The sequence below is a fragment of the Ambystoma mexicanum genome, chromosome 6q (assembly GCF_040938575.1).
Source record: "Ambystoma mexicanum isolate Mex_15411 chromosome 6q, UKY_AmexF1_1, whole genome shotgun sequence".
Lineage (NCBI taxonomy): Eukaryota > Metazoa > Chordata > Amphibia > Caudata > Ambystomatidae > Ambystoma > Ambystoma mexicanum.
In genome coordinates, this window is record NC_090937.1 from 320267953 (window position 1) to 320340041 (window position 72089).

The window sequence follows — 72089 nt, forward strand, 5'->3', positions numbered from 1 at the left end:
TGTAATAAAACTGTTCCTCCACTCGGAGAAGTGGAACACTTCTTTTGAAGAAAGGGATATCAAGCCAGAGGAGCACCACATATCCACATGCTTTTATGGATTAAAGATGCTCCTAAATTTGGTCAGGACAGTGATGCCACTGTTTTGCAGTTCATCCAAAAATATGCCACTTGTGAAATCCCTTAACAAACGGCAAATAGTGACCTTCATGCACAAATTGTACAATTTCAAAGACACAAATGTGGCCAATATTGTCGTCGCAAATACAAAAAGAAAGGGAAATACTACACCAAATGCCGGTTTGGTTTCCCTAGACCAGTTACAGAAACAGGTGAAGTAAACAACGTCATGTCTTCAGTTAGACATAATGTTACAGGTAAATCACCTAAGAACACATATTACATAAAAAGAACAGAAGAATCAAAATATATCAATGATTACAATGCAATCATTGCCCATGGAATGCAAACATAGATGTGCATTACATTGCAGACAATTCCATTGCAGTTGCATGATATGTTACAGCATACTTAAGAAAAGCAGAAAAAACAGAGCGTCAAGACCTCTGGAATGACCTATCATCAGACAAAACACTATCTCAGAAATTGTACAGCTTAGGCATAAAAATGCTCTCTAATTGAGAATCTGGCGCCTATGAAGCTGCAGATCGTTTAACCGGTACTGCTTTGTATGGAAAATCTGAAAATATAGTATGGCTAAGTCTTGGTCCTGCTAAATCTAGAAAAATAGTTCTCAAATCATATGATGACATAGAAACAATAGCCAAAAATGATCCAAACAGCCAAGACATTTTGAAAAACAATTTACTAGACGCATACTACCCGAACAGGAGTACCACTTGGAAAACATGTGTCTATACCACATAGCCCAAAACGTTGCATACAAAAATAATATAAAACCCGATGAAAGCAAAGGTAGATATACAGTGACAGATTGTGAAGGCAGCTTAGTAAAACTTGCCAAACCAAGTTTAATTAATCATATCAAATTGTCATTAAAAACTCCTCAACAGAAATAACTATATTACATGTCCCTACAGCTACGATGAATGCCCCATTTGTCGCAGCAATTATCGTGGGACACCGCAGGAGGAGGAGAATAGCCAGGGCATGCATTTTCGCACCACGGACAAGCCTTTTTGGGATGCCTGACGACCAGGTCTATGGCAGGTATAGGTTTCCACCCCACATGATCCTAGACCTGGTCAGGGAGTGGGAAGATGACCTTACATCCCCCACCCTTTGCTCCCAAGCATTGAGCCCCTTGGAGAAGCTGCTCAATGTCCTGCATTTTTTGGCCACTGTGTCATTTCAGCGGACTACTGCCATAGTGGGGGGGGTCTCACAGGCCACGCAGTCACGCTGCCTACATCAGGTCTTGGCAATCATGACAGCACGCCCCTCAGTCCGCAGGCACATATACATGACCAGAACATCCGCAGAAAGGCAAGCCGTTGTCCTGGATTTTTTCAGGGTGGCACCCTTCCCCAAAGTGCTCGGTGCCATAGATTGCACCCATGTGGCCCTACGCCCACCTAGGGCCACTGAGCACATCTACCGAAACCGCAAGCACTGGCATTCCATCAATGTACAGGTGGTATGCGATGCAAAGGGAATCATCACCTCTGTCTATGCAAACTACCGTGGCTCCACCCATGACAGTTTCATACACAGAATGTCCGCCCTGTGCCGGGCCCTGGAAGCTGGGCAGCATGGCGACACATGGCTCTTAGGTGAGTACAAATGCCCTTGCACATGCATGCATGTCACACACACACACACAAATAAACAAACCTCAATAATCACAACCATTTACACCTCCCCAGGGGACAGTGCCTACCCTCTGAGCAACCACATGATGACGCCAATCCGGAACCCCACCACACCACCCCAGGTAAGATACAACGCCGCCCATATTGCAACCAGGGCCATAGTGGAGCGCACATTCGGAGTGCTCAAGTCACGTTTCCGCTCCCTTGACCGCTCTGGCGGGCAGCTACTCTATCCACCACCAGTAGTGTGCAGGATCATTGTGGCAGCATGTGTCCTGCACAATGTTGCAACATGGCAGGGCGTCCCGGTGGACATGGTGGTGCCCCCACATCCCCAACCACAGGCACAGGCGCTGCCCATGGGAGGGGACAGGACACGTGGCGAGGAAGCCCGGACCCAGCTTGTGGCCACATTTTTCACCTAAACTCCCACCCCTGTGGAGTGCACACAGGCCTGGCACATACCAGGTGACAATCGATGATGACAAAGAGACAGTCAACTGTCACAACCCTACCACCCTGAGATAGTTACCATGGAAGTGCCACATTGTCTGCATCCCTAGCTACTTCAACACAAGCTATCCTGTGTGACCAAAAGGCACACATATGACATGACATGATATGGCCTATACACAAGTATTTCAAGGTGCGATGAGGCAGGGGGGGGGAACAAGGGAAGACAGACAACGGTACTACTAGGCCAGGGGTCATTTAGATTGTACAAGTGCAGGGGTAGGGGGAAGGGAAAAGTGCAAGGGGAAGGGGAGGGGGGGAGTGCAGTACAGGGTAAGTAGACCAAAAAACAAATACATAGGCCAGCTGGTGGCAACTGCAAAGGTAAGTGCAGACAAGTGCTGGGAAGGGGGGGCTGTAGGGATAGAGAGACAGTACAGCAGTGCAGGGGTTGCCAGGGAGGCAGTGCAAGTGGAGAGTGGCTGGGCCAGGGACCGAGGTCGGTGAGAGTGGCCCAGTTGCAGATTCTGTGCAGTTCCAGTGAAGGTTTTTGCAAGGGAGAGGCAGAGAGAAAGCAGAAGCAAAGAGGAAGGTCTTGAGGTGCTTCCCGAACCGGAGACGGTTCTCCTCAAGTTCCAGTGAGGCAGGAAGGCTGTTCCAGAGGGAGGGCCCTGCCACGGAGAGAGATCTACCCCCACCTAGTTGCTTTGAGAAGCGGATGACCCTGACATGCAAGGTGTGAATCACACACACCTGCAAAACAGGCCATGGCCATCACTGTTATGTCACTCAAACCCTCCCAAACCACAACATGACATGGCAAGCAATACCCATACACCAACACAGTAACAATAAGGTACACATTGCTATGTTCAAAATGTACAGTGGCATCAGACAATGATGCCTGACCTGGAATCAGATGAAATGACTGACCAACAACCTCCCACCCAAAATAAGTCATTTTCAAATGCATTACAAGAGTTGTAGACGCAACATAACAATGAATGCCTGTCTACATGCAGATTGTGCATTGCAAAATCAACACTGCAGCTTCTGTGTGCTGTGTCCTACTCCTGCAACACAATGCTCAGCGCACAGCACAGTGAACAGCCATTGTGTGTGATGCACACCCTGAGCATCACATCTAAGCGACAGACCGCATCAAAAAGCAAATTAGGCATGTACAGGATCCATAATTGGTCACAGAACATGTGCTGCAGGGACACAGTGGGCACCAGAAGGCAAACAGTGTACACGTGGATATGCAAGGGTGGTTGTACATGTAGTGCATCAGAGTGCAAGTGTGTGGGTCAGCAAGGGCATGCACTCAACCTATGCATGTGCAATCAAGTGACCATCAGTGTTCTCTACACATCACATGTGAACATTCACCATGTGTACACCCCAGCATGTCAAACCACAACTATCCCCTCGCACCTGAAAGGTAAACACAACACATGAACAGGCATTGATCAGCAGAACACAACATGTACATAGTATACCACCATTACAATGTCAGAGTTGCCATCACACTGCAGGGCAAGGCAACTATCAACAACAACCCCCCCCCTCCCTCACAAATAACCATGACCCACTGAACAACTGCACCTGGGTCATGGAGCCTTCAACCCTCAATTCCACCTGGCCACAGGATCACCCTTACCCTTCGTCACCATCTCCCACCTTGTGTGTAAAAAGGTGCCTGCACCCTCAGAATCCACACTCATTTCCAAAATCACAAAATCCAAGGCATAAAAACGAACCAGAACACCCTCCAGTAGATGACTTGATGTAGCAGTACCTCACAAAGGCCAAGTACTACCACAATGATGCAACAACCAAGGCAGCACAGTAAAACAATGTCACAACAGGATGTGACCCATGTGTGGTACATAACATAGAATGATGCACCATGAACGGATGTGTACTGTTACTGGTCCCGTGTACAGGCGCAGGAGTGTCACGAAACAACAACCCCCACCGTATCCCGGGTGCCTGCAAGGTCAAACTCACACAGGCCCCTGAGACCCTGGTGGGGAAGGAGGTTCAGGGATATGCAGTCGGGACAGGTGTTGGCACACTGGATAACTGGTATGAGTGGCAGGAGAGGGGAGGAGGAATGACACATGAAAGTAGGGAATGTACGAAAATGTACTACCTACAAGAACACATACACAATCCAAACAAACTTGGACATCATTGTCATGGCCTTCTGTAGTCCAGGCTTAGGAGTGGCATGAACCAACCACCCCCTCTAGGGTTTTGGCACCTGCAAGTTCGGGGCTTACACAGGCATCCGCAACCCCAGCGGGGAAAGAGGGTTAGGGAACGTTGCTTGGATAGGTACGGGAAGCAGGAACACCGGGTAGCGGGTACAGGGTTCAAAATTACATAGGATTCAGGTGATTAGGGGGAAAAAAACATACCAAATTGAATTACACATACATCCATGCATTAGTGCACACCCCAGCAAGCCTATGCAGAGCAGTTTGAAAGAAAAACAACGAGACACTTAGCTCTGGTTTTGAGTGCTGGCCTCCTGCCTGCGCACTCTCAGGTCCGGTTACAGGAGCACTGCAATGCTGCAAAGAGAGCCACAGTCAACAACCTGTACGTGCCAATTACACAAAAACACACCACCAAACATGCCCCATAGCAACAAACTACTCTACAAACAGACAATCTGGTGTAGATGCTTCGTACCCATATGTAACATTACACCTGTGATGGGTCATACACAGTCAATGCAGTAAGTCAGCCGCCGGTGGGTGCGTGGCAAATGGAACACCAATGTGTCACAATTCACACAACATGCAATGTTCCCTGGGTAAGCAGACATACCCTTATAGAAAGCCATGACTTCAGAGCAAGTTGTGTACCACCATGACCGAAACAAAGTTGGCAGTGCATTTATCATAATGTACATGGAAATGAAATGCACTGCACCCGAGTATGTCCCTTGCTGTATGTCCCTGTGAGCTGCCCCTTTCCATGTCTCGGAAGGCTACATGGTTGATACAAGTGCCTCGATGGACCTTGGTGTACCGGAGGGTATGTGCCACTGCCCCTGCAGATGTCCCAGACAACCTTACAATCAACAGCCATCAGTCCACCAACACATCTGAGCTGCATTGTGTGCTTCAACACCAATATTCGTTTAAGCTCACCCTCAGTGCTGTGACTAAGCCTGCATGTGCAACTCGCCTGGTGCAAGCTTTGCTGTGTTGTGGCCCCCCTGTGCTGCTCACCTTGCCTGGAGTTCCTTGGAACACGTCAGCAGTTCTAGGATGTAGGTCTGCAATCCCTGTGCCTCTGCTTGTGCACACATGTGCATGTGGGCACCAACAAACGTGTCCAGAATTCCGTCGTCCAATGGGCCATGTCTGCTGGCAAAGGTGCTCTGGAGGCTCATCCCCCTGCAGAAAGGGCATGAAACACATGATTAATGCTTCAAAGTCATCTGTGTGTGTCTCTTCAGGCATCTCATTACTTGACCATGTCAGAGAGTCACATTATAAATCACACCATCAGTCCGTCTTTCACATCCAAAGTGTGGAACACTATCTACAGCATGAATTGCAACAAGCACGTGTACAGTAAAGATAAGAAACATACTACACAATGCATAGCAATGAATGTACACATTAATCATGAAACACCCCATCTAGCAAAAGCTGAACAGTGGACAATAACACCAAAATCATCCCCACTAGGGGTGTAAACACAAGTCACACAGCACCAGACATGCCACAGATATGACAGTCCAAAGCCCTTGTGTAAAAGGTTGTGACACCGAACCATCCTTGCGAGCCCATGGATAAGGGAGGCAGGAGTGGCATATGTGAGTCAAGGACCCCAAGCAGCAAACACATACACAAGACAAGCCTGAAGGGCCCAGCTGGAACAGACAATGGATGCCTTCAAAAGCCACAAAGCACCGCACCGTCACATGAAAGCACAATAGACAAGCAATTTTAAACTATATTAACTAATTACACTAACTATGGAAAACCTACATTACCTAATTAAACTAACTATCAAACAGAAACTTAACTAACTAAACTAAAAGAAAAATCAAAAATGGCCACATACGACCCGGGGGGAGGGGAGGCACCCAGGAGGGGGGAGGTACAGGGTGCTGCTCAACATCCACATGCGATGATGCTGGGCCAAAAAAAAAACCTCCATGGGCTCAACGCCTGCACAGCCCGACCTATGTGGGAGATAGATGGTCGTCCGAGTCTGGCTCATCCTGTAAAGGAGGACGTGGCACAGTAGCCTGGCCACGCCTAGCCGAAGCTTGCCCCTCGTCGGCAGCAAGTCTGCCGGACGGGTGAGCCTGGTTCTGTGTGGCGATGTGACGTAGGTCTGCATGCAGAACCTCACGTGATACACGTGCTTCCTCTTGCAAGGTAGCACGTGTAACATGGAGTTCCTCCTGCAAGGTCTGGCTGGACAACCGCTGCACCTCCCGGCAAGCCTGTAGCTCAGCTGAGATGGTACGCTCAAGCTTTGCAAACCTCTCCTCTGCCTGCTGACACTGGGACATCATAAGGACACCCAGAGTGGATCTGAGGGAAGCATACTCCTCCCTCAGGGCATCCATGTGCGCCTCTGCGTGAGCAGCAATTGCTTGATGCAGAGACGACATTTCAGCCTGGCGTGCCCTGTCTGAGGCCGCCATGCCCAGCCTGAGCGAGCGGGCCGTGGACCGTGCCGCCTGCTGCTGGAGAAGCACCTGCCTAGCAGGGGGGAGCACAGATCGGGCCACACGCTCCATGCTCTCAGCAATGTTCTCCATTGCTGCCCCCTGCTGTTCTGAATTGGCAGTCATGTCTTGCTCCCACTCAGTATACTGCGGTTGCGCGCGGCAATCGCGTTGCCGGGCTTGACCCCTGCGGGAACCAAGGACCAGGGGTCCTCGCTGTGTTGGCACCGCCCGCGGCTGCACGACTACATGCCCCCGTCGACGTGATGTCCCAGGCACATCAGTGACTGGTGTGGAGGGTGACCCTGTGTCCCGATCCACCACGGGCAGAGGAACCAAGACTATCTGATCCCTCAGTGCAGGTGTCGCAGACAGAGGAGTGTCCACATCAGAATCACTCACCCCTGACACATGGACTTGATGCTCATCCAACTCAACATGGACGTCAGAGTCGTCATCAAGGCTGGACTCATAGGCAGCCAGAGACAAGATGGACTGTAGCACTTAGGGGTTTTCGTGGCCTACCACCCCATGACCCCCACTAGTGCCGGGTTGATGTAGTGGTAACAACCCTGTGTCTGGCATGACAACACCATCCTCCGCCTCCATTTCGTCATCACCTGAAAAATAGAGAGAAAAAAGGTCACTACACATTTCAGAAGCACACAACACACACACACACCGACAGCAAACGCATCAGGCAGACATGTGACACACAACATATAACCTGGCATGTATGCTGGGTCAACTTTGAATTGCTTCTGTGATCGGACCTGTTGAAAGGTGGCAGTTTCCATGGAAGTGGGTCTATGCAGTGCAGAAAATGTGTACGCCACTCACTACCTACATGTACAAGGACTCCATGGTTTGTGCCAGGAAATGTGAAGGCAGTGCAATGTCAAATTCAGACATCACGTGCATTGTGCATTCAATGTGTACCTTATCTAGAAGCCAAGCACCCCTCCACCCCAGTACCAAAGCAGGGATGCCTAGCATGGTATCAAAAGGCTGACCATACACCTGTGTATTGACAGGCAGTGTTGACTGGCATCAACAGCTTAATGTGATTCAAGTGACAACACTGCAAATGATGCTGGGACAGTAAGCAGGACACATGATGAAAAGTCTGGATTCCGCCCATGTGAAGAAGACACAACAACAGTTGGACAGAGTCATTGGCCATTGAACAGGCTGAGGCCTATGAGCCACACAGATTGTCAGACCATAAACATGTGTGCAACGCAGGACTGAGCCACAGTTGACATGGGAAGGCTGATGAGATGGCAGGAAATGTATGTAACCAAGGACTTGTATTACAGTGATCATCCAGTCAACATAGGGGCATGCGTGCAATGCACATGGAGCATGAATGGGCACTCATGTCCCTGCGGGACATCTGACCTATGCACAGTACAAGTGAGATACCTTGCATCAAGTACTAAGGCTGTACCACACGGCATATGTTTGGCAGATTCTACGCTGGAAGTTAGCATCTACACAGGACGCATGAACAAGAAAGTACACATTGGCAAGATTGAAGAACACCAGTGCAAAGGTGGAACTGGGGTGCAGAGTGGGGGAGGAGGGGCAAGGGAGCATGCCTACATGGAGTCCCCGCATGCAGGCAGAGGAGACATGCATGACGGAAGCAAAGCATTACTTACACATCAGAACCATGTACACGTCACATGTAGTGGCAATCATGCACAACACATCCCACAAGTGAAACACACACGTCCTCAACAAACACGCATCAACACTCACTGGACTGGGCATCAAAGTCCAGCATCTCTCCCACTCCTTCGTCCAATTCAGATGGTATGAACTCTGCAACGAATGCCTCATGCGGAGTGAGCTCTTCCTCCTCTGGTGCAGGCCCACCGCCAGTCACCAGAGTCAAGTTGTAATTAGAGGCACGCTTAGCCTTAGTGCTGCGTTTGATGTCATTCCAACACTTTTTGCACTCTTGCGCCGTGCGCACCTCATGGCCGAATGAACTGACATGTTCCACAACATGCTTCCAGTGGGTGTCACGTTGGGCAGCCGTAGTCTGACTATTGGCACCCACTAGCATGTCACGGCTGTGGCCCCGCACGTAGTCCACGAGGAAGTCCAGTTCCTGCTTGCAGAAAGGCTTCTTCCTCGACGTGCAGGAGGTCGTGGCTGTGTGTGGGGTCCCAGTCTGTGCTGCAGGTGCAACCTTCCTCCTCTTGGACTGTGGCGCAGACCCTGGCTGGCTAATGCCGCCCTGACCAGTATGGCCAGTGGGTTCGGTGGATTGAGCCAAGGGAGTGTCAGGTGGAGGGACGACCAAATGCCTGACTTGTGTCAGTGGCAGCTGGGTGCCCACTAATGGACCCTGCGCAGCAACATCAGCTGTGGCAGGGTCATTGACCGCAACGGTCCTGGTTGGCAGACTCACAACCGGGGTGCTGTTAGGTGCATCTGCCCCTGCACTTGCCAACACCCGGCTGTTCGGGGCAGCAGATGACATGACTGCCCCAGGGACACGTGTCTTGGTCTGAGCAGCCCAGCCTGCTCCTATGGTTTCCCTCCTGGCCTGTTGGAGATCTACCAAGGGCTCCTCAAGTGCCAACGCAGCCTGCGCTTTCAGACCCTGAGCCTGGGTGGCGGTGTCCACAGCTGCACCTGCAGCTACCGCTACCCTTGGGCCCCTGGCAGTCGATGGAACGGACTGCCGGGTCACACGGGCGCCAGTTCCAGATGCAGAAGCTGCATCCCCCGGAACCACAGGGGGTGGTGGCATGACTGCACCGACACATGGCACAACATTGTGCTCAAGTGGCGCACCCCTGCCTCTTCCCCCTCTGTGGCCGCCCTGGACACCCTGGAGTCCCCCTACTCCCTGGTCACCACGGCCACGTCCCCGACCACGCCCGCCACGAGGAGGACGCCCAGTTGAGGCGTCCCTCACCTTTGGTGGCCTCCCAACCATGGCACAGATGTAGTAGTGCCGGCCCAGATGGAGTGGTGCCATTGGGAGGTGTACACCACAATTGACCTGGGCAATTGGGGTGAAGGGGGTGGGAAGCAAGATGTTAACAGCCCCCCTGCACCTGCAAGGCTGTATGTGACCCCGGTGATGTAGTGACGGGTCACGCAATGCTCAGGCACCCCAAAACTGCAGTAAAACCGTGCACGCAACCCTGCAGCCTACGTGCGTGGATTCAACCTCCCGCAGTACGCGGTGGCACCCAGTAACATCAATAACACAACTACTATGACATCGAAAATGGGTGCAACATACAGGGGCATCCGCAGTGGGAAAAAGAGCGTGTGCGACTCGGCGTCTGACTAGCGCGATGCAGAAAAACACGCGTAGCCAATACCCCCGCCAAAAGAAGAGATACGTCCTTGATAGCTGTGAAGTTGTGATGGTGTGCGAAATAACAGGAAGCAGCAACACACGTCGGTCTCCATGAAAGGCACGTACAGCGAACTGCTGGGCCCGCTCACCTTTAACCCGTGCTGAGGGAAACGCCCGCGCACGTCACGTCACTTACGCGCATGGGCCCTTTCCTCAGATTACACACGGACGTGCAGTTTTTCACGCGCGCTGAAATGTCCATGCACACCTGTGCGCGTCACGTCACAGGGGTGCTTGCGCTTGAGGGGCCTTCTGTCCAATGAAATTGCGTATGCGTGCAGACGCGCTTACGCGCTAAGGGCCTTTCCTCGAATTACACGCTGATGTGCAGAATTTTCACATGCCAAATCACTCCGTATCAAGCTGGCCACGCGTAAGCACATGGAAGACCACGCTCCTGCCCAGAAGGCCGAATTACTGCCCCCCAGAACCCCGAGCATGCTCCCACCTGCCATCTGCTGCTGCCTGACTGCCTGCTGCCCACGTGCCCTGCCATTTGCTGCCTGCACATCAGCCAGGGGTGCTGTTGCTGTGACCACCCCTGCTGGGACGGAAGACTCCCGACTGGGATTCCATCGCTCCATAACCCAGCCCCAGGACCCAGTTGCCCACCCACTCCTGCCTCTGGGGTTGTCATGTCGGGCACTGCAACATCTGGCACCACTGACAACCCCTGGCCAGAGAGGCAGAGGGGCACCAGCTTCAGTGCCAGGGAAGTTGGTGTCCTGGTGGAGCAAGTCCTGGGGCAGTATGATGCCCTCTTCGGAAGTTCCCGCGCAGACAAGGAAGGACGGACTAGGATCTGGACTGACATCGTGACTGCCATCAACGTGGAGGGAGTGGCAGTCCGCGACTTACAACATGTCAAGAAGCGCTGGGAGGACTTCAGGTCCAGGACCCTGAACAAGGCCCGGCGCCTCTTGAAGGCAGCGGATGCTAAGGGGCGCCGGGGCCACTTGTCGGAAGATCAGATGAGGGTCCTGGAACACATATCCCCAGCGCTCCACGTCCAGGTCCTTGAGAGGCAGACCCGTCTGGAGTCGAGCGGTAAGTGTACATGCATCATGATTGTGAGCTGTGCGTGTGGTGATGTTTCAGTAGTGTGCAGGTTGCACATCTGTTTGTATGGGGTCGAGTATGGGTGGGGGTGTACTGGGCCGTGAGGCTAACACATGCGAGGGCTGTAATGTGTGAGTCATGGATGGTGCTTGTGTGTGTAGGCTTGCATGCCAAATGCAGTTGTGTGGGCACATATGTTTGGATGAATGTGTATGTAAGTAGACATGTTCGTGATGTCACACATGTATATTGTTTTCAGCTGCATGTATCAGCACTGTGCACATGTGCATTTGTTTGTATTTGAAAAGGGTGCAACAGTGATGCAACATGGATGCATGTGACAGCGGGATGTGGAAGCCTGATTGGCCGATGTGACATGGATGCCCATCTGAACACTGCGACACTTGGCAGAGGTGTACACATGCATGCAAGGGTGGTGTGTGTACATGTGTAGTGCACTTCCTGTGTTGCATCTGATGTCTGGCTCAGCTTTGCCTGCTCATGCTGTTGTATGTGTATGGATGGTGCTGGCAGTTGCGATATGGCTGTGGTATGGCTCATGTGTGCGAGTTGAAATGACATGTGTGTTGGGGATTGTGATGGCATGTCTGAGGTTTGCCAATGCCACTCATGTACAACTGTCATGTGTGTATGTGTCCATTGTACAGTGCCCTGATGCCTGTGTTTTATTTCTCCCTGTCTGCAGCGTCAACTGATGAAGAGGGCGGAGAAGGTGCTGTGGAGCACAGCGGCGGGGATCCCACCGCCAGCCGGATACGCAAGGCCCGGCTCCCCTCCCATGTTGTGATCTCGTCGGGGAGTGAGGAGTCCGGTGCCGCGTCCCAGGCTGCAGCTGCCGAGGGGAGGTCCAAGAGGCGGAGGTTGGAGTTAGACTCCTCGACAGCAGAAGGGGCAGCTGGGACCCCACAGGGCCCAACGGGGGAAGATGGCACGGAGTCATCCAGGTTGGTGGGGGTTTGGTGGAGGATGAGGCCGTGCAAGCAACAGAGACGGGGTCTGGAGGTGGCGATCCCACTGGTGCTAGTGGTGCAGTGCAGGACCAGGGACAGGAGGCAGCACAGGCTGCCGCGGAGGTGCCTGTGTGCAATCCTGTCCCTGATCCTGTCCCTGCATCATCCTGCACCAGCAGGGATGCCTACGTCCAGACCCGTTTTCAGGCAGGGGATGAGCTCACAACAACTGGCCTTCCTCTGCCTGCAGACGTGGCTATCCGGGTCCGGGTTGAGCCTGTCCTGACTGGTGTGGCGTTGCGTCAACGGGCCATGCGAGGTGACCTGCAGTCATTTCATGGGGAGACTGCACGTCATCTCGAATGGCTCGTTGACCGCGTCGGCCTACTGGGACAGGTCACCCAGGCCGGATTCCTCCGTTTGATGGGGCTTGCTGCGACCCCCTCCTCAACTGAACCCCCTATGCGCCAGTCGTCCTCCGTGCCATCTTCCCACCCATCAGTCACCTGGGTGCCCTGTGGAGCTGCCTCTGACGGTGCGGCAAGGCTGGTGGAGGAGGCATCCCTGCCACAGTCGGGAGTCGGACGTCCAGCAGGGGTAGCCACATCAACGACTGCACCCCAGCCAGCGGAGGATGTGCAGGCAGCAGGAGGCAGTGCACGGGCAGAGGCAAAGCAGCAGCAGCAACGTGGTGGGAGCCATGAAGGCTCGGGGCCGTCGACATCGGAGGGGCAGGCATCGGCCGGAGGGCAGGAGGACCCAGGACAGAAAGTGTCTTCCGTGTGGCAGCGGTTGGGCCATGTCATAGATGCGGAGCGGTAGCAGGCGGAAGAGGCACGGCTCAAGATGGTCAGGGCGGAGAACTCCATGCGGAGGTCCCTGAGGCGGGCCGAGTGCCTCGAGGCAATCCGCAGGGGGTTGGAGGTGGACACGTCGACGGCCCTGCGGACCCTCGGGGCCATGGAGGTGGACCGCCTCCGGGACATTGAGCAGGAGTTTGATGATGCCCTGGCCCGGGACATCCAAAAGTGAGCCGTCTGACTTGCCCGCTGCCCTTGTACATAGTTATGTAGTTAGTGTTAGGTTTCCTTTGTTTTTGAATTTTTTTTTGGACCTTTTGGACAATGGGCCACATTTTTGTATATAGTTTTTTTTATTAGTTAGTGTTGTTAGATAGGTTTCATTTCTTTTGTTGGGATAATGGACCCTGGCTTGTTCATCTGTACATAGTTCACTGTTGGATTTTATTTTTATTTTACAATTTACCCATGGAGCAATGGCTTTCAATTATAATTTTCCATTGGATTTTCTTTTGTGGACTGTGACTTTGGACACCATTCCTTTGGATTATGATTTTTGGTTTTACTTTTTTTCACGGACATGCTTCTTTTCATTTTTTTACATTCCCATTTCTGTTTGTTTATTTTTGATTCAATTTATGTTTCCTTTAATACATATTTTTTGATCAAACTTCAATGTGTAGTATCATCTCATTGGTTTCATGCATATCATGATATGGGTTTTGAGATTCACTGACACCCATTGGGTGTATGTGAGGGACATGTGTTCGTTTCCAAACTTGCAATTGGTGTTCTATCATGTTATTGCCATTTCTAAGTGGGTGGATGCAATACTCGGGTGGGTGTGTTGCATTTGGAGGCTGACCATAGGGACCAGGGATCTAGATTGTGATGACATGTTGGCTGGGGAACATGAGTTGGGGCCTGCTGGCAGGTGCCCCACAGTGCTGGGGGGTGGGGGTGCAGGGGAACATGAGTTGGACATGAGTGGGGGACTGCTGGCAGGTGCCCCACAGTTCTGGGGGGTGGGGGTTGTGGTAGACATGGGTGGGAGCCTGGTGCAGGGTGCACCATAGTGCTGGGGGGTGGGGGTGCAGGGGAACATGAGTTGGACATGAGTTGGGGCCTGCTGGCAGGTGCCCCACAGTGCTGGGGGGTGCGGGTGCAGGGGAACATGAGTTGGACATGAGTTGGGGCCTGCTGGCAGGTGCCCCACAGTGCTGGGGGGTGGGGGTGCAGGGGAACATGAGTTGGACATGAGTGGGGGCCTGCTGGCAGGTGCCCCACAGTGCTGGGGGGTGGGGGTGCAGGGGAACATGAGTTGGACATGAGTGGGGGCCTGGTGGAGGCTGCCCCTGCACTGCTGGGGGGTGGGGGTGATGGGAGACATGGGTGGGGGCCTGGTGGAGGGTGCCCCTGCACTGCTGGGGGGTGGGGGGTGGTGGTAGACATGGGTGGGGGCCTGGTGGCGGCTGCCCCTGCACTGCTGGGGGGTGGGGTGGTGGTAGACATGGGTGGGGGCCTGGTGGAGGCTGCCGCTGCACTGCTGGGGGGTGGGGGTGATAGGGGACATGAGTTGGGGCCTGGTGGAGGCTGCCCCTGGTGGCTGGGAGGTGGGGGTGATGGGAGACATGAGTCGGGGCCTGGTGGAGGTTGCCCCTGCACTGCTGGGGGGTGGGGGTGGTGGGAGACATGGGTGGGGGCCTGGTGGAGGCTGCCCCTGCACTGCTGGGGGGTGGGGGTGATGGGAGACATGAGTGGGGGCCTGGTGGAGGCTGCCCCTTCACTGCTGGGGGGTGGGGGTGGTGGGAGACATGGGTGGGGGCCTGGTGGAGGCTGCCCCTGCACTGCTGGGGGGTGGGGTGGTGGTAGACATGGGTGGGGGCCTGGTGGAGGCTGCCGCTGCACTGCTGGGGGGTGGGGGTGATAGGGGACATGAGTTGGGGCCTGGTGGAGGCTGCCCCTGGTGGCTGGGAGGTGGGGGTGATGGCAAACATGGGTGGGGGCCTGGTGGAGGCTGCCCCTGCACTGCTGGGGGGTGGGGGTGATAGGGGACATGAGTAGGGGACTGGTGGAGGCTGCCCTGGTGGCTGGGGGGTTGGGGTGATGGGAGACATGAGTGGAGGCCTGGTGGAGGCTGCCCCTGCACTTCTGGGGGGTGGGGGTGATGGGAGACATGAGTGGGGGCCTGGTGGAGGATGCCCCTGGGGGGTGGGGGTGATGGGAGACATGGGTGGGGGCCTGGTGAAGGCTGCCCCTGCACTGCTGGGGGGTTGGGGTGGTGGGAGACATGGGTGGGGGCCTGGTGGAGGCTGCCCCTGCACTGCTGGGGGGTGGGGGTGATAGGGGACATGAGTGGGGGCCTGGTGGAGGCTGCCCCTGGGGGGTGGGGGTGATGGGAGACATGGGTGGGGGCCTGGTGGAGGCTGCCCCTGCACTGCTGGGGGGTGGGGGTGGTGGGAGACATGGGTGGGGGCCTGGTGGAGGCTGCCCCTGGTGGCTGGGGGGTGGGGGTGATGGGAGACATGGGTGGGGGCCTGGTGGAGGCTGCCCCTGCACTGCTGGGGGGTGGGGGTGATGGGAGACATGGGTGGGGGCCTGGTGGAGGCTGCCCCTGCACTGCTGGGGGGTGGGGGTGATGGGAGACATGAGTGGGGGCCTGGTGGAGGCTGCCCCTGCACTGCTGGGGGGTGGGGGTGGTGGGAGACATGGGTGGGGGCCTGGTGGAGGCTGCCCCTGGTGGCTGCGGGTGCAGGGGGACATGCGTTGGTGGGCAGTATTGCAGGGTGGCATGTGGGTTGGCTGGGGGGCATTGCCATGGTGGATGGGGTGCCTGCAGGACATGTGCAGGGTAAGCCCCTGTGGTGTGGGCCACCTGCAGGGGCCGTGGAGGGTGTAGAGGGAACACCTGGGAGGACCCACACGTGCAATTCACGTGTGGTGCTCCTCGCGCACCCCTGTAATACACGTACCCTGATGGAATCGCATGTAATACTTTCCGCGCACCCCTGAAATACACGTACCCTGCTGATTTTGCGTGTGATACTTCCCGTGCACCCCTGGAATACACGTACCCTGCTGTTTTTGCGTGTAACACTTCCCGCGCACCCCTGGAATACACGTACCCTGATGGAATCGCGTGTGATACTTCCCGCGCACCCCTGATATACATGTACCCTGCTGATATCGCGTGTGAAACTTCCCGCGCATCCCAAGATACACGTAGCCAGGACATTCGCGTGTGGAACTTCCATCGCACCCCTGGAATACACGTACCCTGCTGATATCGCGTGTGAAACTTCCCGCGTACCCCGAAATACACGTAGCCAGGACATTCGCATGTGGAACTTCCCGCGCACCCCTGATATACACGTACCCTGCTGAATTCACATGTGAAACTTCCCGCGCACCCCTGATGTACACCTACCCTGATGGAATCGTGTGTGGAACTTCCAGCGCACCCCAGAAATACACGTACCCAGCTGAAATGACGTGAGGTACTTCCTGCACACCCCAGTGATACACATAGCCCGCTTGCCGTGCTGGTGCAGGGTTAGCGCAGCCCTTTGCGCTGGATTGGGGATTTTGATGGCTTTTCCCTCCGCGAGAGGCGTTCTTGGGGGCGTAACTGGCGCTGCTGCAGGGCTGGTTTTGGTAGCTGGAATCCATGAATACGCTGTGCGTGGAAATGGATTTTAGCGCACGCGGCTGGCGCAGGGATTCGCAGGCGCACACTGTGCGCCAGCCGCGTGCGCCACTTTTGCGCTAAATTCTATGAATTACCCCCCATGTGTCACTTTGAAGAAGATACAGAAGACTTAACTGCACTACAATCAAAACTAAACAAAGAGCAGCACACCATTTTTGAAGAAGTAACAAAACAAATTGCACATGGTGTACAACATGAAAACAAAGAATGTACCTGCCAAAATTACAAACCTATACTACTATACTTCAATGGTGAAGCTGATTCAGGTAAAACATTCTTAATCAAAACCATCAGCAATTTCCTTCAACAATTGACAAACTACAAACTGTCAGCTGTTGTAACTGCCCCCACAGGTTTAGCTGCCCACAACATAGGTGGTGTCACTTTACACCGATTACTACTCCTTACAGTAGAACACCAAAACAAATTAGATTATTATAAACTTTCTACAGAAGCTGCAATGGAACTACGCAGAGTTTTGAAACAAATGAAAATGCTACTAATAGATGAAGTGAGCATGGTCTCCAACCTAATGTTGGCTTTGATTCATCTCAGATTGCAAGAAGTACTTAAAACAAACTATGAAGAACTCTTTGGAGGAAAACACATTATTGTTTTCAGAGATCTTCTTCAATTGACATCAGTGAAAGGTGAACCTATTTTTAAAACCTTAGGACACAAATTCTGCTGTAAAACTATTAAATTGCAGAGTAATGCTGAAACGTAACCTTGACATGGACCAAGGACTAGTTATTGGAGCACTGGGTACAGTTGTTGGCTTTCAAACATACCCACGTGACAACAAAATTCAGTTTGTCAATATTCTCTTTGACAAACTTTCAGAAGTAAAAAGAATAGGACGCTCAACAGCTCGATTCCTTCTCTTCAAAGACATGTTTGTACGCAGAGAACAATTTTCTCTAACTCTTGCATACGCAGTCACCATTCATAAATCACAAGGTCTTACCCTAGACAAAGCAATGATAGACATTGGTAACAAAGTCTTTAAAGAAGGCATGAGCAACGTAGGACTATCACGCTTACGTACACTTGAGGGTCTATTTCTAATCAACTTTGATGCAAGTAAAATAAACGCTGATATTCCTTGCATTTTAGAATACAATAGACCTCTTTCACTATACACTCCCCATCTAAACACATATTCTGTTCCACAAAAAGTAAAACATTATAAAAGAAAAATAAATCAAACAGAAAAGCAACAGGATGTCACTGCAAATCCTCCAAAGAGAGTAAAAGAAAGTAATACTCCATCAAGTGCCACAAGCAAAAAAGAATCAATTAGGGAAAGTAAACCAGGTACTTCTTCAAAGAAGGAAGACACACTCCAAAAAAAGCAGTCAGATACAGAACTACCTGGTCCATTTAAAATCTCAAATATAGTTGGTGTAAGTTGCTACGCAAATGTAGCAATGAATATTCTATTTCAATTACCACCAATTGTTGAGAACATTTACTTACACAGTACAGACCCATTGTGTTTGCAAATGTCAGTACTTCACAGAAATGCAGCAAACAATTCTGACAACACGTAGAGTGTTTATGGAATAAGACAACAATTGGACTACTGTGCTGGAATGGTGAAAATCACTATAAACTCACAGGAAGAGCCACAAGAATTTCTAATGTACTTACTATTAGTACTGGAAAACAAAAACATACCTATAAATGAAATCTTCCAGATTTCATACATGTGGAAACATACATGCACGCTCTGCAACAATGTGGCAAAAGAACAAATCCCCAATGAGCGCTTTGTGTATATATCGATACCTAATTGTGAATCCGTTCCATTTCAGCAACTTGTACAAAATGCAAACCACGGTAGATTATGTTCAACCTGCAATTCAGATAATCGCTCCACGTTAGTAATACAAACACATAGTAAATACGTAATACTAATGCTTCTACGTTACAATGCAGATGGTACCAAAAAGAACTGCAAGCTGACTGGATTCACACATGGCCAAATATAACTTGGTAGGAAAACCTTCACAACAATAGGTATAATCTACCACGCAGGAGCCACAACCAACTCAGGGCACTACACTGCATATATAAAAAAGAAATGTGGATGGTTTGAATGTAATGATAGTACCAATACTCTAAAGCAGAGATTCCCAGCAAATCTTACAAACGCTTAATGTTCTTAAAACTAAAAATTTGATTACTAAAAATTTGATACCTAAACTGTACTTAAACCTTAAGTACACTTGTAGTAAAAAAATATAAACTGTCACAATATTCCAAAAGCTATCTAACTGCCCAAAGATGCTACAACAACTAATCAGATAAATTAATATCACTCAAATAGAGCAAAAAATATACAGTTAGAATACGCCAATTGGTATCTAACTGTCCCAAACTTTAGAAATATACAAATAAGAGCAAAAAATAGACAGAATACGCCAATTGGTATCTAACTGTCCCAAAATTTAGAAATATCCAAATAGATAAAGCAATACCACGAAATTAAATAAAAAAATAAACATTTAGAATACGCCTACTGGTATCTAACTGCTCCAAAATTTTACAATATCCAAACAAATACCTAATATCTTACTGCTCCCAAAACCTGGAACCATCCAATGTATAACGCATTAGCCAGAAACAACAAATAAACACTGAAAACAAACAAACAAATAAACTGTAGCATAACAGAAAAAGTTTTTTTTTAATCCAACATGGATTTTTTTTTTTCCACAGACCCAATGATTTTAGCAACAAACACAGAAACTGAGCAAATTGCACAGTACTCTGGTTTGTCATCTACTAAATATGAGGGCAAAAAAAAAGAAAAAATAGTGATTGTACAATGTAATGAGTCTTTACAAAATACTAATACTAACATGCTATTTTCTTTTATCACAGAAATGAACAAGAAAAACATGGACTCCCGTTACTAAAGCAAAGAGTAAGTATAACATGATAAATACAACCATCGCAGCATATCACACCCATACTGGCTTATAACATTGTTCCTTATAAATTTGTTTTTGACCCAAAGTTATAAGCCACTATGAGTGTGATATGCTGCGGTGCTTGTGGCCAGGGCATAGACTCTTGGGTGCATGGCATATGAGTGTGATATGCTGCGGTGGTTGTGGCCAGGGCATAGAGTCTTGGGTGCATGGCCAAATGGCTATGCACCCAACATTATATACCCTGGCCACAACCACTGCAGCATATCACACCCATAGATTCAAGCATTTCAAGCATTTTAATGTCCTCGGATACAAGGAAGTTCCTAGAACACATTCAACTTGCCAGAGGACGATACGGAGAGCGTCATCAGGACACCCCCATTTTCTTTATGTACGAACATTTCAGGACACCGCGAGTGTTCTTAGAACACTTTCAGCTTGACAACGAACAATACAGACAACGTCTTCAGGACACCCCCTGCGAACATTCCAGGACCCCACGCGTCTTCTTAGAACACTTTCAACTTGACACCGAATCCATTCTGGTTATTTATGAACATTTCAGAACAGCCGTGTTGTCCGCAGACAAATCGAACACAACAAAAGCGTCTAGCTTATACTCCCCCACCCTCCCCAAACACTCTTACACACCAACACACTCCACTAAATACAATTTTTAAACCAAGTTTCACCTCGCTGTCCGCGGTCGTCCGCGAATGCAAGATGGCGGGCGCCACCAAAAATCTGATGCGCTCCACGCCCCACACCCCACGCCGTCCAATCAGCGAACACGTCAGATGTCCGCGGACATCGCGCAAGCCGCTCGGCCAATCAGGGCACTGTCCGCAGAGCGAACAGCGAAGTCCGTCCACAAAGCGAACAGAGATATCACAAATATTTTTGCCTTACATTTTGGTCATTTTTAAAAAAATACTGGACGGATTTACACCAAATTTGCAAAAGCACGCTTTCGGGACCAAGCCCCCGCTCCTGCCGCAAATTTGGTGTAAATCCATCCAGCGGTTTGGGCTGTAGGCGTGCGCAAAGTTTTTTCCCCATTATGGTTGGGAAAGTTTTGGGACCCCCCTATAACTTTGCCCCCCCTGGACCAAACCTCTCCAATCTTTTCAGAGCGGGCCATATACTTTTTTTGCAAAGTTTGGTGAGGATTCGTCCAGAGGGAGCAACGTTATAAGCCGCCCAAAAAGTGCTCTTCGTATGGAAACACGAACTTAACCATAACTACATGGACGCTACCGCTTCCATGTAATATATATATATATAACGTTTTTAAATTGAACAAGCGGTCTGTGGCCGTGAAACGCATCGTTGTTTTCGTGTTGCGATCTCTGTCCTCGGACATTATATTAATTAAAGCCATTTTTTTGTGCCTGTAACACCCTGGCTTCCTGTTTCTGTGTTTGGTGAAGACTACTAGCCCTGAACTTTTTCCTGGAGTGCCATCCACTTTCTTTGTACCTTCATACAGGGACTTTTCTGAATATATATATATATATATGTACATATATATATATATTAATCAATTTAAAAACCTGATCGTACTCAATATTCATGTACGACACTGTGTAAAAGAAACTTCTCTCAAGACTGTTAAGGCCCCCGCTATCAATGCAGTCAACACCGTATACATTTCTGAAAAACTTTACCCATTGCGGTTCTGAAACAGCATTCAACTGGGCTGTTGAGAATAATGCATCCTGAGCATTAACGAAGGCCCAAAAGGCTCTAACATGCCTTTTGACTAAAATGTGCAACGTGATCGGCCGCCAGGGGGCGCACGGATGCAGAACTCCTCCGTGTGAGCTCAGCTCCCCTAACCCCCAAAAGTGCCTTGAGCCCCCACTTTTGGCCCCCCCACCCGAGCAACAACGACGGACGGAGCCCCCTGGACCTGGCCTCCGACTTCTGGGCGAAACTCCGACGAAAATCGGAGCGATTTCTCCTGCGAAATCGCCCCGACAAGAGCCGCCCCCTTCGGGCCTCCTACGCAGCACTTCCTCGAGCGCCGAAGTTGCGCGAACTCGCGTACGGCCTACTCGGCCTCCCGCACTCCGAAGCATCACCTCAGTCGACCGCTGCCCCCCCTCCAGATCGCAGGAGAGCCTTCGGGAACCTCGCGGACCGGCTATCGCCAGGTCGGGTGAGTGTCTCCCGCCCGCACTACGCGCGCGCTTCCCGGGGCCCCCCGGAGGGCGCCCCCTTTTCTGAGTACAGAGACTGCCGGCAACGCCACCCCGTCAACGGAGGGGCATCCCGGACCTGCAGGAGGCGAAATCCCTTACCACCCCCCATCCAGCAGAGAATCGCCCCCCCCGCGCTGCAGAGCTTGGCGCGGAACTCCCTCACCAGCCAGGCAACACTTCGGACGGGGCCCCGCACCTACAAGCCTGACCCGGGCCTCCCCTAGCCCCTGAATGTTCACAGGCACAATCCAGACAGACTTCAAAGGCCACACCGGCGCAGGACAGTGGAACCCGAGTGGCTGAGGATATTGAACCAGAGGCCACCACCGGAGACGAACAGTACGAACGGAGGGTAGTGCCCCTGATCCCAGGGCGTGTGCCTCCTCCCGTCTCCCACCCCCGCTCCCTGGGATACCCGAGTCACGCTCCCGTCCCTCACGCCGACAAGCAATCGGGCCCTGGTGCTGAGGGAAAGGCCCCCATCATAGGGGCGTGTGCCTCCTCGCACCCACACACCGTATGAGCACCCGCAGCAAACTCGCCAGGTTTGCATACATCTCCCCAGATCTGGACCCCGATAACGACGGAACAATGGCGACTGAGCACCCCGAGGCGGGTACGGCGGCCACCAAAGGGGACATAGCCGCCCTCCTAAATGAGATCAGAAACATGGGCGCAAACTTAGGAGACAAGCTTGATAGAATGACCCAGCGGGTCGATAACATAGAACAGAGGCTTGAGGGGGTCGAAAACAACCAGGCCTCGACTGATGTAATGGAAACCCAACTGAACCTCAGAATGAGCAACATAGAGAGAAGAGAGGAAGACATCCGACTGAAAATTGACGATTTAGAGAACAGGGAGCGCCGTAATAACCTCCGCTTTTGTGGGATCCCGGAGCGCGAGGGTGAGACGGAATCAGACCTTAGACACACCATAAATGATATCATTAGGATACTAGTTGCCGATGAGAATGTGGACGAGCCCGCAATTGAGCGGGTACACAGAGCCGGTGGCCCACCAGGGGGCCCGAGATCCGTCCTTGCCAAGTTCCATAGATACCAAGACAGAACAAAGATTCTCACGAAGGCTCGATCCGCGGACTCCCTCACCCTCAGCGGGGCCAAGATAACTATCTTTCAAGATCTTTCCTCGCTCACGCTGGCTCTACGACGTCTCTGTAGCCCCCTCACGAAGTGGCTCACGGACCGAGGCACGAGGTACAGGTGGGGATACCCCTTCTCCCTCAACTTTGAGCACGAGGGCAGACGAATAGCGCTCCGATCCGAAGACGACATCCGGAACTGCATTGCGGAGCTCCTGGACCCGGACCCGCGGGAGGAAACACAGAACGACTCGGCACGGGATGGAGAGAGAAGGAGACCCCAGGGCCCGAAGCGGAATAAAGTCAGGGGAGCAAGAAAATATAGACGTCCCAATGACTCCCCGGACGTAAATGGATGAGACGGCACCCACCCGTCACTTGCCCTGAAGAATCTTACTCGGAACCCATGGGCCAGGGAGTTGGTACTCGGTGGTGGGTCGACGTCATGGGCCCGCCGGACACCCTATATTGTGCACTTTCTACTGTTGTCATTTCTGAAGATCGACCGGCGAATGACGTCCATTGTACCCACACGTATCGTTGAATTTTCTTTTCTTTCTCTATTGTATACTTAAGATAATTGTTCTTGTTGCTTGTTATCCTGTGATTGATGTTCAGCAATCAAATGGGGGGGGACGGGGGCTCAGAACTATGATACGCTACCATGGGGGGAGGGGGTTGCGAGGCTATAACCCTCACAGGCGGTCCGCCGAAAGACCGGCTGAGTGCATCTGGTCCAACGCCGACGCCATCCACTTCGAGACTCAGTTTCACATGGGGTTGAAAGATGTAGTACTTAGATTGGAACCGAGAACACTGGGTATGATGAACAATACCCGAGGGGAGGGGGAGGGGGGTGGGTTGATCGCAAATTCGATGCCTCGTGAGACACGAACCATTTATCGATGTACTTCCACTGTGGCAACTAACTTCCGAAGACGACGCGACACACATGATGAACACGCTACTTGCAACAATGACCACGAAAAGTAACGTAGCAGGTGACAGGTACGGCACCCTTAAAATCGGCACTCTCAACGTCAAGGGCCTCAACTTCCCCACCAAGAGGTCTCTTGTATCGCGGGAATTCAAGAGGGCAGGCTTGGACGTCCTCTTTCTACAAGAGACTCGATACTCCAGACGAGAAGAACGGAGAGTGTTACATCCCAAACTAGGCTCCGAACACTGGGGTTCTGGCCCCTTAAAAAAGGCTGGGGTGGGCATCCTGATCAACAAGGCCCTACAATTCGAGCTCATGAGATCCTGGTCTGACGTGAGCGGAAGAACTATGGTCCTGGTGGGCAATATACAAGGCACCGCTGTCACGCTCGCATCCATCTACGCACCAAACACCGGCCAATCCCGGTTTCTTCATCAAACGATCCCTAAGGTTATGACTGAGGCACAAGGCGAAGTATTCCTGGGTGGGGATCTCAATACGTGGATGGATCCTGAACTCGACAGACAAGCTGGCGACCCCCTTGCAAACACTCCAGTCATCGGCGCACACTCGAGGGCGGCAGATTTGATGGAGGTATACAACTTAACAGATGCCTGGAGACACCGGAACCCGTCACGCGCAGGCTACACCTTCTATTCGACCCCACACGCCACGTACTCCAGGATTGACTATATATATCTAACGCCTGCGCTCACAACGGCAATGACAGACACCGATATATCTCCGGTCACCTGGTCGGATCACGATATGGTGACGGTCACACTGGATCAGATGGCCCTCCCCCGGAGGTCAGTCAAATGGCGCTGCAATGAATCGCTTTTCAGAGACTTGGCTTTTCGAGAACAACTCGAACAGGACATCACCCACTATTTTGAGGAAAACAACACAGGTGACATCTCCACTAACACAGTCTGGGAGGCGGGCAAAGCCACCTGGAGAGGGGTGCTCATCAGAGAAGGTGCGGCCAAAAAAAGGGAACGACAACTGATAGAGAATAGGTTACGGACTGAAATCACCCAACTGGATCAACTGGCACAAACCGCGACTACGGAGAGGCTACACAAGATAGAACAAGCCAATGCCAAAAGGGAGGAACTGCGCCAACTCGAAACTGGAGCCATTGAGCATCGACTCCGATGTCTAAAGCAGAGGCACTATGAACACGGTAATAAGGCAGGGGCACTACTCGCTACCAGACTCCGAGGCCAGCGTTGCGAGAGGTGGGTGCCCGCTATACAAGAAGAAGAACCACCCAGAGCCCGCTGCCCCCCCAATATCCCCGAAGCCTTTGCCACGTTCTATGAGAAGCTCTACACCTCACAAGATGCCCCCGGCCTGGAGGCAATTACGGATTACCTATCGGCGGTTAACATGCCTTCTCTCCCAGCCGATATTGCACAGGCATTGGACTCCCCCATTACAGCAGAGGAAGTTGAAGACGCTATTAAAAGACTCCCGACAGGAAAAGCCCCTGGGAATGACGGTTACAGGGCAGGATTTTATAAGACCTTTCAAAGTACCCTCCTCCCCTTCATGGTTGAACTCTTTAATAACATCCTTCATTCTGGAGTAGCCCCCGCGTCCTTCTCAGAGGCCCTGATAGCAGTAATCCCCAAAGAAGGAAAGGACCCGAGGCATTGTGCCTCATATCATCCGATATCACTGCTAAACATCGACGCCAAAATATACACAAGAATCCTCACAGCCCGTCTAGAGACGCATATGCCCTCGATGATCCACAACGACCAGGTCGGCTTTATCCAGGGTCGACAAGGCGCTGACTCCACTCGTAAGACCCTCCATCTAATACATGAATCAAGAACATCTCCGGACATGCCAACATTGCTCTCAATCGACGCGGAAAAAGCATTTGACAGGGTCGAGTGGCACTTCTTGGAAGCCACGCTGAAGCATATAGGCCTCGGACCAGTCCTCCGTCGAGCGATCAAAGCTGTCTACTCGACCCCGAAAGCCTCAGTGATGGTGAACTCCCAATTTTCGCGCTGGTTCCCACTAACCAGAGGAACGAGACAAGGATGCCCCCTCTCGGCGATACTCTTTGCGCTGTCCCTAGAACCACTAGCCAGAGCTCTCCGGGCGGACTCTGCTGTGGAAGGTATCCGAGTGAACGGAAGGGAATACAAGTTGGCCCTGTATGCGGATGACATCCTGCTGCATGTACTCAACCCCCTGTCGTCAGTCCCGCGGGCGATCCAGCTCATCGAAGAATATGGAACACTATCTGGTTTCAAAATCAATAGGTCTAAGTCCATCCTCTTCCCGCTTAACGTACCCTCCCCTGAACAACAAAGGGAGTTGGCACACCTCGGCCTGACCATACAGGAATCAACGCTGCGCTATCTGGGGATCAATATAACAAGAGATCTTACGCAGCTCTACGAGGCGAACTTCCCCCAGCTCCTAGCTGCCCTAAAGACTGACCTACTGAAATGGAAGCCGCTCACAATCTCCTGGATGGGACGCTTGAACGCTATCAAGATGGTAAGCCTCCCACGCTTTCTGTATCCGTTTCAGGCCCTTCCAGTCACGATCCCAGAACACTTCTTCAGACAGGTTAAGAAAACCATACTTGACTTCCTCTGGGATGGCAGAAAACCACGAATAGCGTACGATGTCCTGATACTACCGAAGGAGCTCGGAGGCGTAGGTCTTCCAGATATAGAAATATATTATCAGGCAACGCAATTTAGGATCCTGGTCCCACACCTAAGAGACAGGAAGGACCTCCAGTGGGTCCAGCTGGACAATGACTTTCTCCGCAACGTCACCCTCGCAGAATGGCTATGGGTCCCCAGGAACAAGCTTGTAAAACCATTACGTGAACACCCGATACTGGGCGCCATGTGGAACATCTGGAAGAAGGGTAAGGCTATGACAGGAGTTACAACATGGCCCTCACCCCGATGCCACCTCTGGTCACCTGGCATCCGTGAGAAGATCCCCGAACACGCCAGGTATCAAACCTGGTTTGACGCAGGCCTAGAAAGAGTCGGTCAGCTGTGGAGGAAAGAGAAATTCATACCAATTTCGGATCTGGAAGACGCCCTCCAAATTCACCCGATCCCGATCTTCCTGTACCTACGGCTGAAAGGGGTGCTGTCAAGGGAGGAATGGAAAGCCACCACGCGCAGAGACCTAACGCCCTTCGAAATAATCTTAGACACGACCACTGCGACCAAAGGGGTGATATCCAGGATGTATCGAGCTCTGATCACCAAAGACCATTCCCCGATCCTCCGCCTCAAAGGAAGGTGGGAAAAAGATTTCGGCAGAGAGTTTGACCAACAGGCCTGGGACCGGATATGCCACACGCCCGCCAGAGTGTCTATTGCTACTCAATACAAACTGCACGCTTTAAAGCTACTCCACCGTTGGCAGTATGATCCGCTTAGGCTTTCAAAGATGTTCCAAACCTCCGATCCCAGATGCTGGCGCCATTGCGGAGCGAAAGCAGACTATTGGCACATGTGGTGGGGGTGCCCTAAAGTGCGCATTTACTGGCAGGAGGTTCTAGGGTGGATCAAGCGACTAGATGGCATAGACAGAGAACCCTCCCCCCTACTCACGTTGTTCGGTCTTGAGGAGGACGATGACGAATTGGTCCATGTGAAAGGACTGGTATCCCCCCTCCTTCTAGCGGCTAGGGCGGCCCTAGTTATAAAATGGAAATCCCCACGGCTGCCAAACGAGACAGATTGGCTGAAAGTTGCCACCAATATCTACACAATGGAGAAGATAACGGCGGCCCTGCACGACAAGGCCGCGAAACACGAAGAAGCGTGGGGTGACTTCGCAAGCCATTACATGTCAAGACCGAACGCCCACCCAACACCTAGCCAATAAATGCACTCACCAACTGCCTTCCACGATGTATGGAAAATGAGATCCTTATCGTCCAGAGGTCCGTGCCTGTCACACATCCGATCATGCTACCAACGATTCATGATTCGCAAAGACAACGACTATCAGATGTTGCCACGTCGCAAGTTTCTTCAGACTATAGCAGCCATCACGCCACGGAAGTGTTATGAGCAATAAAAGGGGAGGGAGGGAGGGAGGGAGGGAAGGGGAGTTATATAGTTCACTCGTCCGGAGTGGACACACGCTTGACTGTATTGTAGTTACGCTATTTGAATCTGAGCTGGGAGAAGATGCAGTAGCGATATATGGTTCCTATGTATGTTTGAATTTGCTTCTTGCTCATGATTCACCTTTGCTGTTTAAAACCAATAAAGTTAAATTTAAAAAAAAAAAAAAAAAATGTGCAACGTAACTTCAGCATCATTTTGTAACAAAATTGCCTGCCGTGACTTACACATTTTTTTATATTTTTGTTTTACTCTCTTAGTTTAATGGGTTTTGGAAATTTGATCCAGAGATGCTAATGTGATTTTCCTGATGTTACTATGCATCAAACGTTTTTCTTTTGCAAGTTGTTCATCACAAACCTGCTGTTGTTTCGTTCTCTCTTTAATGGCTCTGAACCTAGAATTGCATTGCACTTGTCCCATCAAATTACTCAAAGCAGCGATAAATATTTCCAACTTTCATTTAAGATTGCTAGAATTTATCATTCCATCGAATTTTGAATTCAGCAACCCAATGGTATAATGGTCACTCCAATTGTTTTTTGTTATTTCGAGACCCAAGCAATGATCCAACAAATGAGTATGCACGAAGATATAAACCCTCCTGAAGACGGCTGGGAGAAAAACTGAAAACCATCTATGACAGGGATCTACTAACCGTGTTTCTTGCAGGAGGATACAATTAGAATCCTTCAGCATGCGTACTGCCTCATAATTTGTAAAAAGATGAGTTCTATCTCTCGAATTCCAAGACAGGATTTTCAATGGTGTTTGTCCCTTAACCAAACCACTATCCCTCTGCATTCATGGTTCTGGTCTTCTCCGCAGAGTGGATGTAGCAGAAGCCCAATCAACCTCATTTACATACTGATGATCAGGGTGTTCTTGTATCTGTCTCTGACAAGAGCCATCTGTATTTAATAAAATGTTTAAGCCACCACCAATGTTGGATATATTGGGAATGTCAACCCCCTGTTCTTTCAGTACATCGATGTTAAAACCTAGGTTATTTAATTGATGTTGCTCTGAATAAACCAACTACATCACCAATCATGAACAAAAATGGAGATTACACTTATCCATTTGTCCTCTGGCTGGGAACTCACTCTGTCCAAATCAAAAGAGGTCAATACACTGAGGCTTGGCATATGAGAGAAGATCATAAGCACATTACTCTGGTTCAAGCATACAGGCATATTCATTCCTAATGAACTTGTCAGTTGGCGAATGTGAGAATACTGTTTTCTTTCTACGATTATCATTCTTAATCACATGCTGAGAATTTTGTATTACAACGTTATAACTATCCGACACTTCATCCGCCCATGAATCAGTTTCCCTAGGCTGTCTTAAAATATTAAATGGTTTGTTGTTACCAATTCCCTGAGGATTCCTTTTCCCTTTATCATTGCCCACCTGTGGTATAAAGACCAACGACAAACTATACATTGCCTGTTTTAATATGCTAAACGGTTTATTGGTTCCATTCCCTGGAAGTTCACTTTTAAATACATGAGCTTCCCAATATTCGGTACATACAGCTTTAATATACCGTCACTCCCCATACTTGCTCTTGAAAACATGGGGGCTGCAACCTTCTCATTAATGCATTCATTAAATAGGGAAGTTGTCATCCCAAGTTGATGAGGACCCCTTCAGAGGCTGTGCCAAACAGTTGAGTCTTCATAGGCTCTTCGAGATACAATTTTTTCAGGAAGTTATTCTCATTAGTACTAATAGGGAGTACATTAGGGGTAATACATTCCATAAATCACACTTGGGCCGGCACCAGTTCAATGGGTATTATCGGTCCTGGCACATTCACATTTTTCGAGCTGGTGATTCATTTGGTGCGTTCATCAGCGCTAACAATTTCTGGTCATTTAGCCCCTGTGAAACTGTTAATGATAGTATCTGTTTGGACCCCCATATCTAACATTAAACAGGAGTTCTCTGTATCAACCTCTTTAGACTTAGCAGGTGAGATTTTTCTAATCTTCTCACGCACAAGGTTGGATGTCACATCTTCGCACTGACCCACTTGACTAATCTCCCCAATGGGCATACTTTCTTCCAGGATCAGAGTCATAATGTGCGGTGCTTCTTTCTTGGGAGTCATTCCCCTAGTCATGGACTCTGCTATAGTTAGATCATGAAGAAACGTTCATGATGAAGTATTTCTTCGGTCTTGATGCAGTGTCCTTTAATTAATTTTGTTTTGTAGCATCTTCCCCCTCCTAACGTAAAGAGGTAAGGTCAATAATATCAACCTCTATGTGCATCACAGGAGAAGTGTCCAACACCTCTTCCACCAAGGTTTCCATTGCCATATTGGCAGGGGAAATAGTCAGATGCAGCCTCTGGGCCTCCCTTATCACTGTGTTACCCCAAGTGTTCTTGGATAGCTCCTTAATTAATTCCCATCCCCTCTAATTTAATAGGCATTTCACTTAAAATCAATGTGTGTTCCTTGACTTCCCTCCAGATATTATCGTACAAATTAACGAAAGAACTGAGGACCATATTAAGCACAGAATAACAAAAGAACTGAGGACCATATTAAGCACAGAAAATGTGGGTTGAGTCAATCATCAATCGTATTCTTTCATCAACCTCCCTCAAAGTGTGATGTACAGCCACCACTTCTGAGTCGTCCACAGGTTCATATGACGTTTCATGTAAATTTGATCTAACTCTGTTGATTTTCTGTATAATTAGCAATAAAATGTGTAAGGTCAGTTGGTGAGCCTGCAATGGATGCATTGCATGTTTGCTGTACCACGCTCTCAACCACACAATCGAGTTCTACACTCCCATTATTAACAAGAGCTAAGTCAGCACACCCAATTATGCTCAAGTCATGCAATCCCTCCCACCCCCCAACCCCAACATTCCTATCAGTCATCAAGGAGTACTCTAACATGGCAATACCCTTAACCAGTATTATTGATTAGATTTCTGTGCTTCTGCCTGTTTATTTAGAAAACAAATCTGTAATCCATTGCCCGCTATAGGAGATAACATACAGGTATGCTTTGAAGATTTTATAAATGATTTCAGATTTCTTCTTTTATCAGGACCACAACGATCCAATAGGTCAACAGAACTAGCTCCCGGGCCACCAGTTTTACTTTCACGAATATGTCCAGGTAGCATAAACGAACATTCTTCCCCCAAGTTATGTATAAGTGCTGCTACTATTAAATCCTCCTGATTTGCAAAAGGATTTTTATTTTCTTTGATCAAAGGAGCAGCTACTTTTTCAGTAACAATAGTACTTTCTTGCAGTGTCCATTCATTGATTTACTTACTGCCACCTTTAACCAAGACACGTTTTATTGATAGATAATTACAAACAGCAGCTCCAACAATTTAAAAATCTGATAAATAGAAGAAATACAATAAAAGTGCTATTTCATTAGCCTTATCTTCTAAAACATGTTCAATTGATCCACAAGAAATAGGTACGTTTATAGAATAGGAACAACATTACAAAAAGTTTGCAAAGTGTGCGCATAAAGAAATGCTGCTACATCAAAAGGCAATCGCCACACAGTCTCTAGAATGCAGTATCACTCTAACCTATAGAGATACTACTAGATGAATGGGCGCCCCACAATCTCAAAGATGTCATGCCAACTTGGCAGATGAGCATGAAAAAGTCCACCAGGTCTTTCAGTCTCTCTGCTCTACGCACTCAAAGGCACGCTCAGAACCTGGCAGTAAGAAAGACAGTGGAAGACGGTAACCAGCATTAAAGTGCCTTTCTCTTATTCACACTGCATGCAGACCAAATGTCAACTCCCCACACTCTCTGTCCGTACCCCGACGCACTATCCGGTGTCAAGTCAAAACAAAAAACAAAAGTGGCGCCTTGAGTGCATTTATTAGGCTTATCAAAGGTAGGGTCCCTGCAGTCTCTGCCAGTTGGACACGCTCACAAGGAATGAAAGTTAATTAAAGCAGCGCCTCCAACTCTTCTGTTCTGAAGGCAATGCTAGTTATTTTCAATTCCAATCGTTCTAATGGACGTCAATAAGGTTAAAAAGTCCTTGCCGTCCTCCATGGCGACACAGACCTGTAGGCATGGGAATTATAAACACGTTACCGGACCAACTCGACTCAGCCCAGCCCCATCTCATGCGGCCCGTGGACTGCAGACTATCATTTGTCTGCTCAATTCGCAGCCCGCATCACGGGAGACAGACGGTAATGTAGATGCTGCGGTGTGTAGGAGTAATAACCATGAAAAAAAGACTGCTTCAGCACAGAGACGTTTTTATGGGAGGGCATAAGGAGCACTTGCCCCAGGCCCCCACCTTGGAGGGGGCCCACAGGGCTGCCTGATCTAAAGAACTAAGAATCCATTGTTTAGCACACAATAGGATATTTTATGGCATGCTGCTGAGGCTCTAATCCTATCGCCTGTTGGTTGTTGACAAATACATTCTGCCTTGATCAATTCATCATGTAATAATCTATGTGTTAATTACTGCACAACTCATGTAGCATTCTTTTCTTCCTGGGAGAATTATTTTGATTGTGTGCAACAGCCAAAACTGAAATTCATATGTATAAATTGAGTGCCACAATGGTTCAGAAATGATCTCAATGTGTTAAGCACTCATTGCAGAGATATGTGTTGATATACAAGATCAGAATAGCACATTGCAGCAATGCTGGCTGAGTGTTTCCGATGACTGAAGTTTATAAACCTTCCTGCATATGTACTTGATTTTTCAGCACAACAGGTGCTATTATCAGCAATGTACCTACACCAGATAGAGGTTGCTATAAAAACGAACATATCATCCGTATGGTGAAGGTCTCAAAATTGGTTTGTTCAGATGGGGTGTTGTAAAACATAGGCAATCACCTCCATCGATGAACATAAACTGTTAGTCCAAGAGATGAATAAGTATACAAAATCAAGACTGTGAAACCAAAGCGTTCATGCTTGTATCCTGGCTTTGCAGGCAGACAATACAGTGATCCTGGTCAAATTATCTAATATCTCTTACATTACTGCACTGTTTTCTGTAAGGTATGCTGGTGGCACCGTTTAGCCCATCACTTGTTCATTTTTCTTATGTAGGCCATTGGAGTGGATGGGGTGGAAGCTGTGGTAGACAGAAGAGAGCACACCCTATGTTGTAGGCCTCGGGCAAGCATATTTTAAGGTAAAGAAAGAGATAGGGGTAATTATGCTTCTCTCTGTGCCAGGCTAGGCCAATAGCAAGGCTTTGGTCTGTCTCTACTCCGGGTGCACTAATGGTTTATACAACCATTAAACTGTGTTACCAATTTGTGTGCTACTCAACTTATGTGTGTGAGCATAGTTTACTTTGTGCTCAAGTTTGATAAAGAGCAAAGTCAGCTCGAAACACAAGTCACTAAGGGGGCACACTTTCAATAAAAACACCATATTACATTTCTAGTACGATACTTCATTCTCAGTGATCTTAGCACAACACCCGAGGCAACCAGTTACAAGTGTATTTTAATGCATGCTCATTTGACACATACAATTGTGTACTTTCTCATAAAAGTCAAAGGTTTTTCTGCAATTTCACAAGCCAGTGTTTTGGAAGTATTTAAAGCTTTAAAATACAAAAGACAAACCCAGATTAAATCTGTTAAATCACATCAGTTGGTATACTGGTACTTATATACTTCCCTTTATGATGGAGACAATGAAGCTAGAATAATTCCCATTTTGCGAAAAACACCCTTCTATAATATTTTGTTTAAAAAAATTGTCATGGTTGGGAATGTGATTTGTGCACTTTCCAAGTCTGTTTTATAAAATGGGATTATTTTAGTTCATGGCAAGAACTGGAAAAGAAAGTGCTCAAATGCAGAAATTGCAGAGTTGGCACAAATCCCAGTTTCGTCCCATAACCAATGTGAGATCCTGGGCATCTCCTTTAATCTCGTATTGACGAACCTCTAAACATTGCCAGTCCCTAAACCTTTCAAAATTGTCAGCCCTCAGAGTGATTTCCTTCTCAGAGTATGATCTTGAAAAAGTGTTGCTTTCACTATAATAGTGAGCATTGATATATTGCACACCACATGCAGGTGTTCTTTTGATCTCTATGGCAACACTATTTGAAAACCATGTTCCACTTCTAATCTCAGTCTGTATGGATACAGATACCTCCCAGATAGCTTCTAATCTACATCCACTATCCATTCTATAGTGTGGGTAGGTTTCACTTTCCTTCCAATTGATCTCCTCTCTCCATGCTTGAGCACTTTTGCATTCTGTGAGGCAGCTAATGTGAGTTCTCTGTCTATTCTGGGTTGCAGGTACATTTTACATATGGTCCTGCATTAATAATACAGGCTGCATACATTCCTGGATTCTATTGATAAAAAGTATCCTGTATCTATACTAGAACAGAAGTAACCTCTTCGTAGACTGCTAATGTTGGCCTTCAAATGCTACTTGTTTATCATTCTGATTAGAGCAAGAATAAAGAGGATAAGGGTACTTAAAGGGAGTAAACATGCTTATTTTGAATACTTCAAGGCATCATATCAATCTGTGATCGTGACAAGGGTGGTGGGGGGTGCGCGGTGCAACCAGATATTCTTGATCACTCAATTCCTTTCATTTGGTGGAGGGGGGCCCCAAAGTAGTCCGTGCTCAGGGCCCCAAAAGAGCTTAAGATGGCCCTGCTTCAGCAAACAGGGATTCCCAGCACCTCAGCAACCTGCAGCCTGTCACTTGTATGCTCACTTTGCTTGTGTTTTGAAGCTGTTGTGGCTGGCTTTTCTTGTATGGTCTTTAGGAATTTAGTTCCGGTGATGCGCGGCGGTGAAATCTCGAAATCTGCCTCCTATTCATTGGTTGATTTCATTTTGGTACTTATAATGTGCATATCCCGAAGGGTTCGGGGGGGGGGGGGCTCAGGTGAAAAAAAATGGTACAGGTCATGAGTCACCCAAACATGGATTAAATGCCTTAGAGAAACAAGAGGGATTACAGAAAAATATGTATTTTCAGTTTTTTTCTGAACATAGACAAAGATTCAATTCCAAGGCATAAGGCCCATATGCTAAAAAACATCTATCCCCCAGGTTGAAGTCCTCGATCCCATGGATCGCAAAGATCAGTTGGGGTAGTGAGTTACGATCTTTGATTACAAATAGGCCGGGGCTAGGCCGTGGATACATTTAAAAACCAGGCGTAGGATTTTTAACAAAATCCTCTGTTGTACTGGAAGCCAATGAAGGCTTTTCCGACACTGCAAGGTGGCTGATTTCTTAGGCAGCACAAAGATCATCCTCACTGCAGAATTCTGGGCAACCAGCAGACTCTTCAGCTCGTATTTTGGTATACCCATAAAAAGGGTATAACTTTAATCCAGTTTGGAGTTTGTGAGCCTGCCAACTACAGTTGGGCGGTTCTTCGCATAAATGAGGGGTAATAAAGGCTTAAGAAATGTTAGTTGAAAGTATACAGACTTGACGATTTGATTCATGTGTACATTGCAGCTCGTGCTGGACTTCCAAATTCAGCCGAGATTGTTCACTATCTGAGAATATTCAACCCCAAATAAGGTTGGGCAGGGGGCATAGTGTAGGACATTTGCTAACTTCTATTTTTGGCCAAAAACGATCATCGCTGTTTTAGATGAATTAAGTTGCAATTTATTTTCCAGCATGCAACTTTTTATTCAGTCTACACATGTTAGAACTATCTAGGTTGCCTGCAGTGGTTTCTTTAGCCGGAACGTGATGTGTGTGTCATCGGCATATGAATTATAGCATAAGTCGAACTGGGAAAAGATGTTAACCAACTGGTGGATATAGATGTTAAACAACAGTGGAGACAGAGAGAAGCCCTGGGGCACTCCACAGGTAATGTGTCAGACAGGTATGAGCCTGCTTTGACCTGCTGAGAACGGTCTATCAAAAACGAGGTGGACCATTTGAGCGCATCATCAGATACCTTGCCAAAAGTGATAGTCTAGACCTAAGAATGTTGAAATCGACTGTGTCGAAAGCTACCGACAAGTCTAGCATGACAAGCATGCTAATGTCACCATCATCGGCAGTCTGGAGCAGATCATCCCAGATGACTTTAAGTGCCGTCTCAGTGCTATGGCCTGGTCTGAATCCTGACTGATATACGTCTGGGATGTTGTGTTCCTCCAGGAAGTTCTGCAGCTGCATGTTCACGATTCTTTCCAAAGTCTTTGCAGGCCACAGAAGATAAGCAATCAGATGACATTTGGACAGTATTTTGTGATCCAATGTTAGTTTCTTCAGAAGGGGCGTAAGATAGTATTTTTTCAGTTCCGTTGGAACACAGCTCTGGGTTAGTGAGGCATTTACCAAAACCTGAATAATCCCACTGAGAGCATGTGCATGCTGTTTAGCCAACTAGGCAGGGATATGGTTGTAGCTAAAGTTGGTGGGTTTAAGTTTACTTATCAATGTTGAAACATTTTCTAAGCCTACCGGTAAAACAAATTATTTAGAGGAGGTAGCCTTTGTCTCAAAAAGTGCTCCCTTAGTGATCAAATTGGATTGAAGAACAACAGATTGAGCATCAAAAGTGGTCCTAATCAGGTCAATTAATTCCAAAAACGTTGGGACTCATAAGTTTTCCGGTCCGGTAACTATGGTACCGGTAAGCTTGATGGTACCATAGTTACCTGACCGGCAAACTACGAGTTCTGTTGGCGGGTGCCATACAGGCACCCACCAGCGGAGCATGTCGGATGCACCGGGACCAATCTGAATAGTGCCGGTGCATCGGACCTCCCCATTCCCTATGGGGCTCAAATGGGAATGGGGAGCATTCCATTCCGGTGCCCGTGAATGGGTAATTACTGGGTCCGGCAGAGCCGTAATGACCCAGTAATTGACCATTCCCGGGTGCCGGATTTTTTAAAAGTTCAGAAGTTTGGCGCAGCCTGCTGATTTTATTGGAAAGGCTGCTGCCAAACTTATAATGAGGCACATTGAATTTATCAACCATATTTTGTGATGTAGTTAGGCTAATATTGGTGCATCTGGGACTGGTAAAAATGCTGATTCCTTTAAACAATATTTTAGGTTGGCTATCAGTAAGATTGATTTGCTTTTGAAGGCATAAGGATTTTGGAATCAAAATGTATTTCATGTATGTATCCAAAGCTAATTTAGCTTCATGGCAATTGGTTGTATCTCTAGTCTTGAGCCATCTATTTTCCTTCCTTTGGTCAATTGGTTAACATTGATTGTTTCTCTTATAGAATGTTTTAACAGTTTTGCAAGGGGCAGTGGTGTCACAGTTAACTTGCAGCTGTAACATACGTTTAGCATATAAATCTGTACAAGTCATGTCAGGTTGTGCCACAATGAGGTCCCCTTATATTTCTTCACTGGCAATGTAGTCATGGTCCTTTTTTTCGATATGCTCATGTTCCTTCTACACGGTGTATGTGATGCTGGAAATGCCTTAGGGAGCAGCAGGGCCTCCTAGTCCTTGTCCTACAACTTCTCTGTATGTGCTTTCTCTATGTTCACTCTATTCTTAACTTTAACCTGCGTTGCATCTATATAAAAATGTGAATGTTAGCATGTACCATACCTAGATGGAATTCCTAACATTAGGCTGCGTTGCATCTAGCTAGAAATGTGAATGTTAGCATGTACCACACTTAGATGGCATTTTTTAACCTTAGCCTGCGTCACATGTAGACAGGACAGTGGGAACTAGCATGAACCACACTTAGATGAAACTGCGAATGAAGATAAGTGCAACACTTAATTGGAATCATGCTCACCAGCCTGCCTAACATCTAGATAGAATATTGAAAAATTGGAAACGATGGAATAGTGAATGATAACAAGCATCACACCTAGGCATAATTGCAAGGACAGCAATGCCAACTAACCAATCCACTAACAATTTCATCCCTCTGCATTCACCTCTCAAACTCTAACCAAACACAACCACGATCCTAAAACGCAGCAATCCGCACAAACTTCACTACACTGCAACAACAAAACAAACCCCACATAGACTTGCACAACAGCACACGATGACTACCAACCGTAAAACACCCCAGGCCCAGCCGACGGACCCACCGGGCTGAGGCTGCCATCAGCACATCATTGCTCTCTTGCACTTTTCCAGCCTATTCCCACTAACTCACCCCCCTCCCTCTTTCAGAGCCGCCAGAGTGCCAGGGGACCACTCCGGTGTTGATAGTGCGTGGTACAAATATCCTTTAACATTAACATTAACATGTTTATTGCCACTGAGGTCCAGCCTGGAGCTCTGGCAGTCCAGCTCTTCATGTTTTCCTTTTGGTGAACAACGTCCATGGGTTTCCCTTGTGGCACCCAGGGGTGGGGGTCCAACCTTGTTCCCCTTATGTGTGTTTCTGGGCACCTGTGTGTTGTCCATGGAGCAGGGTATGGGCTGATGGCAGCTACATGCTGACTTGGCCATGGCTCAGAATGTCCTCCATTTATGGGACACCCAGGCCGTGCCATAGGAATCAATGGATTCCTGAAGAAAGGCAAGATGCCCACTGTGGACTCTTGGTTTCTATTGCCTTTTACCTTGTTTCCCAAAGTCCTGGGGTTCCCTGACTCTATCAGTGTAGTGTGCTGAAAAAGTGGGTGCTTACCCAGATCCACATTATTTGTTATACGTGTCTGGGTGGAGTGAATGGCCTGAATGCTTCTGAGCCTGATTTGCTGCGTGTATGCATGCATTCCCTTCTGCGTGATTGGTTGACTGAGCCTGGCTCAGCCTGAGTGAATGGGGCACAAATGTGTATAACTAGGGTCCCAACATTCACCAATTTGCTCAGAAGCTGAAGTCGAAGCTGAAGAAAGAAGAAGCTGTTCCTTGAAGCCCAGCTGGAGGAGAAGTCTGCTGATGCATTTTCTTTATGTGATCCAAAAGCTGCTGTTTTCTTCCAAGGACTGATCGAGAGAGGACCTGCAAAAGAGACGTCTTCTCGAGCTACGAGGGACTATTATGCAACATGTTAATCTTCATCCGAATTTCCCTGGAAGCCAATACACAGTACAGTGTCCTGAAGAGGAGTACCTGGACATCTCGAGTCGAAGAAGTCCATTGGTGTCACCTAAGGTCCGGAGAAGCATTTGTGACCACTAGAAGCCTGTTGCTGTCTACCGCATAGAAGAGGGGATATTCTGGCATAGTGCTGGTTGACACCTGAAGCTGCCAAAGATCTAAACTGCCAAATAATACTTCAAGGGACATCCCTGCCATCATCACTGATCACTTCCTCCCACCGGAGAAGGTACAGGGAGGTTGAGAGCTGAGGAAGGTCCTCTGGTGGGTTTTCCACCAGCAGAATCCAACGAAGAGGTACTAGGGTCCAGAATTGGTAAGGTCCATGGTCCAATCCAGTAGTCAAGTCCAGGTCACCAGAATATGTCAAGACATCTGTGCTGTGGCTGCAGAATTGAAGAAACAAAAGTCAGAAAACCACAATATTCTGAAACCCAACACCAAAAGTGAACTAATCACCTGATGCCGCCAGAAGTCATTGAAGGTCCCCAGGGGTTTTACTCTCATCAGCCAAGCCTTTAAGAAGTCCACAGCAAGTTTCATCTTCCCAGGACTTCTACAGTCAGATAAATCGTTGACCAATGGAGAGCACCACGAAGAGCCGAACAATTGCACTTCAGAAAGAATTTGGTTCCATCATTCTTCTTTGATTCAGCATCCCAGTGGCTCCTTCTTCCAAACGGGGTCCATTCTCAAAGAGGAGAGTCAAGTGAAACTAAGAAACTCTGCCACTTCACCTACCAAGGCACCTAAGGTACTGTGAGGAGGAAGAACATCTTCTAGCCTCAGGAGTCGGAATCCTCCATAGGTCCCAGATATGCTGCTACACCTCATATGCCTATTTTAAACTGTCTGCAGTTGGTGCATTTATTACTCAGATTAAGTATTGTGTGGCACCACATAGATTGTACATATTTGCCATTCTTTGAATAGAACAGCCTGAGTACACAGTGTTATTGTTTATATGTATATTTATTATTGAAACATTTTTTTTATAAAGAAGCTGTGTTATCATCTAACATAGGATGTGAACATTATTTTGTGGGGCTTGGGGACTCACTGTACTTAAGAACCTGTCTGCATCACCTCCTGAAAGCGTAAGCCTTGCTGCTCATGCAACATTACTGAATTGAGAGGCTTGGCTGGGGTTGCTATGTACCTTTGTCCCCACAAAATGAAGGGCAGAAGTACAGATACCCCCCTCCAGTCAACACAGTGTACGATTGCTAGGCAAAGTGAAACACACTATAAAGTGGTCAGACCAACTGACTACAATATTTTCATGATGGCATAGACTTATGCCTCTGAACAGTATTGGGTCCAGGCAGTGGCAACCAGTGTGAGTCGGTAGGTGTTGTAATGAGAACCTGACCCGCAGGTCTGTCACAGGTAATACTAGATAATTTTATTTTGTTCAACATACGTAGTGAGAGTCTGCCATGCTCTCTGCCTCTAAAAGAGAGCAAGGACTCACTAGAGTAAAATATCATCATTGGGTTAGAATATAAAGGGGAATGACCATGTAGCCACAATGGCAGGAACTTGGAATAAACAAGTATTATTACGTAAATGCTTACTGGCGAGAAATATCAGAAAAAAGAATTTGGGTCGTAATCTACATACACCACGGACCGCCACAGACCGGCTGGGCACTATCGTGCCAGCGCTGCCCCGCCATGGTGACTAAAGAAATATGTACAGGTACTACCATTCCCTTGGTAGTTATAGTACGATTGGTCAGTTCCAATCCGAACATGTGCAACGTTTTCAAAGATAGGTGCACGTATCTCTATGGAAAACGGGCACAATGATACTTTTGAATCTTGATGGGTCAGCAGGTAGTAACAATTTAACAATTTAGGCAATTTAAAAAGCTAATAGTAGGCTAAATTTATAAAGTCAAATTTCATGTTATAAAATAAGAGCATGAAACGAACAGCACAATAAAATCAATAGAACAACACTAGCGTTCACTAAAGCAAATAGGAGTGTCAACGCAGTACAAAGCGCACAGTAATATGTGGCCAATCCAGGCCCCCTCCTGTCCTGGAACAAAGACACAATGCAGCAGGCAGCCCATTGCATTCAAGGAGCCTTGTGGATAAAGGGTTGCCTGGGTTCTTGTGCTTTTATAGCATGGGAATATTTGCACTGATTATTTTAGCAATCTAGGTCGGAAGAATATTCTAAGAGGCTTGAGAAGAAGACATAGCAATGAGCGAAACGCATAGTGTTACATTTGGTTCTGGGTTCAGTGGGTACGCATTTCAGGGCTTTTAGTCCCTTAGATGTGATATTGTGGTTTAACAATTTAAGTCATATGCCCGGTCTAACTGTTCTATGTTAGATGATTTACAGTCAATGAATGATTGATGTGTACATACCAAGAAAAATGCTATCAGAGTATTAAAGATTAGAGAGGACCACAACTCTGGTTAGTTCAGTTTTTTAGACATCTCTAGGCATGGCGTAATTTTACACAGCATGTGTAACGTAAAGTGAAATTATCTAGTGATCTTTCCTTTTTAGTATGAATGAAAGGGCGGGACCACTGATAAAACACTTTTTTTAATGTTTCTGAGGCATACTAGCCAAGAGTTGTTGAGTAGGGTTTCTGAAGAATTCAATTCATGTCTTACTCCAATTAAGACAATGGTTATCAGATAGTCAGTCCTTTGTAGTACGTAAACATTTCCAGTTTGTAATTTTGCCTGAAATGCTGTTTTCAACATTGAACGTGATCTGAGCGCCATTCAGATAATCTGGAAATTGAAAGGGACAGTTTAAAAAAATAGATGCCTCCTAGGGTTTTAATATATGTGTTGAAATCCAGAGGTATTGAATGGCACCCTGCGGGACAATACTCGTTAATTGAAAGGAGGGAGATGTGAAGTCTCCCACTTTCACCTGGGCTGATTACTCTCCAGGAAGGGATGACAGCTACACCACGGCTACTACTTAGATGGCCATGTTGGATTTTAATCTTTTAAGGAGTGTGGAATAATTGACAATATCATAGGTGGTGGACATGTCCAAAACTATTAATAACACTTAGTTGTCTTTTGTCAGGGAATTTTAAAATCTGTTTTCTCTTGAAAAACCAGAGCAAAAATCACCTGGGTTCCACCCTTCAAAGGACAGTCGTAAACCCTGCGAGCCCCAGGAACGCCATTTGCATCTGAAAGAACATTGACCATGTGATCGAACACACTGTTGCCATACATTTCAAAAGGGAATCCTGTTGCCATGCTTGCTTTGTTTCAGTAACCAGGGAGTCCACAAACTTAATCAGACTAAGGTCATTAACAGTCCACTTACTCCACGTTGGTAGATAGTATACTCTCCACCTCCTCCATCTCCATATGCGACTGCACAACCTTGTTCAAGTCAGTCAAGGAGATAGTAACCGTGGATGGTCGAAACCCAGTGCTTTCTGCAGAAGAAGTTAGTGATCAGTGAGTCCACACCTGGGGTTACTGGTGCCCTCGTGGTCCCCGAGCCAGCCATCAAATCTCTCCGCTGTCTCGACCTTGCTCTTTGGGACAGGGCACTTCCCAACTCCCCTTTCTGCATAGTGTGTAAAACAGGCATTGCTGCAGCTTCAGCTTCATTTTCCCATGTGGGGCTGTAAGGAAGGCCTGGTATCAAACAGGTGAAGTCAGTCTAGAGGTTTCCAACGGCCCAATGATATCCATCCCAAATCTGGAAATTGATTGGTAATGGTTTTAGAGGAGAAGGTAAGGAATATGTGCACTCGTTTTCTGGCATATTTTGCATGTCTGGATGACGTTCTTTATTTCCGCATAGATACCAGGCCAGTAGAATTTCCCACTGATGTGAGCTTGGGTCTTAGACTATCCTAAATGTCCCACTATCAAATGAGAATGTGCAATCTCTAACACGATCTTACGATGGGTTTTGGGGATTACTAATTGAACTTTACTTAGGCCTTCTCTGGGGGTTTCCTTTCTATACAGTAATCACTGTTTCAGGAAGAGAAAGGGTCTCTCCGTTTCTTGTTCTACTCGCTCAGGAATTACATGTATGAAAGCCTCTGCGAGTGATGGATAATTTTGCTGCGTGAAGGCTAAATCGGGAAGGATGGTAGGTTCTTCTTCCCTCTTTGCCTCAATGTTGGGTGGTTCATCAGCCTCTCCAAAGCCTAAGCAACCTCTCTCAGTTTCCTTTCCGTCATTATCTTCCTTAAAATGGGGAAATAGAGCCGTCTCAAAAATTCCCTGAGCAATGTTGTTCCCCCAACGTATTTCAAATGGAGTTTCGCCATGATACTTTAGAAGAAACTTTCCGTCTTTCTGGAAGTCGTGATCTATGATGCCTGCTAGGAAATCCAGACCAAACTTCCAGGCTAGGCCATATTTTTGTTCCAGTCTTCTGTAACAACCCTCAGGGGGTATTAGAACTAAATCTGTGGGAACCATCCCTCTTTTCCATACAGGGATAGCAGTGTCTCTGCTACTACAAAAGTCAAAGCCTATGGATTCTTTTGTGGCGGTAGAGTGATGTGAGGCTCTGTGACTAAGTTTCTGGAATTTTAGGGTCCCCAATTTGTTGCAATTGAGTCACATCCCACTCGTGACACACATATAAGGAAGGCATGGTATCAAACAGTGAAGACAGACACAAGTGATCTCAGTTCAAGGGTGTTTATTCAACTTCAATGGGTTGGTTGAATGCCTATCTAACCTAAATCTAAGGATGGGAGCAGGCTACGACCATCAAATAATAATAACGCAGTCCTAGTCGAGTCTCTGTCAAAATAAAAGGGGCTATACTAATAAACCTATTGCCAATCCTTACTTCTAAATACAAAAGGGTGTGGGACAACAATGTATGCAACAAAGTAAAGTGTTCAAGAAATAATATGTCAGGACAGTTGAGCAGTTGGCTTCCCTTCCCCATGTTTTCAGCATGGGGCAAGGCGGCACGTTCGAGCTTCACACACACTCTGGCTTCTCTGCCATGAGGACACAGTTCAAAACATAGACATCACAGCCTTCTGCCAAAGTCTATTTTCCAATAAAAGTCTCTTACTGTAGAGGGCCTGTCGTAACAAACAAATATCAAAGTTCCATTTATATTAGGATCTTCACATGCACAAGAGCTCGGTTCCAGTATTTATCATGGGTCTCCCTCCTTTGGGCTCGGACCTCATTGAACCACAATGATTACTCTTGGTCTCCCTCATTCGGGCTCAGACAATGGATTTCCCTTGTTCGGGCTCGGATGCTCTTGATATCGAAATCGAAGACTTTCGAATGTGCGATGGGTTTTGCTTAAACTGTTGCAGGGCCAATTCGATTCACTTTTGTCATTATTTCATTGGCGGGATACCTTATAGAGATCATACACGTAGAGACTTGAGCAAATGAGACAGAAAATGTATCATTTAATCTAGTGAAATACGTATGGGGCGGTAACACAGTCTGAGGAATAAACTACAATTTCTTTAACATCAGAGTCATTTTAATGATATATATCTCATATTAGTGGACTCTTTTTCAATTTTAGGGTTTTTGAGCGTGACTGAACATCCCAAACACAAATCCTACTCAATTTCTAATGAGCTGTAACATGAATGCAAGTTGTTAAAGCCTTGAGTAAGGCTTTAATGACTGTCGTTCACACCATGGCTCATTTTTAATCATTTATATGGTGGAACAGAGGGGCAGAACGCAACTTGTGTTTCCACCAATCCATTCCTCTCCGCCATACAAATGCTCCAGAACCTGCACAGACATTGATTTTCATGCCGGCACAAATGCTGGTAATCTCTGTGGGGTTCGCCTGCATTATGCGCAAGCATAACGCAGGTGGACCCCATATGAATCGATTGTACATGCTCCCTGCCATCTTTGCAGGGAATTCTCACAATTAGAATTAAACCTGCCCCAACATGCAAGCACATCAGTGATATTGATATTGATATTTTATTTTTTATCGCGCTCATACACATGTATTTCAGAGCGCGACGAGGCAAGGGAGGCGAACAAGGGAGAACAAAAACAACGATGTTACTAGGCTCAGTGACATTGAGAAGATTCATTGTAATTGGGAAAACCCCTTACACAATGAATGTATGGTAAGCAGTGTTCCCAGATAAAATGAAACCCTCCCCAACAAGGTTTAATTTCAATTGTGAGCACAGCTTGCCATAGCACACCAAATGAGAAGGAAACACTGCTCGGGAAGCCTGCATGCCACCAGCGTTTACCCACTTTGCACTGTGGAGGGCAAATGTGAAGTGCAAAAGGTGTTGTACACATTTGCACACCGCCTTTTACCCTTTAAAGTAACACCATTCAGTGCAAATGATGAAAATGTGGCAGTGGCGAGCTGCTTACGTTGCATCAGAATGCAACTGCTGCTACATTTAATGTTGCATCAATGCAGTGGTCAAAAGCCACAAATGGAACCTGAAAGCAAGGTCCCAGAAAGTAACACTGGGCAGTTTTTGTTGAGTAGGCCAACTTAAGATACCATCAACAAATGATAGTTTCTACTATTGAAATTTTTACGTAAACGGTCCACATTATACAGGACCACACAATCCCAAATTGGAGCCACTAGGTGGTCTCCACAATGACATTTTGCTGCAGTTTTAACGTTGGTCAATACAGTGAACTTGAGAATCAACTAACTAAACTAAAGTTATCTTTGATTGTATGCTTCTGTAACTGTTTTCTGGAACTTATGTAAGAAAACTGTAACTTTATAAAGATAACATTAAAACCTGTTATTCATGCTTAACACTGTTTTACCCAGAATGTACAAATGGCTGCTCATGAACATTTATTTAGGTTTTTCAGTGTATGTACTTATCTGCTACTGTGCATATTTAAATACAATTTTTAGTAATCTATTGTGAACATCCAATATGTTAAACGTGATAAAGCATTGGACCGTTTCTAATGCCCCAAACTCCGCTAAAAGTATTGCCTTTGCTGCCTCACTGCTCACCAAGGTGAGTGCAGAAAATTAAAGGTAAAAAAGCCAACCTAGATTGTTCCGAATCCTCCCAGGTTTAGGCTAGGGAAGTAAGATAGGGAACTATATACTCTCCCTCAAAACATATCCACTCTGGCATTCATCAAACATAGATGTATGTCCACACTTTATACAAGAAAATGTGTGTCTGTTGTATTTGTCTATGTGAGTTATCTTGTAAAGTCTGAACTTCAGATGTCAGTTTGGGAGTTTATTTGTGTTCTGACTGTGGGGATGGAGAGGGGATGGTGAAATGACTACTGCTCAGCATGAGTGCAGGCAGGAGTACTAATTTCTAAACACCTACTCAGCCCTGCTCTACGTCTAAACCAGCAGAGAGCTCAGTCATGAAGGTGAATCAGGCACACCATTAATATTACACTTCCTTTCCCTCCTTATGGTAGCATTGCCAGAGGGCAGTCTACACTCTTCGAGAGAGGTGTGAGCCATCAGTGAAGCATCCAAACAACAATAGTACTGTTGTTCCAAAATAAAATAAATGTTCAATCAAGGTTCTATAAAAAATAAATACAAGACGTTAACCAAACTAAATGTGCAGGCAGACTAATAGAAGTCTAACAATCAACTCCTATAAAGAAATACAGAGATAATGCAAACATTTGGTTTTTGGTTGTAAGCAGCACTCTAGGTATGGATACATGCATATGCAGGCAATTGTATTTAAGAAATGTTCATTATAAAGTATATGTCTTTTGAAAGGGAGGCCTCATGTCCTATTTGTCACTATTGCCTATAGAACAAGGTTAGGGGATTGGAAACACTGCAGGTACCTTAATCCTTCTTTCTGGGGTCCAATAGCATTGATTTGGGTTTGAGTTGTCTGAGCTTGTTCCACAGGATTCTGCTAGATGACGCAATTCAACAAGTGGCAAAAGCGTTAAGGCTCAAATAAGCATGGGACAGGCAAATGATGTTTGGGTTGGCACAGCTCACGCAAGTTGAGGTGATAAACAATTTCATTGAGATCCAAGGGCAATTTAATTTTGTTACAGGAGGCTGTGAGGCCCTGTGTAGGATCTCTTAGGGAAGGTGAGTCCTTCCTCTGCCCTGCACAGCCAGGAAGGTACTTACGGGCAGTTGCTGGTTTTACACTTCACCAGGCAGTGTCATTGGTATCAGAGCCCAAGCAGCAGGAAAGTCTGTCCAGTAGCAGGTACTTTGGTGTGCTGTGAGCCCCTGTCCAAGGTTCTGAGGAAAGGTGAATCATTCTTCTGCCCTTCCCAGCAATCAGGTTTTCGAGAGTCACTTGCATGGTTTGCCACTTCAGCAGACAGAATGCAGGGTAAAAGTGTTCACGCAGCAGAAACGTCTTTATTAAAAACAGCTAACTCCAAATGTTTCTCTGAAGTGGTTGACGGGAGGGTCTGACTCCCTATGTGAAAAGATTTATCTTCAGCCCAATTGGCAAGAATGTTGGCCAACCCGTACCTAAAAAAACATTCAGCAACACCTTTTTTCTTCCTTGTACAAACTCTTAACAAACACAACATCCATGTCCACCAATGCACTGATGGCACCCAAATATACTTACAAATCTCACCCCACCTCACAACTCCACCCCATCAAAAGCTGTCTGTCCACCATCACTATCTGCATGACTACAAAGGTCCTCAAGCTTAAAGGAATGGTTCGGTCAAATTTTGTATTGGCCCTATGGGTCGGCCATGTGTTTTTAAGCCTAAGTCGCTCGATTTTAGAAAAATTTCTTATAGACCTTACCCGAGTTTTCGTCCATTAAACAGACGTGAAAACAGGCAGTAGGGTGCCGCCATTTTGTGATAATCCTATCACTTTCTGCATCGCCCTGGCTGACCCGCTTTTGCGGCACTAAATCATATCCCCCACCCCTGAGCCTGACATTATCAAAACATTCATATTCCCCGCCTCTCTCCATGACGTTACTGTGCTGCGTAGGCAAACGCGCCCAGTCGTCTTCTACGCGACATCACACAGAACCCAGAAACCAACACAGATCAACTCACAACACAGCGCGCCACAATTCGGAATATGAAACTGTACTTTCAAATCAAACAGCAACATGGTACATTTGGTAAAGTACATTTATTTAACATTAAATGTTTATAGAATATTCAGCAATTGGCATATTAAATGCAAACTGTCTTCTCTCCCATCTGCAACGGCTCGCTTGGCGCATACTGAGGCCCCCAATTTTGTCCTCGTCCGCGAGCTTTGCAGCCCTAGAGAACCATAACTATGGAGACATTGACTTTTTGGGGGAAGGTCAGGAAAAGTATAACGTACCCGAGGAGTTGAGTTGAAAGTGAGATTTATTGTGTGTTTGTTTTATTTGCAATACGCAAGCCTCCCCTCGGTCAACAGTGCGCAGCATTTACATGAGATTGCGAAACTTAGTTACAGCAACAAAAATATATACATACACATATTGACAAGGTCAGCGATATGAGGTGAATAGAGAGAGAAGTCAAAGATGACACCCAGGTTGTTCGCCACACAGGATGGTGAAGGGAGGGGCTAGGGTTAGCATACTTTGTATGTACACTGTACAATAACATTTATTTACAAAAAGACAATCATATTACAATTATTTAAACCGGGATTTGTACTTCACAACCAGCTCTGCTTTGGGTGGACATGGCACAGTGGCAATGTTTGGTGGCAATGCATCAGTGCTCTGCACAGAAACGTTCAAAATTCCATATGTGTGCTTCTCGAGTACAGCAACAATAAGGCTTTTTACAAAGTCGAACTCCATTTCCTCCTAGACTGGTTTGATCACCCATTGCTTACTTATTTTAGAAAACACCTTAGTGTAGCGAGGCATCCTTACATTACCCGTAGTCCTAGATTGTTCACGGCAAAGATTCTCGTTATGGGCCAAGACCGCAAGTAGAGTCCTATGTTTCATGCCCTGTATGCTGAAATGCAAGCGCTTTGGCCTTTACTTTAGGCACATATTGTGGAACACCTCCAAACCTCCTGTGTGACAGAATTCTGTCAGTCCCCTCAAATATCTTGATAGAGTTTTATCGAAAACAATCTTCTCAATGGCTTTGTGTGTCGGTGAAGATGGAATCAACCATTTCTTCTTCCTTGCCTCCTCTGGGGACAAAGGGCCATGTTCACATTGGTGCAAATGTAGGTTTTCTGACCAGCGGTGAACGTTGGTATAGTGGTGCATCAGTGACCGCCATTTTTCAAGTAGTATTTCCACTGACCCTTCACAAGTTTTGGAGCTCCACCAAAGATGGTTGCTGATAGACTGGGACCACTGTGAAATACTTTCCAAACCTTCGTTTTTCCAGGCGGCCGAGATTTTCTTATTGATTGATTTAGCAAGATGCCATACATTAAATTGATGTTTAATATGTGGGAACTGCTCTGTCATTGTCTTGACAATTGAAACATGTCTGTCCGTGGCTATGAGGTCGATGTGCATTCACCTCGATTGTAGATATTCCACTGATTTTATAAATCCTAGTTTCTCCATGGCCACTGAAGATGTACATTGTGTTACCTGCACAACCACCGAACTCACAATTTTCTTACTATCCATGTCCTGAAAGTGGTAGGTGCAGTACTTGGCAGAAAATCCAGGGCTGTCGCACTGTCCATCGCCGGCTAGCCTGAATCGTTTCCCTTCGAATGTACTTGCTAGAGACAATTGTTCAATTTTCCAAGCATCACTAATGGCCGGAAACAGATAATCATGTTGGTATTTGTAGTACTGCATTTTAGAAATGAAATGAAGTCCCACAAACTGAAAGAAAGACTCTAACTTTCTAAAACTGGAGCCACTAAAAAGTGATGCAGCTGCACACAGTAGATTGCCTGCTGGCAGTTTCCCCAGCATCGGTTGTGCAGACCATGAGAACGTATGATTTAATCTACAGGCGGCATGTGGTGTGACGTTACTGCCTTGTTTTTGACGAGTCACATGAATCAATGGCTTCCCACATACTTTCCCTCTAACGGAATGCCCATATTTCAGCATACTTATAATATCCATCAAACAACTGTCGAATACTATGTATTTGCCCTTTTTCATTAGACTGTCATCCGGCATCACACTTGTTTCGGACTGCATCGTTGAGAACATATCAGCAGAATTGAAAGAAATATAGCCGATATCAGGTTCTGATGCGTCGGTGAATGCTGCTGCTGGTTCATTCTCTGTCATTTCAACATCTGTTACTTCAACATTGATGGGAGAACACAACATTGTTGACAGCTTTTTGGGTGGCATTTTTTTGGCGGGTGTAGATTGTGTGAATTGATCTGCGACTACTTCAGAGCTATCTTCAATGCATTCAGTATCACCTTCTTGTGGTGTTGCAGTCGCATTGTAGCAATGGTCCATTACAACTTTACTGGATTCTCCGTACACATTCAATTCATGTTCTGGACATTGGACATGTTCATCTCTAGTCTCAACACGCGGGGTCTGAATTAATAGTTCCTCCATAGTGTAAATGGTCTGGCAAGCAACATTTCTCATTCGCTTCACTGTTTGTGTATGTATAGTTCGTACACCCACGAGTAACTAGAGGACAGATTGGAAAAGGGATGTTCAGTTTAAACACAAGATAAAGTATAGTACAATTGACTGGAAAAAAAACATAAAATAGTCCCAAGCACAAAAAAATGTCTAAAGTTATGAACTGATTTTGTAACTAACCTTATTTTTGTTTCTTTTCTTTGCAACTTTCTTGACTCAAACTTCAACATCTGCACGCTGTAGCTTTGATTAGTTTCCGCATCTCTTCCCTTCCTCTTGCACTGCAACGACTATATTTTCTAGATCCGCATAGACAGCACGGAATGAGGCTCCATCGACTCCCTGAAACATAGTACTTTCATTACTCTGTATCACAATATTGATAACATAAAACACACGTGAGGACGAACATACAGGTACATCTGAATAGCTCAACACGAGTTAAACATTGTGTAGAACAATCAAACGACAAGTATTCGAGCTCTGATGACCTAGTTCCATGGAACTGTCAGTATCCATATCTCTGGCTCTGCATGGACTGCCATGAATGATTGTATTGGAGAGGAGGCATCAGCAACTCCCTGAAACACAGTACTTGCGTTAGTATGGTTTTCAATATTGTAAACATAACACACACTTGGGGTCGACGGCACAGGTACATATAAAGAGATAACCAAACATGATGCATTGTCTAAAAGAATCAAGGAATATTTAAATATGATCAGATTTAATCAACTTATTTCTCCGATTTCTTTACATCTGCATCATCTAAATGGGATCTTGTGATTGTAGTGGAAGCTCCATCGTCTCCCTGAAACACAGTATTTTTTATTTTGTATTTATTTTATTTGTAACGCGCAAACCCACAGGCAATTTGTACAGGTTACAGATATACATATGTACAGACATAATATTAAAAAACAAAAAAAAAAAAAAAATTACACAGAGACAGTAGGTGACTAAAGGAATCTATCTGCATATACTACAGTTGCACAAAGATAGTAGGTGACTAAAGGAATCTATCTACGTATACTACAGTGATGCCGGTGCTGTTTGGTAATAACAGAGGACAGCAGGTCAGAGTGTGTAAGACAGAGGCAGTACTTGCGTTAATAGGAAAGAAAGTATGGCAAATGGAATCACGTTACATGATCATGCTCGATGGAGCTGTCAGTATCCATACCTCGTGCTGCTGAAGAATATCTATGAATGTTGTGAATGTAGTGCGCACTTCCGAAAGCTGTTGCGATGATTCGTATCTGCATGGTCCCGCTTCCACTTCCCATGGAATTACTTGAATGTCAGGCTCTGCATTTAGTGCGTGGGTTGACGCTTCAACAACTGCCTCAAACATAGTATTTGCATTAGTAAGGATTACAATATTCAAAACACAACACACACTTGGGGTCGACCGCACAGGTACATATCAATGGCTAACCACGAATGAAACACGGTGTAGAACAATCAAACGACAAGTGTTCCATTCCAGATGATCACGGTCAATGGAGCTGTCAGTATCCATACCTCGTGCTGCTGAAGAACATCTAGTGCTGTTGTCAATGTGGTGGATGCTTCAGCATCTCCCTGAAAGACAGTACTTGCATTAGTATGGATAACACTAATTATAAATGAAAAAAAACACCAGGGGACGACAACTAAGGTGTATATCAATTGGAAAGCACTAACCAAACAATTGGTAAAATAAGCACACGATACATAAAAACTATTACTTGTCATGCATAAAACAAGTCTTTAGCGGAATCGCCAAGTATGATTACCTGATACGCGCTAGAAGTGGTTGATAACTGCGGGCACGTCACAGATGTAGAATGTTCTTGCTTCAGATTCAGTGGATAGTCAAGCTATACCAGTTCATCATGTGCGGCATAGTATTTGCATAAATTACAGACATTTTTTAAATGATGTGACTAAACTCTGAACATGTGACTCGTCCCATGGATGTTCTGTCTTGCACGAGAGGAAACATGCTTACATTATAGACTGGACCTCCGAAGGATGCAATTCGATGACAATTGACACAGATGAAAATAAATAGATCTACTGATAGCATAACAATTGAAACTCAAGTCAATAGCAATGAGACCAATGACCATAGCACTATTGGGTACTGTAATCGCAAATAGATAGAAATGTAAAAATGACTGAAATATGACTAGGATACATGACCTTACCTTGACCAACAAACAGTTGGATTCAGCAGGCTGAGCAGTATGTTGCAGGAGAACAGGTAGATGGCCACAAGTAGCACACTGACGAGTTTGTTCGAAGCGGTCACAGATAGCACGACGACGAGCAGATTAGCATAGATCTCAGTGCTTCTCAAGTAGAAGGTTCAGGAGTTGACTTGCAAAGCACAAAGATGTTCTCATGAGACATATCAAGTGGTTTATAAAGTATTAGAAACAGGGGTGTGTTTGTGAATGAATGACGTGTGTATGTCATGGTATTATGTGGTTTGCAGGAGGGCGGCCTGCCTTAGGGGAGGCCTGCCTGGAGACACGGGGTCTGAGGAGGCATGTGAGAGATGGCCCCTAGGCGTGGGATACCTTTTGAAGTGTACATGCTGTTTGGCACCTTTGCCGTTTGCGCCCGTGACAGCCCCCCATGCCAGCGCTCATCCCCGGGTACGAACCGCCTTTGATAGAGGGGTGTGGGGTGGATGGGCCTGGGGCGTGCAGGCAAGTGTGTGGGAGCGAGGGGCCACCAGGCCCCTCTCATCCTTTACTTCTCAGTAGAAACTCGGACCAAGTGCCTCCAGTAGTGGGTTCGCCCCTTGCCCTTATGTGATGTTAACTTTGGTTGAAATTCGCCTAGATGGGACCACTGAGCAGGACACGGGGCATCCATTTTTGTACCCCCTTTCCACTCCATCTTGGTGACCAGGCCTCACTGCGCAGAGCACATGGCCCCCACCCTCGTTCCCACTCTGACTGGAAAACTCCAGAGGTATTTGCAACAGCTAATAAATGTAACACATCACTCTTCCTCTGAGATCACTGTCCTGCATGTGAACCAGCCTGAACTAAGCACATAGCTCGTTCATCTCCACAAACGTGTCCTTGCCCACGCACCCTTGCCAGTGGAAACTTACTGCCATTCTGACCCTGTGTCCCTGCTAGGTATTCTCTTCATGTGCCAGACCACTGACCACACCATGATGCCCACCTAGCAGATCCCCAACTAACATTAGACCCCTACTGCAGTATATCGTTGCCTATCAATAACAAATGCCACATACCGAAGATTCTTGAGAGCACAGACCCACACTTTGTATTATAGTGGTCAAGACCCTTAACCTAAGGCCTGTATAATCCAATGTTAATTGATAGTATAGATATATGTGTGACTTTTATAGAGACATAACCGACTGAAAGACTTTGAACAAGTGTTATTTAGTGCATGCATTATTGAGAATATATTATGTTAGCTTAGATAGTGACCACCCTGCTTCACAGCGACCTGACCTTCACCCATTCGGAGCACAGATGTCTAACGTCCATCCTTGAATGGAGACACACTTGATTCATTTAAAAAATTGAAACAACGGTTGTTAAAATATATGTGGTGTTTTATTTTGTATCTTATTTTGATGACACAAAAATACAAGACTTTACACATTGTACAGGTCAGGTTGCAGCACAGCGAGAGAAAATCCCCTGTACTGACCGCTGTCACTTAGGAAAGTTTCTCTTATGGCACGAACGGCACAGGCGGGGATTACTCTTCGAACGCGGTGTCCAAGCCTCCCGTGAAGCCACCATGTAAAGAAACGATAGGCCACCAGCCTGTACCACCTGTGAAAAGGAATGAAACAAACTGTTTTTAAATGAGCAAGATAAGTTTAATAAACGTTTGTTGTCAACAACAATTCTTGTAACTAATGGTATTCTGCTCAGACAAATGCTATCTAGACACTGCACACTATTGAACAACTTTCATGCGTTACAATGATATGTATATGTAATTTGGGATATAGTAGAAGACCATGAAATAGAAGTGGCATGACAAGCAGAGTATACTTACTCCTTACTCGGATTACGAGGATGAACAGTTGTGCGAAGTTCGTGCATAAGCACCATCATTATCCTCAACACGGACCATGTGAGGCAGGCAGCCCTGAAGCCTGCCTCACATTTTCACACGTTTTCACAGCAGCAGCAGTTCTCGTCCTCGGTTGGCATTAGCTCGCACCGATTGCATGTGCACCAGGTGGAAACACCGTCCATGCGACTAGGTCCAGGCTCTTCAGCTGTTGAATCGTCCTCCCAACTGCTGTCCGAAGACCCATCGTTTTCGCGTGTTTCCCTTTCCAGTAGTTCCTCCTCGGTATACTCGGGCTCGTACATGTAGGGCATTATTGTAGCCATTGTGTGTTAAACAAACTAAAATAATTTATAGCGGTGGTACTGGTATCTGTTCACACGGGCTACAAGCAACAAAGGTAGCTGACCAGAGCACAGAAACGAGTCACAGAATACTCAAAGTAACAGAAAGAGAGGAATGGAATCGAAAATCTGCTGCTGTGTGTTGTGAAACGGTCTTTTTATACTTATTGAGGAAAGAAGCGTCCTGCCATTTCCATGGCGACACGTCATTAGCTGAAGTGCAGCGAATGTTGACACGAGACGTGCTTTGGCGTTGTGAAATGGGCGGTACGCATCTGCTGATGACAGGCTCAGGGGCGGGGGATATGATTTAGTGCCGCAAAAGCAGGTCAGCCAGGGCGATGCGGCAAGTGATAGGATTATCACAAAATGGCAGCGCCCTCCTGCCTGTTTTCGCGTGTGTTTAATGGACGAAAACTCGGGTAAGGTCCATAGGAAATTATTCTAAAATCGAGCGACTTAGGCTTAAAAACACATGGCCGACCCGTAGGGCCAATACAAATTTTAGACCGAACCATTCCTTTAAACCTTCCAAAACAGAATACATCCTCATCTTCTCCATTAGATACAAACCCAAACTCACCACCTGGATCAAAGAACTCACTACCGACAACCCACATATATCCATCTCCACACCTTTCAAATCCCTTGGCTTCACCATTGATCCCAAACTTTCCTTCACATGCCACATAACTGCTGTCACCAAAACATAAAACCTACAAATACATGTTGTGTAAAGGATCAGATACATCCTGTCTGATGACGTCTGCACTGCAGTCCAAACATTTGTTCTCTCCAAGCTGGACTGAGGTAGAAACCAGTGCTCTCCTCAATGGATGCCCCAACAGCATCCTTAACCCCCCCTGCAAGCTTTCCAAAATGCAGCAGCTAGACTCATTCTCCACCTACTGAAACATTCACATAAAGCTCTTTTCTAGTTACTCTGGTTCACTGTACCCCAGAGAATCACCCTTAAAGGACTCTGCACTGTGTTTAAAGCCATCCACCATAGAGCCCCATCTTACCTCCATGCCAGACTCAAACCATCACCCACACAAAAACTAAACAAGCCAACCAGCATCTCCTATACACTCCTACACATTCCACTCTGCACACTAATATGCACACACACAAAAAACCTTTACCGAGTGGGCACCCAGAGCTTGGAACCCCCTACATCTTCGCATATGCACTGCACTCTCCATCACCATTTTCAGAAAGATCTTTAAAACATACCTGTTTCCCCACACATAATCTGAACCCTTCACCTCCCATGCTACCACTTGTCGGTCCTAATTTTGCTATGCTATCCTGAAAATATCTTGTAACTTCCTTTTCACTTCCCACCGTTTTAACATTTGAACCTTGTCAGGTGCACGCAGACACTCTGGGTCAGGCCAGTGCTGAAAAAAAGTTAAATAAAATAATTAAGTAGTTCAACAATGATACAATTTAAAGGAAGGTACCACTACTGTTTATAGTAATTTTGCCACAGTGGATTGGTCCAGTTCAGGACTGCTGGAAATGGCCAATCTCAGCTGTTTTTCTATGTCCTCTCCAAGAGTTCTTTGTCTCCAGGCTATTGGAAAGAGGCATAGGAAGGAGTGGGACCTACACATTTCCAAGATGGTGGGTCCTTTCGTCTTCTAAGCTTCTCTTCTGCCCTATCTCATCTGCCTGGGTTTAAATAGACACCAGTACACATTTCCCTGGTGTGACTTCCTCATTGTGCCGACAGGGTATATTTTGAAGCATGTTCACAGTAATATGATGTCAACTGTATCGAGAGGTCCTATAGCTCTGTATAATTATGTCATTAATTGTGGTATTAACAATGATTTGAACGTTCTTGACGGTCACAGTGTTCACGGGTGCAAAGATAATATACTTACATTGACAAAATGATTTCGCCAGAATAATTTGTATACATTTGGCTACTCCTATTTCAGGAGACATATCAAATTTAATTCTGTTTCAATGGAGATTATGTATGTTGAATAGATTAAAGATTAAATGAATGTAAACGGAAAACATGTTCTTTTTACTATTAAGCTGTGTACTCACTTGCTGCAACCCAGTAAATAACACACAGATCCTGTACGTGTCTAAGCATGTAAATCTCTCAGGATGGATCCCCTCCAGGACCTTTTGTTTTTTAAAGGTGTTAACTGTATCTCCACACAAGTCACTGTAGGGAACCAGATACAGCTTTATTATTATATTTAAAGGCATGGTCTAGTAAAAAATGGTATTTAAAAAATAGATAGGCAACATATAAAAAGAAATACTAGCATTCTCTTTTTTAAAACTTCCTATGTAAAATTTTGAGCTATTCAAGCTCAAAATTCGCAAAAGCAAGCACAAGGGCGCATCCATTTTGTGAAATGGATGCCCTCCTGTGCTGGCTTTTGCTTTTGCGGCACTAATGAAGGAAAAGCCAGCCAGCTGTAGTAAACAAAAGCTACCGCTGGGTGGCTTTCCCTTCATTTGTGCTGTACGTGGAAGTCGGGGACCGGAGACCAGAGCAGGAAAGCTGCAGCTGAATCTCAGTAAGTGCTATTTATTTAAAAAAAAACAATAAGCACTAGCTGCGTTTTTTTTTCTACGTTTTTCTTCGGGCTGGAGGAGCCCGGAAAACTTAGAAATAAAACCGCAGCTTTAAAAACGTTGTATTTTTGTTTGCGGTCGCTTTTGAAGCGACCGCAAACATAAATACAACGTTATTGTGTTGGAAAATGTTGCACTTACCGAGATTCAGCTGCAGCTTTCCTGCTCTGGTCTTCGGTCCCCGTCCTCCGCGTACAGCACTAATGAAGGGAAAGCCACCCAGCGGTAGCTTTTGTTTACTACAGCTGGCTGGCTTTTCCTTCATTAGTGCCGCAAAAGCAAAAGCCAGCACAGGAGGGCATCCATTTCACAAAATGGATGCGCCCATGTGCTTGCTTTTGCGAATTTTGAGCTTGAATAGCTCAAAATTTTACATAGAAAGTTTTAAAAAAGAGAATGCTAGTATTTATTTTTTTTATGTTGCCTATTTTTTAAATAAAATGTATTACTAGACCATGCCTTTAACTAAACTGCCACCAAGCTTTGGGGATATACATTTATATTGTAAGCTCCTTATTTACTTTCTAATGAAATCCTCCTTTCATTCCACAAAAGGCCAATGGGAAATGTAGCTTATCTCTAATTCTAGACTTGTCAGCAAGAACAAATTTGGAGGGCATATTCCTTATATGATGTACACATGTTCTAGGCTGGAAGCACATTTGTAACAGAATTGCCAAGCAGGTTTACACTTGTAGTGAACAAATCATCTGGGGGACTTTCTGAAAGAGTAACGCAGATGCTGATAACATGCAGCTGGCGCACAATGACTGATTCCCAACATCAGTTGCACATGGGGTGTGTTGTATACGAATGTGTGTAAGCTCTATTATGCACCTAATGGTTCGCAGGTCAATCTTGGTGCAAACCCTCCAAGGCCAGTTTTTACAACACAGCAAGCGGTCTGCCAGAATCCCTGTACTTGTGCTCCTACAAATAAACAACATATGAGAAATTCCCTCTAACAGGTGCACATCTGTCAAGGGGGACTGAAAGCATCAGTCTGTGATATCACAGTGTCATAGTGCGACAGCCACATATTTATGCCACTTTCTCAAAAGCAGCCCCGTTTCAGTGTAGCAGTAGTGAGGCCGATATCAGGACCTTAACAATAGCTGTGAAAGATGTGGGATTCTCAAAATCCTGCCAGGCAAGTTGACAAAGAAAATAGTTTAAATTGGGTAAAGTATCTACTATCATTCGGAAAGTTATTATAAATTCTATTTATCATTGCATATTTAGAATGTGTTTTAGGTAAAGTGCTTTCGATACAAGTGGAATGTAAATAGAAATTATTGGGGAATGGTATCATTCAAAGTCTATAACGGTACCAATCACAATTCTTTAATGCTGTCTATAATTCTCAAAACAGTCTGCAATCTGCACATTCGGAATGACCCTGCAAGCGGTTCTACCACATTGTGCATTTACCTTTCCCTGACGCCTTCCCTTATATGCACCCACCTAATTCAGACGCGTAATTCAAGTCTGCCAGCCTTTCTCTGCTCCAGGAGCAGCACCCGTCAATGCACCTAGCCTACTACAGCCACTGAGCATCGTTTGTTCCGTGGCCATTTCCAACAAAGGGAAATATCCCAAGTTGGTGGCCTTTCTCCGTCCCAGCGTATGAAGCTTAATTATTACTGAACAATGAATCGCTCTCTGCTTTCCTTATACCGTGAGATATGTATGTTTCATGGTGGTGTGTCCTTTATTAAAGATTCCTTATGACGGGAGTGTCGGAAGCGGCCGTTTGTTAGTTTCTTGCTAGTTCCCAGCTAAGACGGTCCTTATGATTCTAGCAATGGTGCGGCTTGACGCTCATACGGCCTTTCCTCTAACTATTGATGGCTCGTGTTTCAGTATACTGCTCCGTTCTGCCCCGTCATGCCTGTACGGCCTCCCGGTGTTGTTTGCTCCTTTGGTGGGGTGCAAATCAAGGTGCGAGGTAGACGGGAGAGGATATCTACGTGAGTTGGGAGAGCAGCAAGTCGAAAGCTGAAATTCACTTGCTTTGAGACCTGACAGCTGGAGAAAGTGCTCATACACGGCTGCGGGCACCGCAGCAGTAAGCCTGTAAGTAAGCAAAGTGTGCACAGAGGGATTTTGAATAATCCCAGCTAAGTGGGAGTGGTTTGGGCTTTCTGCATTTCACTCGCCCCACCCCTGTGCGTTTGGGGTAAAGTGGGGAGTTGCTGCCTGTTCACTGGGAGAGGAGAAGCAGAAAGTTAAAAGCTAAGGAGGGAGTGCAATAGTATTTTAAAATAACCCCCTGCCTGATCTGCGCCCCTTATTGCCCCAAGGCCCGTGACACCAAACGTATTCAAAACTTTGGCTAGGTTTGGGACATAACAGAATCAATACAGATACAACATAATGTCTGGCAAAGCAACTAGACATAATAAATCGGCAGGAACATGTGGAAGAAAACCCTATTGTCTCCGTTCCAGCAAACAGCCCATAGCCTTGGATAATACAGGGGCAAAAGATATCTGTGACAGAACTCAGGCACCACCCTAGTGCCCATTAGATGTTTTTTCCCTGCTAAAATGCCCGAAGTAGGGCAGGCTATAGAAAATCAGGAATGCAGTATTCTACACTTAGAGGGTGAAGGCAGCTATGTGCCTCTGGATTTGGACAATGACTCTCTATTACAGCTGTGCTACGCCTTGCAAGAATGAGTGTGAATGCAGGCGATAGAACAAGACAAGGAAGTGATACCTAATACGTCAGCAACAAAATCTCTTTCAGCTAAAAAGGGAGAGCTGGAGAGGGTACTAACCCCACGGGCAAAGGCACACAGGGATGAGCAAACAGTGGGGACGAAGGGAAATCAGGAACTACCAAAAGAGGGCCCATTGGTGTCCCAAATTGAGAAATCCCGGTTAGCGTCACTCGCTAGGGTGCCTTGCCTCTCTGCCAGCCCTAATATGCTATTTGATTCTGCTAATCCATCCCACGAGCCCACACAACTGGAGTTTAGCACACATGACACTTCACAAACAAGCCAAGCGTTGCTTAACTTCGCTATGAAACATTATTGAAACTGTGTGGTACAATCCACGAAGACCTGAAAGCACAGGGGAGGGTGATTGCCTAGCTGTACTCACATTTGGGAATGCCAAACAGAAGTACATCTATTCCTACTTTCGACTTGAGGGGAAATATCCCCTCAATGGATCCACCTAGCAGCAAGGGTGGAGACAAAACCACCCCAATTTTGGATAATTCTAGACCTGCCGTGGGGGTAAAAGGTGTTATACCGGCTGTGGTACATCCATCCAGGAGACAGACCCGCTTGGCAAATAAATGGCTGGTGAAAGAACTTAACCAGCCGAAACCAGTTATGCTGAGTCTGGAAGAAAGCCTACGGGTTGTATCAACCCCCCTGCCCTCCTGCGCGGAATACGACCCCACGCCCGCCTGGTAAAAATATCTCCAAAAAACAACGCAAACATGCGGCTAGAAGAAAAAGAAGATCGGCTCAGATGGTGAGTACTCTTAAGAGCTGGTTGTTAGAAGAGCAATCAAATCAGGGGGAACCAGTGCCTACAGAGCAGCCGACGTTGGACACAAGACCGAGGCACTCCCTCCTCAACCCCCTCCCCCTTGGCATAATTGGTATCCTCGGAACCCGAGGTACAGTCATGCTCGGTCTTGTCAAGATCATCAGCAGGCAGAGGGGTACCTTCCATGCCAGCAAGAAAGGTTGACATAAAGACGGTGGTCATTTCGCCAGTGGACAGCAACAAAACTGGCGTTCAATTAAACTGCCCTTCACTTCTTGCCCTGTTTTCCAAAATACCATCCCTCCGTATCCTCAACTCAAGTGATGTTGACTTTGTGGAACCCCTACGTATGCCTGGTGCAACATTCACAACAATTCACTGTTGCCTGCCGGAAACTGCATCAATGATGAGGGCTACCCAGGCGTCTTTGGGCTATTTGGGATATGTGCTGGACCCTCCTATTCCAAAAGGCTCTTTCCACGATGAATGCCGGAAGTGCAAATGTGCCAGTTCCACCAGTGCCCCACCAGCAGCCCTAGCAAGAGCTGCCACCAAACTTACTGATAAACAGGGGTGGGAGTGGCTGCAAGAAATGTTTGCCCAAAGGAAAGGAGGGTGAAATACCATCATAATGAACTGGAACACAAGGGGTTTTAGCCACTGGTTACATATGGGGAGTCCCGCGATTGGCTACTATCAACTGATTTGTTCCTGCTACAGGAAACTTGGGTCACATTTGATGTTGAATTTGATGGTTATGTCACCTATAAATCCCAGGCAACTAAGGGTGACAGGGGTAGACCCACAGGTGGCCTACTGACCAGCGTTAAGTCCTCTTATAACCCCAAGCTGATCTATGGGGACTTCCTGAGGGGATATTTACTTGTAATACAGATATCCCCTCCAGGAGGCTGGGGGGGGGGTCAGTGATATATTGGTACTAAATGTGTATGACCCACCGTGGGAATCAATTACGGAAGCACTAGGGGACAAACTGGACTCTCTGCTGACCTCATGAAGCACGGGGAAAGATCCTGCTCCCATGATATTATGTGGAGACCTAAATGCCAAATGCTACGATCTGGAAGGGTGTGGGAAATATGCCTGTGTTCTGGACACCTGTAACCATCCTCTGACTAGGAGTAATCCTAAGGGGAAAGCGTGGTTGGATATTTGTAAGGACTGGAATCCGACAATACTAAATGGCCGCACCATTGGTGATGTACCTGGTAACTGCACATGGGCATTCGGCCCTAAGCGAACAGTGTTAGATTACATGGCGGTGTCGGAGTGCCTTTTGGGACATGTCTTGCAACTATAAATCACCCTCAATAATTTTAGTGATCACGCTACCCTAATGTTGAGAATGGAGGGAAGGGCGAAGGCAGGAAATGTGGGTGCATGCAGTGAGGTAGTACAAAATCACGCTGGAAATAGGATCCGGTGGACCCAGCGGAATATTGAAAAAATGAACACCATCTCCTTCCCCATTTCTTCAGAAATCAAACAGTTGTTGTGGGGGAAAAATCCAGAGATCGAATTGTGGATACTGCAATTAACCCAGACACTGTTTAAGGGCTATTTAGCACTGGGTATAGGATGGAAGGTGGGGGGAAATGTGGTTTTTGATGTTAACATACAAGATTAGAAACGTGAGATGCGCCTAACTATTCGGACACTAAGAATGCCAATAATGACTGTAGGAGATCATGGGTTGTTAAAGGCTAAAACCAAAGAGATAAAATGAAAATTTTGCTCTTGGCTACGAGCCTACCGACTATCTCAACAGAGAGTTCAGTGGCAAAAATTTGCTGAAATTTTCTGTAGTAGAAACAGTTGTAGAATATGGCATTTCTTAGCGCAGGCGAGGGGTGAGCAGAAGCTCAAAGTCTTGAACCCTATCTCCGGGGAACTATGGGATAACCACATCTCCATTAAATTTTATAAGGAGTATGTGACTATAACTAGTACACCTGTGGGGCTTAAGGCCTAGCCACTCCAACTCAGTCATAACATCGTAAATCAACTAATCACAAATGTAAAGCCCTCCAATGCCCCGGGTCCAAACGGATTAACAAATGCAGTGTTGAAAAAGGATCCAAATAATTGGGCCCAGGTATTGCTTACACTATTTTCCCGCATCTGTAGAACATGCCAGGTCCCCTCTTTGTGGAAAAAGTCACTGCTGATTCCTGTCTATAAAAAGGGAGACGGGGAATCCTGCTAATTATAGCCATTTGTTATTGAGATGTCACAAGTAAAATATTTCTGACATTAGTACTTAAAGAAGTAGAAACCTGGGCCACAGAAAATAAGATATTGCATCATGCAGAGACCAGTTTTAGACTTGGAGCAAGCACAACCCACAACATGCGGGTTCTTGATCAGCTGATCAATAATAACACCAGTAGTAAGGAGAGTACCCTGTATATTGCCTTCATTGACTTCAGCAGTACTTTTGACCTGCTGGTGCGTGATATTTTTTGGACAAAACTCATAGCCATGAATTGCCCTGCCTGGTTAATCCATATACTAATTGCACTTCATAGTAATACCTCTGCAAAGGTGCACCTCATTGACAATGGAAAAGTGTTGGCTATGATCTATACTAATATAGGTGTAAAGCAGGGTTTCGTAACAGCCCCCATGCCATATAACCTCTATATTGCAGACTTGCTAGTGTGTATGGCTTTAAAATCCAACTGTCCATCTAAATTGGGTGACATCCCTATCTTTGGCATGCTCTATGCAGACAATTTCATTTTATTCGATCATACACTAATGGGCATAAAGAGCATGCTAAATGAGCTGACAGTCTACGCCTCCCAGTTAGGTCTGATTGTCAACCTGGAGAAGACCAAAATAATGGTGATAGCTAGAAAAGGCTCTAGTCGCTCCGGTATTGACACCGAATTGGGGACCCTTGCAGTGGTAGATTCTTCCCCATACCTAGGGCTGGACTTTAAAGTTCCAGATAACTATGAAGACATAATTTGGCATAAAAAACACAGAGCCAAGCTGCTTACATTACAAGCATGTAAATTTGGGAAGGGATCGGCTGGATAACTATGGCAGGAATGTTAAAACTCTACCAACAGTGTTTTGTCCCTGCCATCCTGTATGGCTTGGAGGCACTGGCCATGCAGGATCTGTAGTGGCTGAATATTTTGGAGGGATACTACTGGTGCACTGTGCTGGGATTAGGTCCTTCCTGCTCGGTACAGTTTGTACTCCTGGAGTTGGGCCTTATCTCTCTTGAAAGGCATGGCCCAACGTGCGAGCGATGTATTTTTCTTAAAGCGCACGCAGACCCCAGGTGCAAATTACTGAGGCTTGCGGGGGCTAATTATGAGGCAGAGAAACACCCTCGGGCATCAACTTTAAAGAGCTAAATGAGTCCCTGTTTAAGGAGATTGAGTAGTCGTATGAGAACAGGCTGCGTTTGCCCTATATCCACCAGAAAAAATAATTTGAGGAAAAATAGAACAGATGGGATTGGAGTCTGAACACTATCCATCTGGCCAAGCTGAGTGGGTATGAGGCTGTCTCCCACGTAACATATAAATATCGAAAACCCCAGCCATACTTGCTTTTGTGCCCAGCACCAGAGGTGAGGCATTTCCTATCAAGGCTTCGGACGAACCAGCTCCCGGTTTTGGCAATCATTGGGGTCCGTATGAAGGTACCGGTTGAGGGTAGACATTTTCGGATATGCCAGGCCTTGGGAGTACTGCAAGCCACCAGACATGTCTTAACCCTTTGCCCAAAACTGGGACCAACATATATGTGTGCATTTGGGAAATGGGTACATCATTATGAGACCATAACTGAGGAAGCCTTTTGGGATAGTTGCCTTAACCCCAAGTCTGTGGGTCTCCAACTTGCTCTTTTTAGGGTGTGGTCACATGTTAAAACCCTACTACAGGACGCATCATGATCATGATATGGGGGGTTCACTCTCTATGCACTTCAGCGCTAACATATTGTATTTCACTGCATATATACATTTTAGTCATGCTCTATTCCTATTTATATATATTGAATTTAATCTTGTTTTTGTTTGTTGTATTGTTTAACTGACCAATGAAATTGTATTCTAATATGATGTATCATTAGACTTGTTGAGGTAGTATTTGATTTTTATGATCGCTATTTATGATGGTTATCTATGTTTTATGTTTCATGTTCTGTATGTTTTGTATGGTCTATGAGATACATACGTTGGGTAAAATCCTAAGTGAGGATTAAATCAAAATAAAGTATTATTATTAATTATTAAAGACTTGGCAACACCACTTGCCTGATCCCCCCCCCCCAGAACCCCCGCCCACCAAGAGACAGATTATCACCTCATTAAAAGGCAAGGGTGGGCAGGTCTATTCAAATTCTTTACAGCTCAGCAGCGACCCCTTCTGTATGTTCCCTGCAAATAAAGTGAATTTGACTGTTGAGTGGACCTGGGAAAAGAGCAAGGTGGAATGTCACGCTGTGGAAAGGACATGAACACGTTATTCAAAAGCATACAATAATAACATGCACGTGGAGGTCCCCGATCCATCTACGGGTTGCGTCGTTAACTTGGACGCAAAATAGTGCGGGCAATCGTGCATCCAGCGTTTCATATGTGATCTTGCTGTGATCATAGCTTAGGATGCAAGTAGACAGAGTACGGCTTCCGAGCCTTCACTGGTTAGTCAGTTCCCTTTTTACCGTCAATCTGAATGAGTTCATTTACTTTCAGACATTGGGATGCAATGTGCCATTAATCAAGCACACCCAATATAGAAGACATGAAAGCACCTTTTAAAAGAAGATCGGCAGTTGCCTAACTCCACAGCTCATCGATTCCGCCAAATCGCTTTTATATCCATCCTTACGCGATGGGCATTTAATAATTGCTATCCGTATTCAATGTGGTATGAAGCGAGCGGGCTCACGGGGACATTATCAGGCTGAGAATTGCAATTATTCCCTTCCCCAGTCATCAAATGAGTTAATATAACCAGGCGACTGATTGTTCAATCGCAAGCCACCTGAGGGCAACAGATGGGTCATGAAGCAGCGGCTTCGCCTACGGATTAAGCACGCCTTCAGTGCGTGTGGCAGCATATGTGGGTGGAGTATGAATCCATTGGGCTCATTTTACAACATGCGTGAATTAAAAGACAGCAATCGTCTTCCTACTTACAGGGGATTATATATGTATATATGTATTTAAAAAAAAAAATGTGTCTTGAAAAATCTGACATCAATTTCTCTTAGATCCAGACGTTCGTATAGAACAACGTCTACAACTTGGTGAAAAAGAAAATGCTAATGGACTGCGAAGCATGATGGCACATTTGCACACATGCAAACAGTAAATATGGTGCTGCATTTGCATCAGTGCTAATGTCGCTTTGCGGGACATGAAACCTTGTATGGCTGTAAGAGAAATTTGCACTAGGACCATGAACACGTTTTATCAATTAATTTTTTCACCAGGGCAAAAAAGCTCAACTAGCTGTATATGTATTTAATGCAAAACAAAACAAAACAATATATATGTTTGCAACATGTTGCCCTAGTGTTAAGTGCATTTGCACAGATGCAAAGTTTCTGTAATATTGACTTGCATGCCTAAACAGAACTTGCACCTGCACTAATGCAGTTCTGCATGTCAAACAGCATTTCTGCATGTGCAAATTAAGCGCAATACCTTGCCTTGTCTTCAGCGTTTCGGTTTGCAGTAAATGTGTGCATCAGAACTTGCATTCAACTCTTTCTCAGCACGTACGATTGAACCCTAGTGTCCCCCTTCCTTTCAGTCAAGCATTTGGGGAGAGTCACAAGAACCAGCTCAACCTTAGTCTTGGCCCTGCCAGTCCCATTTCTGGAAACACTCTTTATCTGAGAATACATTGGTATCAACTTGGCTCTCTATAGGTGCAAATAATGTAATTGCTGTATTAGTAAATGGCTATCGGCGCAGTGGCTCATATCAGCTGTTCCCTGTGTCGGCTTCTTTGCTCCCTGTTATTGACTTCCACCAATGTTAAAGTTCGTGCATGAAGCCGCATGCTCTCCATGGGCAAGACCCCAAAGGTCTTCAGTTTAAACATCTTATATCATTAAGGGCTAGCTGTGAGGAATTAAACCATCTGCACAGCGAGAGTGCGTTCACCTGGGCTATTTGATTTTTTGTTTATTTAAAAAGAATGAATGATGGAAGATTAACCTCTGAAAATATGTGGGGCCATTCCCACACATATTTTCCATGCCCACCGCAGAGCAGAAAAATAGTCATGTACTCTGGAAGGACACAATTTACCAGCGCCGCCCTCCACTGTCATGTGTAGCTGACACCTGGCAGCTGTGGGTACACCAAAAGCCTCTGGACGTAGGCCGCCTGATCAGCATTTCAAGGCCGCATGGATTTGCATCTCCATTGTTACACCTTGCTTGTGGTGGCGAATCCTGAAGAATGTTAATTAGCAGGCTTCACAGAAGGCCTGGGGGCAGGAAGTGACATGGAGATGAGAGACCAACACATTTTTGTAATGCAATGTGTCAATGTATGTAAATGTCCTGTCTGGAACCACTCCACTCCGTTCAGAGCAGGGAAGTAAGTGAATTGTAGGAGACAAAAGTCTGCCTGCAACCCCCTACTTCAAAGGAAGCCCATGTTGTGACCAGGCACTGCATAGGGCTCAGTCAATTAGGGAGACACTTTGATGTACAGCAGACAGGAAGATGGGTGGGACTTAGAAGTATATGTTGCTATCCTTCCCCTGTCTGGTGCCAAGCGCTGTAATTCTGACCTGAAGCATCACTGAAGATTGTTGGTGGGGATCCAAGGTTGGTTCATTAAGGTGGGCTTAGTCTGCACCAATCACTGGGGCCCGTATGGCTTCAAAAGAGGGCTGAGCCCCATACTGATCAGATCATCTGAAGACGTTGCAAGGAGTAAGAAGAAGGACTCATTTGGACACAAGCTGAAGGTATGGTCTACCTTACATCTTCCACCAGTGAAGGAAGGCCAGGAGTTCAAAGAGGGAAGCAAGATCCCTCCCCCAAGAAATAGAGGGAGACACCGGACTCAGAGGACCTGTCCAGCAGCTCCAGAACTTGTACCCAGCCAGCAAATAGTGTGCCCTTCTAAATTCTGACAGCAAGATTTCTTGGTGGGAAGTGCTGGAGAGTCACTGGACAGAGGACAAGGCAGTTGCCTGCTAACACCCTCCTGAGCTTTGGGCCATCCTCCTTGAAAGGACACGAGCCCTGCGAAGAAGCTAAAAGGAGTGTCACTCAAGCATCATCCAGCATCCATCTTTTTAAGGACTATTTCGAGACAGTCGAGTCCTTGAACCGCATCCGGCTGCACCGCTGACTGTTGTCATGCCGCAGTGACCAGAGCTGTCGGAGATGCCTCGACCAGCATTCTAGATCCACCAACCAGCACAGAGACAACGATTCTTGGTCCAAGCCATCACGCTGGACAGCCTGCACACGTCTGTCTAGCCTCGCTTGCTGAACTGCCTGCCACCTGGTACCCGCAGCTGTCTCCCGCCACTAAATCTGTCCCACAGGCTGCAAAGTGCACTGGAACCACCTTGACGCTGTTGAGCACCAAGTACGTCTTCAGCACCAGGTACATTATGCTTCTGCCCCCCTGGTCCTTCTCCGAAGGCACCTAGAGACAGTTACAACCCTTTGCCCTTTTGGTTTTGAAACCAAATAACCTTGAACTGTAAGACTGATTACTTACCAAATACCCTCCTGTCATTATCCAGAGTGCATCCCTTTCCTTTGTGCAACTGTCTGCCCTCTCTGTTCCTTTACAGTGTGGGTTGTAATTGTAGTGTGCTAAAACTGTCTGTTGTAGTAATAATAAAGTAAATCTTTTTTATACAACCTTGACTGAACAGTCCATTTTATCATTGAGTAATACCTGTATTTTCACTGTGTTCCAAATAATCAAAGATCCACGACCTTTCTGAAATAAGTCTGCCACTCCGTCCACTTTACCAAAAGTGGACAAGGAGGTCTTAGATTTACTTGTATTCCAATCTCCTCAGATCCCTTCTGGTGTACTAGAGGAGTGGGGTTGATTGAGGGTTTAGAAATGGATATTCATCACTGGACCACTTGTGACCCGGAAGTTGATTCGTCACATGCAAAAAGTTCTCCCTTGAATTAGTGATGATTACAAGTATCAAAAGTAAATGTACTGCAGGGTGTTGTGTCTTTCTCCTGTCTCCTTTTTTCTATAATACCCTACATCCATCCCTACAGCTAAGAGGTGCATCATCACTTTTACTCCCTAAAAATAGGCAAATACTGCCAGAAAATAAAAAAAATGGAGAGTAAAAATTCCCAACAAAAATAGGAAACCGACACAATGAAGCTTGCCTCCCTGTTTTCATCCAAGTGTCTACAAGGATATGTTTGGCTCAGTAGTACATATAGTGCCACATGAAGACACTCTATTATTATTATTGCCTAATCAGAAGAGGTAATATGTATCTTTTAATGTGCACAAATAAATTGATGCATATAAATATGTATTTTAAAATAAAATCTGTTTTACAGTTAAAACATATTTCTATTTACTTTTGTAATACCCCCATCGGGAATGGGACTTACTTTTTACTCACTAAAAACTAATTTTGCTTCCAACTTTCAAAAACAGGGAGTAAAATACCCCCAGTTAAAAGTCTTATCTGGAGCACTGCCTACATCTTTCACAACATCTGAGGGAGAATCACCTTGCACTTGTCCTTTCGTTCAGTAGTGATCATTTACACATTTCCGCAGCCTTTGCATAATGGAAGAATGCCTCCAGTATACCATGCACTTTTCAAGATATGTTGTTAACCATTAGCCAATATTCTCCTCTCTATTACACATCTCTTGATCCTGCTAAGCAATATCACCACCTGGTATTTAGCTTAGCGGCTTGCTTTCCATTTTTGCTATCGAACATACTAGAAAAAAAACAGAATGTGTTTTAAAGCGGATGAAAACATGCAGTGGGGACATTCTAGATGCACAATTTACTCTTGCATCTTTTAATGTATTTTCAGAGTAGAACAGAGCGTGCAAATGTTAGCACGCTGGTAAGTAGCTTTTCTGGTATAGAGCGCAATCCTATCCAATGAAATAAATTCATGATGCCAATTAATTACATATAGAATTGTAGATGACTGAATATCATCTATGAAGAAATATTCCACTACGGGTTGAGAGTCACATCTGATAAACAAAAACGAAGCTATAGTTGTCTATGATCTGATTCTGAACCCTGAGGTGGAATATTTCCCCTTGTTTGATATTCACTGGTGTACAAGTCTAAGTTGTATATCATTCAAGTTGGCGTTTTGGTTTAAAGGTAGTGTCCTTTCCTCAATAGGATTTCTGACTTCCTGTTTCAGGGAGAATGCATGAAGACAGGCAGTAGGCAGGCTCTGGGAAGCTTTGGTGTGCCAGATGGAGCAGTGCGATGTGGGACTTTTATGATGCCATTCCAGCGATCCGTCATGTGTGAGCTATATTACCAGAGTGGATCAGTTATGTGTGTGTGTGTGTGTGTGAGACACATCACCTTAGTGAATTATGAATTTCATAATTCACTGCCATGATGTCAAAGTGAGGAGTTAACGTGATGAGTGAACAATGTTAATGCATAGTGTTTAAAACATGATAAATCTAAATATAAAATATAAATATAAAATGCACAAGGCATTATTACATAAGACATAGGGCCTCACTACTGCCAACCCCGTAATACAGTTTTCACCGCCTAATATCACGGTGCCACTGGGATATCATAAGCGGCGGCAGAACAGTAAATCCCCATTCCTGTGGAGTCCCATTGGATTCCACGGGAATAGGGACACAGAAAATGGTGCCGGTGCTTCAGTGAAAACACTGCTGGTAGGGGCCTGAACTCCTGTGAGGTCAGGTCTGTTGGGAGTACCGTGCCCCTGCCGGTAGACTCATAGTTTTGTGCTGGAAAGGGTGCTGGTACTGAAGGCAATCGTCTAAATGCTCACACTAGAGAGAATACAACCCGCTACGGAAGAAAAACCCAAGTTGATCTTGTAAGGATAACAATATTTAATCTCACACACAGATGAGAGCAACAGAAAAGAATTCTGCTGCCAAGAATGTTCTTGCAAACAGAGGTACAAGCAGAACCTTTTAAAGGTACACAGCGTCATGATGACGCAACAACATACAGTAAAAACCTGTGTGGCTGATTGAATGGACCCTATAGAGGTACCACCTTTATCCATAAGGAATGGCAGTTTATTGGTCCCAGCCCAGTTCGTCTGTCTTCCATCACGTGAGTGCTGCTGGGCTCGTCTTCCCATGTCAAAGGTCAGACAACAAATGAATTATACTCCTACTATACAACTTGTTTTATCACTCATACTGTGCACTTGGCAGACGCTAAGACGGACACAGAGGAGGTTCTGGGGCACTCTAACCTTCACACACACATTTCACTCACTTCCTCTGCGCCATCCGGCTCCGAGGTCTCCAACCTCGGTTTGAACTATGATTTATCCCTCCCAGCACCTCGCAATATAAATCACACTATTGTCAGCTTGTCGATGTGCCCTGTCCATCATCTTTGACTTGTTACTTTGGGGTTGGTTGTCAAAGGGCACCTGGTGCCATGGAATTCAGGGGTTATAGGGTTCATTCAGTTATATGGGCTATAATTTGTGGTCACAAGGGAATGAGCCGGGTTATGCTTTGGCGAGCGTGAGATAACATGCACACCAGGCGCTGGTCTCTGATCACAGCCTTGTAGGACACATTC